General features: G+C 40.4%; 6 protein-coding genes and 1 long non-coding RNA gene across 20 annotated transcripts; 4 read left to right on the forward strand and 3 right to left on the reverse strand.

Moving 5' to 3' along the window:
- Nucleotides 1-1,848: 1,848 nt before the first annotated feature.
- LOC116053429 lies at nucleotides 1,849-6,090 on the reverse strand. Its single transcript, XM_031304546.2, has 3 exons — nucleotides 5,642-6,090; nucleotides 3,691-3,819; nucleotides 1,849-2,259 (listed from the first exon to the last, which is right to left on the reverse strand). Exons 1-3 carry the CDS (start codon nucleotides 6,036-6,038, stop codon nucleotides 1,979-1,981), a joined length of 807 nt encoding a protein of 268 aa, XP_031160406.2. The 5' UTR covers nucleotides 6,039-6,090; the 3' UTR covers nucleotides 1,849-1,978.
- Nucleotides 6,091-8,246: 2,156 nt separating this feature from the next.
- On the forward strand, nucleotides 8,247-12,711 carry si:ch211-63p21.8 (kelch-like protein 33). The gene is made up of 5 exons (XM_031304378.1): nucleotides 8,247-9,727; nucleotides 9,824-10,772; nucleotides 10,884-11,054; nucleotides 12,012-12,541; nucleotides 12,573-12,711. The coding sequence occupies exons 1-4, from the start codon at nucleotides 8,899-8,901 to the stop codon at nucleotides 12,529-12,531; spliced, it is 2,469 nt and encodes an 822-aa protein (XP_031160238.1). The 5' UTR covers nucleotides 8,247-8,898; the 3' UTR covers nucleotides 12,532-12,541; nucleotides 12,573-12,711.
- A 2,612-nt stretch (nucleotides 12,712-15,323) lies between these two features.
- On the forward strand, nucleotides 15,324-17,201 carry LOC116053345. Its single transcript, XR_004105802.2, has 2 exons — nucleotides 15,324-16,018; nucleotides 16,259-17,201. It is a non-coding gene; the product is annotated as an uncharacterized LOC116053345 (long non-coding RNA).
- On the reverse strand, nucleotides 17,145-21,744 carry LOC116053321 (kelch-like protein 33). 2 transcript variants are annotated; one of them, XM_031304376.2, is made up of 5 exons: nucleotides 21,661-21,744; nucleotides 20,657-21,615; nucleotides 19,397-20,318; nucleotides 19,154-19,321; nucleotides 17,145-17,891 (listed from the first exon to the last, which is right to left on the reverse strand). In XM_031304376.2, the coding sequence occupies exons 2-5, from the start codon at nucleotides 21,609-21,611 to the stop codon at nucleotides 17,369-17,371; spliced, it is 2,568 nt and encodes an 855-aa protein (XP_031160236.1). In that variant the 5' UTR covers nucleotides 21,612-21,615; nucleotides 21,661-21,744; the 3' UTR covers nucleotides 17,145-17,368. The 2 variants fall into 2 exon arrangements, with proteins under 2 accessions (XP_031160236.1, XP_031160237.1); XM_031304377.2 differs by lacking the exon at nucleotides 19,154-19,321.
- A 2,487-nt stretch (nucleotides 21,745-24,231) lies between these two features.
- On the reverse strand, nucleotides 24,232-30,113 carry si:ch211-63p21.1. 2 transcript variants are annotated; one of them, XM_031304430.2, is made up of 7 exons: nucleotides 29,857-30,113; nucleotides 28,986-29,087; nucleotides 28,328-28,417; nucleotides 28,059-28,133; nucleotides 26,756-26,826; nucleotides 26,488-26,659; nucleotides 24,232-25,760 (listed from the first exon to the last, which is right to left on the reverse strand). In XM_031304430.2, exons 2-7 carry the CDS (start codon nucleotides 29,052-29,054, stop codon nucleotides 25,548-25,550), a joined length of 690 nt encoding a protein of 229 aa, XP_031160290.1. In that variant the 5' UTR covers nucleotides 29,055-29,087; nucleotides 29,857-30,113; the 3' UTR covers nucleotides 24,232-25,547. The 2 variants fall into 2 exon arrangements, with proteins under 2 accessions (XP_031160290.1, XP_031160289.1); XM_031304429.2 differs by having other exon boundaries at nucleotides 28,986-29,090; nucleotides 29,857-30,084.
- Nucleotides 30,114-32,526: 2,413 nt separating this feature from the next.
- On the forward strand, nucleotides 32,527-44,738 carry si:ch211-63p21.2 (FH1/FH2 domain-containing protein 1). Its single transcript, XM_031304394.2, has 9 exons — nucleotides 32,527-33,644; nucleotides 34,468-34,608; nucleotides 39,922-40,104; nucleotides 41,044-41,163; nucleotides 41,243-41,404; nucleotides 42,867-43,117; nucleotides 43,967-44,189; nucleotides 44,293-44,401; nucleotides 44,481-44,738. The coding sequence occupies exons 1-9, from the start codon at nucleotides 33,132-33,134 to the stop codon at nucleotides 44,507-44,509; spliced, it is 1,731 nt and encodes a 576-aa protein (XP_031160254.2). The 5' UTR covers nucleotides 32,527-33,131; the 3' UTR covers nucleotides 44,510-44,738.
- Nucleotides 44,739-45,926: 1,188 nt separating this feature from the next.
- LOC116053329 (heterogeneous nuclear ribonucleoprotein C) lies at nucleotides 45,927-58,007 on the forward strand. Of its 12 annotated transcripts, none has more exons than XM_031304401.2 (11): nucleotides 45,927-46,068; nucleotides 47,773-47,806; nucleotides 48,227-48,328; nucleotides 51,473-51,525; nucleotides 52,353-52,597; nucleotides 55,086-55,158; nucleotides 55,304-55,351; nucleotides 55,833-55,993; nucleotides 56,441-56,554; nucleotides 56,756-56,892; nucleotides 56,992-58,007. In XM_031304401.2, the coding sequence occupies exons 3-11, from the start codon at nucleotides 48,302-48,304 to the stop codon at nucleotides 57,079-57,081; spliced, it is 948 nt and encodes a 315-aa protein (XP_031160261.1). In that variant the 5' UTR covers nucleotides 45,927-46,068; nucleotides 47,773-47,806; nucleotides 48,227-48,301; the 3' UTR covers nucleotides 57,082-58,007. The 12 variants fall into 12 exon arrangements, with proteins under 12 accessions (XP_031160261.1, XP_031160260.1, XP_031160266.1 ...); XM_031304400.2 differs by having other exon boundaries at nucleotides 48,273-48,328; XM_035994180.1 differs by lacking the exon at nucleotides 45,927-46,068 and adding an exon at nucleotides 46,119-46,705 and having other exon boundaries at nucleotides 48,273-48,328.
- Nucleotides 58,008-60,948: the final 2,941 nt, after the last annotated feature.

A 60,948-nucleotide genomic window follows, 5' to 3' on the forward strand; every position in this document is an offset into this window, starting at 1 on the left:
GTACCCGTATGTGACCTCAGACAGTGTGTTTCCCTTTCGCGCGAAAGAAGAGGTGTGGACAAGTTACCAACAAAACGTAGCCTACAGCTAAAGACCGTGCAAAACATTTCAGACCGTCCTGCCAACCTGTATTCATTTTAACATCAATGTACTGTAACGTTTTTTCACTCTAAAGTCGCTGAAGCGGCTGCAGTTTAGATCCTGTCGGGTCTCTGCAGCGGGCGGGGCTGCTCAGTTCTCCCCGCGACTGACGCGCGCACACACACGGTGGATGCAGGAAAAAACGGAGATGAGACGTATACAGGAGGACCTGACAGCTACGCTCGTTATTGTAAGTGCAATGATAGGTCCAATAAGTAGGCTACTTTATCAAACCGTATGTGTGTCCCAGCCCAGGCCAGGATAGGAAATTAACTAACAATGTAAACTGTTTTTATGTTTAACGTATTCTGACTTATTCAAAAGACGGAGCTTTAAGAGTTCCTCTCTTTTTCTTTTAAAGGATACATTTTTGTAAGAGCTACACTGAAGTTGGCAGTTTGATAAATGCAAGTTATTTCAATTGATATTCTGTAATATTTCAATCTTCATGTGCTAAAAAGGCACATAAGTTCCTGTAGATGGCAATACACATTCTCCTTTTTTTGCCAAATAAATGAAAAGCATGTTGAAATCATCAATGTCTTCCCTTTTGCTGTATCAAAATCTCACCTAGCTTTCCTCAGAGATGGTCCCAATAATGTGCTTAAATTCAAGTCAAAATCAGTTTGTGCATGATTACATGATATAACTATATAATTATTTAATACTGTATCCTACATTGTGGATAATTAAGCTATATAGGCCTATCATATGCTGAAGTATATTTCTGGAGTGTTAAAGATTAAAAGAAAAAATAACAAGAACCGTACAGAACCGAAAACCGTGACCCTAATACCATGATACGAACCGAACTGTGGGTTTTGTGAACCGTACCACCCCTACTACAAATCACTCCACATTTTGTATTGTTCAATTGTGTTACCATATTTAAATTACTGTGTAGAGGTTTGGGGAAACACATATCAAAATTCATTGAAATCGTTAATTATACTTCAAAAAAGAGCAATAAGAATAATTCATAACACTGGATATTTGGAACACACCAATTCACTATTTTCTAAAGCATTAAAATTACTTGACTTAGTCGAATTTCAAACAGCAGTAATTATGTTCAAGGTGAAAAACAATTTATTGCCTGGCAATATACAGAAAAGATTTTCTGAAAGAGAGGGGGGCTACGAATTAAGGAGAAAGTCAAATTTTAAGACTCCCAGTTTTCGAACTACAAGGAAAAGTTTCAGTTTATCTGTCAGTGGCACTAAATTGTGGAATAAACTACATAATGAATTAAAGCAATGTCTAAACATATTCGAATTCAAAAAGATGTTTAAAGAAATGATATTCCAGAGGTACAGAGAAACAAAAGTGCAATTAATAACCTGGGCTTATATTGAACAATTTGTGGTATGTGTATAATTATTGTTGTGTATGGGTAAATATATGAATGTGAGTAGAACTTCTGAAAATATATTTTCATTGAACAGATTTATTATCTCTATAGACTTATTATTTTGTAGCTAACTCATTTATTATGATAGAAAGGGTACAAAGGGGTAGGAGTACATAAGTTTTACTTCTTCCTACTCCTTTTTGCTTGTGTAAATAGAGGTCTTTAAGTACTGGAAATTATGGAGTTTTATTTTTTAACGTTTTTTTTTTATTACTATTGTTTTCTGATGTTTTATTTTATTTACATGTTCAAAATAAAAGATATCAATCAATCAATCAATCAATCAAAAAACATATCAGTATAACGGATAAAAACTTTACAATACAAGAATCACATTCTTATTACACAACATAGTGTTTACAGCTACGGAAAGTCACATCACTAATCTTCTAGCCATTATTGAAAGTTTGATGTGTTTGAAACTCTTCACACAGGGAAAAGCAAATATCCACTGAATGAAGAATATTTATTTACATTATCACTAATCCTCCTATCACCCCAAAGACGAACATTAACATTGTCTCCAACTTGTAGCTGCAAGATAGCGCTGTTAGATCCAGTAATGGGGTGAGATGGAGCATGACCATACCATGACACTATATGGTTTCCATTTTGGTACAAACTGCCACCACTGGTTCCATCACCTCCCCAGAAGAAGGAAGTGTAGGTGAAGTAATAGACTCCTTGCACTGGTGCTGTAAAATAACCTGCAACAACAGAACAATTGAAGTACTTAAAGGTCCAATATGTAATATATTTACTGTAATAATTCCAAAAATGACTCCAAAGCCTCATCAGATATTAAGGAAACATGTCAAGTTGAAATACTATCTTTTCTGACAACAGTCACAATGCCAGTATTTTCTCCTTTTGAAATTTCCGTTCCATGACGAAATTTCTGTTTGTGTTTTGGCCTGTGTGTTATCAACTGCCCAGTTTGACAGCCAGGCCGGGTTTCCAGATAAACCTGTAAAAATGTAAACCCAGGGCGCTACAGCTGTAACGTTAGGATAGCCATGAAAGCAGCAAACAACCAATGGGATCGACGGATATAAATTCTACCTGACCTAAAAAAATGGTTGTGTGACCAGAGACGTTACAAACCCTGGGTAAATATTGGAGCTGTATTTAAAAGATGGAGACAACTTAGAGCCCAAAAGGATGCCGAGTTGGCTAATTTCCTCCTGAACAGGTAGCTAAGCATTAGCTTCAGGCTAATTTATCACGGCTGTCATTTCAACATTAGTGTACTCACATTGAATTATATAGCTAGAGTACCCGAGTTGGTTACTCGCAAAAAACAACCCTGCTAACGTTACCGGATGTCCAGGCAAGTGGGCCATGGCTGTTTACAACGTGTAGCCTGTTCAGCGGCCATAGCCGACAACGGTGAGTTATTTCAAGCCGATAGAGAGGGGCTGTAAATTGGGAAGAGAGGACCGTGAGTTTGCAGTGTGTTCAGCGATTGTTGCCGTAATTCTAAGCCAATAAATTGTGTTCAGTCGGGTGGAGAGGACGGCAAGGTAGTGTTATTTTTAGCAGTTCCTACCGTAATTCTAAGCCTAGGAAGTGTGTCTGTCTGTCGGGTGGAGAGGACGGCGAGGTTGTTGTGTTTTTAGCGGTTCCTACCGTAATTCTAAGCCGAAAAGTGTGTCTGTCAGTTGGGTACAGAGCTCCGAGTGATCACGGGCTTCTATGACTGTCAGTATAGCCAGCATCTAACGTTAGCAACTCCGCTGTGCTGTGAAGTATTGTCTGGCTATGTGAGACAAGTGTCTAGCAACATTGTTGTGGATGCTCCTTCAGCGCGCTTTGGAGGAGGGTCTGGCAAAGCGAAACTATGGATGCTGCGGTCTCAGCCTGGTAACCTCCGTGAACTTCGAGTCTGGGGAGGAGGGGGCGGGGGAGACGTAACTATTTTAAACACTAGCTGTCAGTATTAGATATTGCACTTTTAACAGAAGAAACAGATTTAAAAGCATGTACATTTTAAATTAATTGCAACAGAATAAGAGGGAGTGAAAAAAAAAGACCAACAGTTATCTTTGGTACATCCAATCTACCACACAACACTTGGGTAATGGGACAGAGCAAGTAAAATGTTTACCTGGAATAGGAGAGGAACACTAAATACTGACCTGTGACTGGGCTGTAATGTCCTCCAATGTTGGACAGAACATTTCTGTACACCAGAGCATAAAGAATATTTACAGGACCAATGGTGCCCTCTTCGCCTAATGTAGCAGAAAATGCAACCCGATGATGTCCTGAGGGATAAAAACGTGAATACTTCATTATTCTGAATTTGGTTCCTTTTTGTAAATAAAAAAATAAATAAACAGCATGTCAGAGTTTCATGATCATACCTTCCAACATACAGTACCCACAAATAATCTTTAAGGCAGAGTTGATAAGAAGCAAGAAAAGAAAAATGACCAAGAAGCTTCTTCTGTCAGTTGGTCTGACAATGTCAAACCTTACTCATGCATGCCAAACTTTCTGTCATGTCTGCCTCTCTGTCCCTCCCTCCAGACACATTTACACTTCCCCAGCCCCCTTCATTGCCACCTCACTCCTACATCTAACCATTCCCTTCTGCCCTGCCATAACCCCTTTCAGCCATTCCGATCACCTGGTTTTCTCTGCCCACCTGCTCACCTGTTATCCATTTCCCTCATTAGCCTATCAGTACATATACCATATACGTATAACATATATACCAGCCCCTTTTCCCCAGTCAGTTGCCAGATTGTTGTGAATCGTGCCTTGTTTTTTGAACTACCTAAACTCTGCCACATGTACCTGCACCTATACCTGGACCTAACTGGAATCTTTATCCTGCCTGCCTGCATCTCTTTCCTGCCCCCATTCCTGTTTACCTATGGACTCTGTTACTTCTGTTTGGACGTTTCTACCCATGCCAGTAAGCTCATGCAGGCCTACCATCATTCTATCAACAAATCCCTGAACTGAGCCTATATTAACCATCTGTGGAACTTTCAAATCCAAGCAGACACATTCAATCTTTTTTTTGTTTTGTTTTTTTACATACAATTACAACAAACATCTATGTAATTATGTGTAGCAAAAACCCATTTAGTGTTGAGTTCCTCTCAAAAGAAAACTCAGTTTATGGCTCTCTGCACTAACCGAGTGTGAGAGAGAAAGTTGCTCATAATTTGAAGCCTTAAAGCAGCCATATTATGCTCATTTTCAGGTTCATAATTGTATTTTAAGGTTGTACCAGAATAGGTTTACATGGTTTAATTTTCAAAAAACACCATATTTTTGTTGTACTGCAGTGCTCTCTCTCACTGCTGCAGATCCTCTTTTCACCTGGTCTCTGTTTTAGCTACAGAGTGAGACCTCTTTTCTTCTTCTTCTTCTATACTATCTTTGATTGCACTGCACATGCCCAGTAGCTCAGATGTAGCTCATGTCAGCTAGCTAGCTCCATAGACAGTAAAAGAAAGGCTGTTTCTACAACTTCGGTCAGTTACAAGGCAGGATTAGCTGGGAGACTTCTAAATGAGGGCGCACATGTAAGTAGTTCTTTTGTAGATTATGGTGAACTTGTGTGTGTTGTAGCAGTGCTTTGCTACTGAGAACGAGGTAGCATGCTAGCGTTAGCATGCTAGCGTTAGCATTAGCGTTAGCATGCTAACGCTACGAGCTAATGGTTGCGGTTAGCCTGCTCGTTTCGGCTTGTGACGTCACAAGCCGTGTCGATTTTGAACAGCTCACCCAGAGACTGAAGGCAGGACACATTCAGGAACTGTATCTCACTCTAAACAGCATGGATGGATTTTTTTCAAAGTTTGTATGTGTGTGGAAGCACCAGAGACACAACATAACACCCCAAATCCCAGAAAAAGTGATTTTTTCATAATATGGGCACTTTAAGATGTTATTATTTGAATAATTTGAAACACTGTTAAGACGTAACATTATGTACATGTATTTCTGCCAAAGGAAACTATGTGCAACCACAATTGTGGTGTAGCCGAATAATTCAGCTCAGAACATGTGATTGGCATGACAAACTATGGCTTTGCACAATCATTGCTTTTGTATAATATATTGTATTACCTTGATCCACTGCACTCAGTTCAGTCACTCTCCTGTCCAGTGCAGTCAGCTTCTTCTCATTGGCCTCCAGCTTTTTGTTTGTTTCCTCCATGGCTGTCACAGTAGCTGTAAGCCTTTCTCCCAGAGCCCCCAGCTCCTTCAGCACAGTGTAGATGGGTGGTTCACAGCTTGGCTGGGTTGTTGTTGTTGTCGTTGTTGTTGTTGAGCCTGTTGTCAAAATGGCTGGTGTTTCTAGCCCTTGGTTTAAATTCTGGAGAGCATCCTTCTCTACCGAGTTATCCTCCAGGTCTTCATGTGTCAACCTAGTGATATTGGTCTGATTGTTCTCACCTCCAGTCTGGCATTCAGATAGACTAGCAAGCAAACACACAACCATAATCACTGAGAATGTCTCCATTCTTCAGCTTGGAAGGTACTTCTTACATATATTGAAATGACGGTTTACTGACGGTGAGGAGATGTACAGTATGTTTTTATAAGTAAGTCCAGGTTAATCATTGTTTATAGAAAGCAATGCATAAATCAAAGCTGCAGCAAAAATAATAACTTTACCCTACTTCCTTATGGCATCTTGACAGTAGTTGACAGGATTGTTTTATTGAATTACAACTTAACCTTGGGTCTACATCAAAGCAAGTCAAGGTCACTGTGATTTTGTTCAATTCTACCTTTATGCTTTTATGTGCCCTACAATATTTTGGAGTATGAAGTGAAAGATAATATGAATGTCCTCCTTGATAAACAAAGTGCATTGTAATAGTCTTTAGGCACTGTCCAGGTTTCAGTGGCAGTTCTAGACCATTTTAAATAGAGGGGCCAGGCTGGGGCCACATGTGATTTTAGGGGTACCAAATATATTAAGCACAAGTGTTACATATCACCAACCCTCCATGGGTTTGGTTCTACAAAAGACTACTGATACACATATAACAATAAACACAAGGATACTCATTCATTGTTAACCTACATTTTCTTTATCACTGCACATGATTAATATTCCCTCTTATACTATAACCCTTGCCCCCCCCCCCATGATTAATATCCCCTCTTATACTATAACCCTTGACCCCAATCAATGTGCTTCTATCCACTGCCATTATGTAAATATTAAAGGTGTTCACAGTTGGTGGTGGTGATTCTCCAGTGAGGTACCATCAAACTTGTTTACTTTCTGGTAGCTATTAAAAGCTAGCTGCTTATATTCCAGATGTTTAGAGGGAGGGGATTTGAGGAAGTGGAGGGTTGGAGGGCTAATTGTAGCACCATTAAAATAAAATTGTGGTTAGAAAAACAAAGAGATAAGGGACTGTTCGTTATTTATTTCAGTCAGTCCGCAAGCTTTGACTTTTCAAAATAAAAGCTTGCGTCTGACCCGTTATGTTTTCGTACAGTGTTTTGGATGTTTTTGAACTAAACAGTACAGTTGAAATTGTCTGGCAGACTAAATAGGGAGGGACCCATCTGCTAGCGATAGGGGCCAAGACTGAGAGAGCTACATGGAGCTACATGGATAAATATGCACCAAACAAGCCACTTTGAAATGTTGCTGTTCTCACAAATACAAAAGTTGGGTGACCCTCCCCCCTAGACTAGAAAAAAATTGGATGACCCTCCCCTCAATAAAGAATAAAAAGACATGACCCTCCTCTAATTTCCTCCAGTGGTCTATTCCATAAATACCGAACGGTCCCTAATTGAGCTTTACCACTGACATGGAGTATACACGGTATCCCCTGGCCATGAAGTGGAAAACATAATGAAGAAAATGAAGGTATGAAACCAGAAACTAGAATAAAATCAGCAGCATAGTTTATCATTCAAAATTGTACACTGTAAGATTTGGTGTTAAAAATGTGACCGATGACCAGTCTGGCCAAAAAGGCCAAATTAACCTCTATAATCTGACTCCACTTAGATCACTACACCTTACACCCTCAAATCTTAAGTGTTCGTTGACTGGTAGATCAGAAATAAAACTCAGGATTCGTTCAGTTAAAATTATAACAAACTTTAGTGAAGAATGATATTGCAATAATACAAGTACGTGTACATGGATCAGATATTGCAAGACAAGTCTATCTCTCCTAACAAACTGACAGTCTTCCCAAGCATCTAATGTCGCCCAGTTAGAAACCTGTCTTTTTATCCATTTTCTGTCCCATCTTCTGGTGGTGCTGTCATCAGTTTGGATACAGTCCAGATCTTCTCGGTTCCTCTCGGATCCCTCCACAAGTTAACGCAATGTATGAAATGTTACCTTGACTCTCACACTCCCAGGCCAAAAACAGACATTTGTTACTCTTGGGATATTTTACGGTTGCTTTCTATTTATCAAATATATACACTGGTTACGAAATGTTTTATGATGTTCATATTACTGAATACCTGTGTATTTTTCTTTATCTTCTGCAGACTAAGGGAGTACTGAGAGTCAAGGACATTTCACAACCTGCACCATACTTCTCACCGCTTGCGAATAACTGCTCCATTGTCATCTCCGCTTCCTGTGGTCAGAGGAGGCCTTTTCTCAACTTCCAATCATTTCCTGGGGGCCAATATCCCGTACTCCCTTTATAATATTTTACCACTTCTAAAAAAACAGATGGCCTCTCATAACCCAGGGAAGCAGAGACGACAAGGTCAGCTTCATGAACTCTAAAACCTCTCACTTTATTCTCACAAAAAATATTTATCCTACAACACCTGACATTTTACTTGAAATGTGACACTTGATAAGTGAATTTTGTCCATTTAGCAATAATCATTAACAGAATTTACAGCATAAACATTATATTAAGTAAACCTATGCCAGTTTCCTTATGGCTCCTTGACAGTTGTTTGCTGTTCAGAACTTGTTATTCCAATAATACTACTTGTCAAGATCAAAGTTAAACTCGGTCGATGGTTGGTAAATATTTTACCTGTCTCTTTATTGTCTCTCCATTAAACTCAAACCATTGAAGTTCATGAACATTACAAAGAAGTGAGTGCCAAGGTTCAGCTGAAACTGAATCTCTCTGACCCATTAGTTATTAATAGCTGCTTGTTTATGCAGTGAGGAAAGTTAAGTCAGAGAGAAAAGGGGACTTCAGGAGGACAGAAAGCTTTGTGAAGGCAGAAAAAGTAGATGAATATGAGAGAAGAGTATATTCATCAAGACAATGTTTTTTTCTGGATGTCCTCTGTATTTATAAATGCCACCGAAAGACCACGATAGGCAGTAGTTCAAAGAGACAGTTAAGCCTATAGCCACAGACATGGAGTTTTCCTGCCGTTACCTGCCAATGGAATGGGAAGAGCGATGGAGGAGAGAGAAGGAGAGGAGGAAAAGAGTGATTGAAGAAGGTGGGGAAGATGGGATAGAACAGGACAACCGCGAGCTGAGGAGGATCGTGGCTTACAATGACTCCAAGATGGGGTTGACAAGTGGGAGGGGTAAGAAAGGAGGGTCAGAGGTCAGGATGAGTGGTAGTAGTCAGGAAGGAATTGGGGAGCATATGAGCGAGGAGGCATTTCGGGATGAAGGACTTGGTCATAATGTCCACACATACCGCAGCAAAACCTATCCTCAAGAGGTATTCGTTGCCCTGAAGGAATTCTGGGATTCATCTCTTCTCACAGACCTGACTCTGGCCACTGATAATGGTAACACCTTTGACGTGCACTTCCCTATCCTTGCTGCTGTCAGCTCATTTGTTCGAGAGAGGCTGAGGGATGAAAGTGGAGAACAAGCAGACAATGATAACAACATTGAAGTCCAAAGGCGGTCGGTGTCTCTGTCTCCTGATGTTGATCATGTTGGGCTACAGGCAGTTTTGGAGTTTGCCTACACTGGAGCTGTATTGTCTTCGAACAAAGACAGCATGGCTTCGATTATGGCTGCAGCTCAAGCACTGGGCATCCCTAGAGTACTGGATCTCTACAACAAAGAGAAGACGACAAAAGAAGATGGAAGTCCTAAGAAGGAGGAGCGAAAGGTATTTGCCCTAGAAGAGATGAAGATTACTCTTCAGTCCATTAAACAGTTGTGGGCAGACCGCGTGTGGTGTGATGTGATTTTAGATGTGGACGGGGCTTTATTTCATGGTTAGTAAACATTCATGCTATTCATGCCTTCTATAGGTATCTTGTTGACAATTATTTGATTGTGATTAACCGTACTCTTCTTTTGTCTGTCTCCAGTCCACAGAGTTATTCTGGCAGCAAACAGTGACTACTTCCGTGGCATGTTCACCTGCGGGATGAGGGAATCCTATCAGACCTGTGTTGCCCTTCCCTTCCTGTTAGCTTCTGAGTTAGAGCCTCTAATTAGTTTCTCCTACAGTGGGACCCTTCCACTCAACTGGGACTGTGTCTTCGAGATCACGTGCACGGCCCTCCAGCTTCAGTTCCAGCCTGCTCTCTCGCTTTGCCTTGACTTCATGCGAAAGGAAATGGAGGCAAGCTCCTGCCTGGATGTGGCATCTTTTGCTGAAGCCTACGAGATGTCAGATTTGCTCGAGGAAGCCAATGACTTTGTTCTGAAGAACTTCTGGGAGGTGTCGGCCACGTCAAAATTTCAGGACCTACCAGCAGAGAAGCTTCTAGACATCATCCGCTGTGATGGTCTGTGCGTCCCCTCAGAGTTGGCTGTATTTCGAGCTGTAATCTCCTGGGTTGAGGCTGATCCCGAGGAAAGATTGGGCCAGGCTGGCATACTGATGACTGCAGTCCGCTTCCCTCTCATGACTTTTCGAGAGTTCAGGGAGGTAAGGGCCATTAACCTGCGCTTGGAGTGCTTCGGAAACAAGAAGGTGGAACTCTATGGTTCAGCACTCAAAGAATTTGGTTTCAGCCTTCCAAATACCCAGGATCAGTGCCGAGTCCGACGTCCCAAAGATGCTCTCATTCTGGTCGGGGGAGACCAGCTGAACCCAGATGTTGGTCAGCGCATACCAAGCAGGGAACTGTGGTTTGCAAACTCACTACGCAGTGGTACAGGGTTGGTGAAAGAGATGGAGTGGAGGAGGCTGGGTGAGATGCCAGACAAGCCAAAGTTCAGGCATGGAGTAGCAGCAATGGTGGGACGATTGTATGTGGTTGGAGGATGTTACTTTTATGCTAAGGATGACGTGATGAAATCGACCTACAGGTAAAAATAAACAGTGCACAAATATTCTTCTCTCATTTATTGTCACACAGATTCAAAACTGTGGTCTCACCGTTTCCATCTTTACCTTTACCTTCATCGCACACATGCTAGTTATGACCCTGTGCAGGACAGCTGGAAGAGGCTGGCTGACATGCAGGAGTTCAGAAGCAATTTCTCAGTGGTGGTACACGAAGAGCGTCTTTACGCCATTGGTGGAGATAAGGAGATCAACACCAACGTAGACAGCGTCGAGACGTACAACCCAGACACTGACTCCTGGAGGTAGGATTAGTCATACTACGCTTGAAGTATTCTACTTGACACAGTAACCAACCTTTCAAAGCATACTGTAAGTATTGGGGCAAAATGTATCAATGCCTAGCTTTACTGTGCCCAAAATCACACATATCAGGGATGTGTTATCTTAGTATTGAGTACACATGTTCTGTTATGAGACATAGACTATTTAAAAGTGGTCAATGTTTATAATATATTTTTAAACAAAATCTCTAAGGCGAAAGCTGTGAGTTCACTTTTATGTTGACTCACTCTCCTTCCATACAATTGCAATACCAAAGGTTGGCCAGGTGATGTCACCATTGTGACTATATAAAACACTTGAAAAGACTGAAATATTTGTAACACAGTAACACTGTGAGCTTCATCACAAGATATCAATTAAGGTTTAATTAAATGTTCTGCTTATATAGAGTTTCTTAAAAGTCTAAATAAAACCACTACTGTCTTTTAAAGTGATATTGATTCAGATTTCTCATGAATGCATCCAGGTGAAAAGAGACCACACTGACATCTGGTGAATTTTATGCTTTGTTACAGTTGGTTTGGTTTCTGCTCCTCATTTAGCTGTGAAGTTCTCACTATAGAGTGTGGTCAACACCCTAATATGGTGCTCTACATATACTGCGATTCAAAGCAGCTGTTGGATGCCATTTCTCCCACGATACAACATTTATGGTATAAATTATATTGGCATATCAAACAAAAAAAGCTGATTTCCTGACACTGTCTATAAATACTACTACATGACAGCATTCTCCTTTTACGTTTGTGATTAGGTTTAATAGTAAATTATAAAGTAAAATGACTCGTGATTATTCTGATGTTAAAATGTATAGCTTTGAAGCTGCAGATCCTGTTGTTTGGACTGAAAACTGAAAATTGATTTGTTTAACCCCTCCACTATACTAATGTCTAATGTCTCTTATTCCATTATCTCAGCTTTGTCCAGCCCCTGGACCAGGCTCTGAGTGGCCATGCTGTCACTGTCATAGATGGAGGAATCTTCATTTCTGGAGGTTTCAACTGTAAGTATGAATGTCTGGTTTCCATGTACCTGTACCACCCAGAGAGAGGAACCACCTACCTGGCAGACATGACCCACGACCGGGCCCAGCATTGCATGGAGCCCATGCGAGGCCATCTTTACGTCGCCGGTGGTGTGTGTAACCTGAGAAAGTTTTACACTGACCAACAAGCCTGTGAGGTATACAATCCTGTGGCCGATTCCTGGACTGCTTTCGCATCACTGTCTGTGCCCCATGTGGGTGCAGCCTCAGCTGTCCTGGAGGGGAAGATCTATGTACTGGGAGGATACTGCCAGGACGATTACAGTGAGTCTGGACTGGTCCACCGGTTTGATCCCAGCACACAGCGATGGGAGAACATGGGTAAGCTGCCTGGGGCTGTTACTGACATACGGGCCTGTCTGCTCCGATTGCCCCAAAAGTTTAGATTTTAGTAAGTGGCTGGTTAAGATGATCGTTTTTTAGAAACTGACAGGTATGTTTTGCTGTGATGTAGTCCTAAAATTCAGTTAATTAATGTGGTTCAGCTAAAAAATCCTGTTGTTTTGTCAGAGACAAGTATAAGTATAGAAATGTAAGTCCAGAATGACTTTGTTGTAAACGTTGTAAAATATAATATAGACCCTTTGCACGTGACGTCACGCTCCACTCATGCGAATTATGAACGCCATGACGGACGGCGGAAGCGCTATGCTGTAGACCGACAGCAAGCTAAACGCGTACGTTTTCGTTCGTGTTTGTGTTCTCACATTCACAATCTGCAGAGTAATCCTCACCAACACAAGCATGTGTATGTATTGCCTTTCTGTTTTAAATGAGTGATAAATAAAATTATCCTCAACTAGCTAGCTAGCTGCTGTGCTAACCAGCTGTTCCTGCTAACAGGTCCAACCCGATGATGACCCACATAACTAACATCGGTTATTCACTGACCTAGCTACATATCCAAAAAAGAAAGCCATTCCCTTGATCATTTAACTTAACACACATACAAAAAATATCGGTTAAATTAAAGATGACATGGCATGGAAACTAGCTTCAAAAAGGTTAAATGCGGGTCTGCGGAGCTCCGGCTAGCTGACGAGCTAGCTGCAGCTAGCTTTGGACTGCTAGCTAGTTGCTGCCCATTGCAACCGACCATGTCCTCTAAAAACATGGGCTACGTGTTATATAAATCTTTACTTAAGTAAAGAATAGATCTTAATACAAAATAAACCCTAGATTGATGTCTTATATTTGCCATTATGAGGTACCTCCCCCCACCGTTAGCATAGCATCACTTACCTGTAACCCAACCAGCTACAAATAACTGGTTAGCATCCAGACTTTAAAAAGCTTTGAGATCAGCACCAGGGGATACCCCAAATACCACATAGTGGTACAGATCGTGTGGACTGAAGTCGGGCAGACTCTGTGATTTAATGATGTCTGTGAAAATGGAGGGAGAAAGAATTAAGGGTCTGTATCCAATCCTGCTATCTCCATCTTCTCCAAATACTGCTCTTTGTGAGCACCTACCAGATGCCCTACCTCGACCGATAACGGCACGACAACTTGTTGTTCAATAGAAGAAGCCATAAAGCCATACATACAGTTTATTTAGTGTTATGTATTTCAAACTGATTGAAACTATGAAACTTTCTGCTCGTCTACTACACTGTTTAGCTTGTTATTGCCGGTGATTTGCCGTCCATCATGGCGTCGTCACGTGGTCGTGGTCACGTGTTTGCAAAGGGTCTATACCAAAATGTAGGATCAAATATAAAATCCCATACTAGTTGCTATGTATTGATGATTAAGTTATTTATCAATAAAATGTCAAGATGTGAATTTTGCATGTGAAACCAAGTCAACTATAAATTTCTGAAATTATCCGATTTTTATGGACCTTAGTCAGTGATGATACGTCCTCATTTTAGTAGTTTTACGTGAGTCATTTTAAGCCAATTTCTGATGATTTCCTAACCCTAAGTAATTTTTTGTCTAACCTTAACTGAATCCGTTTCACAACGTTAACTATGTCTTTGAAACTTGCGACCGTTATGTTACATAGAACAGTCACGTGATTAAATAAGTCACTGTGGTCACGTTACGGTCATGCATTAAAAACGTCCACTGTGCTGCAGTAAATAGAACGGGCACCTATGTCAGTTTGGCAATCAACCTATTCTGTCGTTTAGGTAGGTTGATGTGTTGGACGTCACAAAGAACATGAACATGCATTTTTCATCAGTCACTTGCTTTTTTGTTTCATCATTTGCTTCTTGAAGCTCAATGCCAAACTCAAGTCTTCAAACTAAATTATATGATCATTTGCAAGATTTATAGCACTTGGGAATATTAATTACCAATTACTTTAACAGAAGTCCTTTCTATCCATAGTTTATGTGATATCTATTACATATGTCACATTCTCTATTGATATTTTACTGGCAAACACAAAATCCTCCCAGTAGGCCTGTTGTGACACAACTAGATTTGGGTGCCCTGAGGGCCTCAACACTGCTTACTCACTTACATCTGAGGACCCCTCTTATGAAGAGAGCAGGTATATAACCACGGAGCAAAAAACACCTTCTGCAAACTGCAAGGAAAATATCCAAGAGACTTGCAGATTTAAAGATCGAGGAAATGGAGTTCAGTGCTTTGCTTCTGCTGACCCTCCTGGGACGCTTGTTTGTGGAGCCAGGGTTTGGACAGAGAGATTACATGGATATTACTGAGTGGATGACAGATAAAGGTAAATTAATAAAGAACTTGGAGGACAAACTGAAACATGAGAAAAGACGGCAGAATGATGTTGAAGCTCTGGAGGCCAAGCTCGACACGACTGTAGACGAGCTGACGAGACAGAAAGCTGAAGTGGACTGACTGAAGAAAGAAAATGAAGGTACAAGTTCATGATGATGAATTATTATCACATATATTCCCACCCGATTGTGAGTAATGCATTTGTTCTTTGTCATTACTTATTTTTTTTACAGGCCTGAAAACAAGACTGGATTCCACAGAGGAGGAGATGGAAAAGCTGAAATAGAGTAGCGGTATGATGAAACTTACAGTGTTTAATTTTCTGTTACCTCTGTATTTTATACCATAAGATACTGACATAAAGACAAATTACTCTGAATGTTTTGATGGATTTGCTTTTTCATATTAACAGTTCCATGTAACTGTCCACAGGTGCTCCTACCTACATACCTCATACCTACAGATGTGATCAAATACCAAAATACCGGTACTGTATACAGTACTGTGCACAACGTATGTGTGCATGTGCTTGTAGATAGTTAAATAAAATAATAAACATATATTTTAAACATATTTCTAAAGGGTTTACAACAGAAAACTGCTTGGTCAGTACCACAGATGTTTTGAAGCAGATTGTTAAAATTCAATTGCTCTTTTTCTGTGGCTGAAAGCCTGCTTGTAGACTACTGTAAATGTCCTAAGGCTGTAAAACTCAAACATCTGCTTCTGGTATTTCAAACAAGAACAAACACAGAGAAGAAATTGCTGATACAGTTTGACTCAGGTCTAGTGTTTTTTAGTGATACTTTTAACAATAGATTAAATGAGTGGTTCACTCTTAGTGACAGACCTAATTTCATTGGTTGAGTCAAACCTGTTGGGGCCATTTGCTCCCTGTTCAATTTAGAATAGATTTTTAGATTTTTCTGAACACTTTTAGAGCACGTCTAGGTCTGGCCTTAAGCTATATATAATGTTGACCCCATTTGAGCTAGTTTGCAGCCTCAGCTCCTCATGTGGGGGCTTTTTGGTCAGTCCTAAATCAAGGCTAAAATCTAAAGGTGACTTTGTTTTTGCCATCAGGGTCCATCGGTTTTGGCACACCCTGCCTGAGATAAGGCTTGCAGAATCAGTGACTTCAGTTAAAATCTCTTCTCAACTTGGTTGTATGTAATTTTGTCTTTTTATTGTTGTCTTTGTATTGTTCTTATTCTTTTATTTGTATTTATTTATAATTTTTCGCTTGCTTTTGTTTGGCTTTTTGTTTGCTTTTGCTTTGTCTGTCTAAACCCTTCTTTTTTTAGAAGTAGAAGTAGCTCTGCCTCTAAGAAGATTTAGAGAAATAAAACTCAAATCCATTTGTACTTTGAGTAACTAATCTTGCATGTGCTTGTCTTTGCTCTGTTGCAGGAATCTTCACGGCACCAGTGAACCGTCTCTACTTCTTTAGCTTCAGTACCTATGGCTACAATACTCACATCATGGAGGCCATTTTAATGAAAACGGCGTTCGTCAAATTTCAACCTATGATAGACCTTTAGCTGACAGCTCAGACAGTAGCAGTAACACTGTTGTCCTGCAATTGGCTGCTGGTGATAAAGTGTACATGGAACTGTGGGATAATGGCAGAGTGTTTGTCAACTTGAATGGACACACAACCTTCAGTGGTTTTCTTGTCTTCCGTCTGTAAATCATTAGAGACAAAGCATTGCATTGTGCTTTTACACTGAGGAGAGATGCTTATGCAACAATATTTGTAAAATCTGGGAAATTGCTTTATTTACATTGTGGCACTGTCCCAAAGCAGGGTGCTGACATGAGAATTACAAAGTATGATTATCTTATCCAAAATGAAAACAAACCTTTATTGAAAAATCTCAAAAACCCATGCATGTTTTTTTTTTAATTTTAAAGTAAATTTTAATGAAAATATGAATGTGCGAAGCTTCTTTAGAACAATAAATGCAAAACATACTTCTTACATTGTCTCTTTTCCTGTCTGTGGTGACTAAAGACAGCTTTCAGCTTGTTCTGCAATGACAAAATGTGTTCACCTGCCTTACACTAAAAGTATGCCAACCATGAACACGAGTGAATAGCTTCATCTTGTGTTCATAGTTGGTTATTGCAGTAGTTAGTGTAACTATATTTGTATTCTTTGTTTTGTTATAGAAATAACTATCATCCCATCCCTAACTAAAACATGAAAATCTTCATTACAGTACCTTCTGAACACTGTGCAGTTAATTTGAATATATAGCACAAAAATGCTCTATCTTACATAGATATCCTATCGTTTGCATGCCTCTAGGTTTCATTGAGGTACTGTGTAAGATAAATTTACCTTGATCAAAATATCAAACTGTGGTGAGATACATTTTAAACATCCTTACATCGTAGAAGAATGTTTTCTAAATTACAAAAATATCACTGTTATTAACATGCAATAGGTAACCTAACATTTAGTATCAAACTATAAAACAACAATACACTAATGACATACATGTATGTCACCATGTCTTACAATCGGAATTGTGGTGGCAAATACAGCACAGTTGCTCGTATGTCATTGTTCGGCCCAGGCATCTTGCCCATGTTCTGCCAGCTCTGTGTGGTGGGATCATAACAATGGACCATCTTAGTGTCACGGTAGTTCTCCTGGCTGTATCCACCCAGCACATAAAACTTCCCCTCCAAAACAGCACCTCCTGCTCCTATATGTGGCACTGGCAGAGGTGTGAAGGCAGTCCAGGAGTCAGCCACTGGATTGTACACTTCACAGGCTAGCTGGTCAACAAAACTCATGTCATCAGCTGCAGTGAATCCACCCGCTACATAAAGACATTCACCCAGGGTCACCATGCAGTGACATGCTCGAGGTTTGGCCATGTTTGCCAAATAAGTGCTTCCTGTCTCTGGGTGGTAAAGAAACATGGATGAAAGAAATTGGTGGTGGCTGCTCAACCCTCCTGAGACAAAGATCCGCCCTTGTGAAACATTTGCTACATGGCCCCCCAGAGGCAGATCCAAGGGCCACATGAAGCTGAAAGAGAAGACATTAATATCTCAAAGTGTGTACAGTACTTCAGTCTGACACACAGTATGTCACATCATTTACCATTTATATCAAATATCAAATGAGACGTAGCCAGTAGGCTAATTGTGAATCTGCTATTACAAGTTTTGCCTAAACTAACACTATGCTCAATAAACCTGTATGCATTTTTCATAAATGCTTTACATGCATTTTGAAGAAAAATATCTAGTATCCAATCAGTCTAATCTGTTGTTTTTTTGTGTCAACTAAGGTGTTTCTTTCAGGCTAGAACCTCTGAATCGGATTGCCTTAGTTCCAGCTACATGGCATTCCCCTTATCACTCCTCAGCTAATTCTAACTGTCCACACTATTTAGGGTAGTTTCAAGCCACCCCTTAGACAGTTAGTCAAACATGTTCTTGCTGTTCACACTTTGAGTTCTCTCATTTTTCTGCCCCTGCCAAAACCTTCTTGTCTTCTAACTGCTGTCCGCTGATCCCAGCTAATCTACACTGGACAAACTTCAGCCTCTCCAACACTCAAGTTAAGTTTCATTAAAGCATATTTATTTTAATGTTTGTGTTAGGCTAGGAATCTGTAATTTATACAGTTAGCATAAGTAGTATACAAGTATCATCTGAAGGACAAATTTCCGATCCCCTGTCTTTATCAACATTTTATCAAAAAATGAATGCATCTGATTTTATGTTGAGGTAATGTGAAGCCTTTAACAAGCAAATCATAATGTCTGGTCAGCCAATCATCACTGCTTATATAGTCTATATCCATGACGTTCCACTTCCGGGATTGCTAGAGTGCGGTCAGAAATTCCACTGGTTGTCACTCTTTTCTGCCGGATGTCCGTTACCTTTCGCTTTCTTTGTGTTGGAATTTTAAACTCTGGTTGATTTATGAGGACTACCTTCCAGAGGCTATTTTGCAGCTGCACCGTGGCTCCGTCCCCTGCTTAGCGCCGCCCACAACGATTGTGATTGGTTTAAAGAAATGCCAATAAACCAGAGCACGTTTTCCTCACGTTTCAATGAATGCTGTGTGGACTAGCTAGACCCTCCTCCACAGCACTGTGGAGGAAGGTCTGGCCAAGCGGGACTACTGCTTATACAACAAACAGATGTTAGCTAGCCACATCTACTCAATATGGTACAAGTTACCTAGTTGGTAAATGGTTGTCAGGGAAATATTAGCAAGAATGCTTGATACATATAGCACACTTTGTTTTGGTGAAAAGAATATCCCTTTCAACATACTTCCAAGAGTTTCCAGTGGGGCAGAAGCGTTCCACACTCTCTATATATTCATCGGCACAATGTCCGCCAATGGCATATATCTTTCCGTCCAGCACAACCACAGAGAAAGAGCATCTCTTTTGTTGCATTTCAGCCAGGCTCTCCCAGTTGTTTTGAAAGGGGTCATACCTACAGATGTGATCAAATGGGACAAATATAAATATAGAGGCATTGAAAGATGTCTTTAATTATCAGTTCTCTTACCTGTAAACAGAATTCACGCTGTCGCTAATGCCATAATACTTCTTGCCTCCAAACACGTATAGTTGTCCTTTGAGGACAGCTACCTCATGACAGAACCTCTCTGGCTCTGGCATCTCTCCTAACTTTCTCCACTCCATGTCCCTTTCCTCCATCTTATAGTTCCTTAAGGAATTCCCAAACCAGAGTTCTCTGCTGATGCTGCGGCTGTCTTCAGAGTTCTGGTCACCTCCAATCAAGACCAGACTCTCTTTCGGCAAATAGGTCCGGCACTGACTTTCATTGGAGCAGAAATCCTCAAAAACTGCTTTATAGAGCTTTGCCAGGCTGTGATCAGACCACATTTTCAGAGATTGGACCTCTTTGAATTCCTTGGACGTCATCAGGGAGAAGTGGATGGTTTTCATTAGTTCTTCAGCAAACTTCAGCCTTAATTTTGGTTTTGCTTGGATCCATGCCACCACTGCTTTGAATAACACAAACTCGGATGGAACACAGAGTGAGCGACTGTTCAGGTACTTCAGGAGCTGTTTGACTGGCAGGTCCTTGAACTTTGAGGTGCATGCCACCTTTTGGAATTGACGCAGGAAATAATCGTCTGCGACTTCAAGAAGCTGCACCATCTCGTAGGCCTCAGCAAAAGATGCCAAATCCAGACAGGAGTGAGGATTTATTTCTTGATGCAGGAAGTTAAGGCACAAGGAGAGGGCGGGTTGATACTGGAGCTGGAGAGCAGTGCTGGTGATCTCAAAGACATACTTCCAGCTGAGGGGGAGAGCCCCAGTGTAGGAGCTGTCAATTAGAACCTCCAGCTCTGAAGCCAAAAGGAAGGGAAGGGTCACACAGGGCTGATGGGACTCCCTCATCCCCAAGGTGAACATCCCACGGAAGTAGTCACTGCACACAGCCAGGATGACTCTGTGGACTGAAGGGACAATGGTAATAAGTACAGTTTAGACCCACTTTAATCCCAACTACCAGGTTCAGGATTGTCTTAATTAAACTGACAGATGGAGCAAACAAAGTAGGGAGGGTTGTAGTGGGAGCACAATGCAGTGTGGCGATGGCAAATGGTTTACATGGCTCACAGGTCAGGTAGAAGAGCCCCTTAGCAGAATTTTGCTTAGGTCCCCTCCCAGGGAGGTCAGGACCAGCTCCGCACCTGACAAGGCTATTTCAGTTGAGCAACCAGGCATCATAAGATTGTGGCCTCTAAAGTGGCTACTATTATACTATAATTATACTCATTGGTGGTCTACTCACCATGAAGTGATCCTCCGAGAGCTTCTAGAATGACATCACAGCCCACTCTGTCCATCCACAGCTGTTTGATGGACTGAAGACTGACCATCATTTGTTCTGCAGCTGAGAGCCTTTTCTTTTTCTTCTTCTCTCCAGTTTTTGTGGACTTTTCCCCCTCCTCATTGCAGAGATCCAGCACCCTGGGGGCGCCCAATGTTTGAGCCGCAGCCTTAATCTGGTGCACAGTGTTGTTGTTCAAACATGATATGAGTCCAGTGTAGGCAAACTCCACAACTGCCTTTAATCCAACATTATCCACCTCTGGACCCAGAGACACTGACCACCTGTGGACTCCAACACTTGTATCTTTTCTTTCATCAACTGTATCGTTACCTACGTTACATCTACTAAGACCTTCTCGGATATGGGAGCTGACAGCAGCCAGAACAGGGGAGTGTACGTGGAAACTCCCCCTATCCTCTGTGCTCAAAGTAAGATCAGTGAGAAGGAAAGAGTCCCTGAACTCTGCCAAGTTGCGGAATATGTCCGTGTGATAATCGCCTTTGCAGTAAATCTTCACCACATCTTCATCATTACTATCTGCTTCTTCATCCATTGCATGTTCTGCTTCCTCATCATCATCTGTAGGCTTTTTCTTTTGAAACTTTTTGTGATGATCTTGAAACTCTTCTTCTTGAGTTGTCCGAGATGCGGCTGCTTCTTTCTCATTTGTCAACTTCTTACTTTCATCTTCCTCTTCTTTTCGTTCCTTAGAAGTTGACGGTCCTAGGATGCTATTTTCATTCCCCCTCAACTTTTCATCAGGATCAACAGCTCGTGCCTCATCCTTTATCTCACCCAACTCCCCATTCTCTATAACCTCCCTCTCAAAGAGACTCACCCTCTCCCTCCTCTCCAGCACTTCTCTCCTCCACTCATCCCAGCCCAGGAGGCATTGATTAACTTCTACTGCCATACTGTCCAATATCACTCTAATGTGTGCTACCCCCTTTAACTTCTCAAGGCATTTACACCTCTGGAAGCCGAAAGATTGCAGATCACTTACTTTTTGCACAGTTTATGAGGAAGAAGAACAGAGAAAATCCTGTATGTCCAGTGGGAATCCACTCTTTGTATGCTGCTGTTATTGTTGCAAGTCACTTCACCTCTTTACCCTCCTGCAGTCACCAGCTGTGTTGTCTGTTTGCTTTTCTACTGTCTGTCTCTCCCTCCTCCTGCATGTGTTGCATGTTTGAGAGTGGCATGTGAACCCATGATTCCTCATATGACCAAAGAAGTTGCTATATTCAGAATCTAGACTTTTGGGAATGTCAACCTGAAACTTAACAAAGGTTTGTGGTGGGTTGATATACTAAATGTATTAAATGTAATGACATTTTTCAGATTTTCTTTTTTCAGATTTACTACATTGTTTTGTTCCCCTTTGTTTCCTCAATTTGAAAGTTATTTTTAATAATTTATTATACACAGTATATTTACAGGCCATGCAATGTATGCCATTGTTAATATTGTTCCTGTACCTATTCCTCTAGTGATCAGTTCTTTAATTTATATTGTAAAGATTTGACCTTAAGCGAGTAATGAAACAGGGAATGATCTAAACCTAGAGGCAGCTGGATTTCTGCCCATCCGAACCAAAATGTCTTGGCATCCTAATTCTGGACCATAAGACTCTGAGATCACTATTGAATGCCTTGACGGTCACCAGCGGGATCACATTGCTTCTCCACGTCCAAAGACAGTGGTATCCGGGTCAATGAGGGGAAGGAGGCCAAAACAACACATTTACACCTGTTGCCTTGTGCTGACAGAGAAAGCCAACAGCTGGGTCACATTGACTTGAAATATAGTTTGTCTGTCGAGTCCTTCCTAAATTCTTAGTAAAAACCTAGTTTCAAACTAGTGATTTACTAAATTGGATTGCACCAATAAAAAATGGTCTTAGTAACAATGTTAGTGGTGTGTAAATCTGCTTTTACCAATCAGTAGCGAGAGAGGTAGCCAGCGTGATATCAATTTCAGTTGACACTTAAGCAGCGGTAGTGGTTGTTAGTGGCCTTAATTGACAATTTAACATTTTTCTGTTGGTGTTTTTTATTTATGAATGTTATTTTTTTCACTTGTTATGTTTGTTTGATTGCTTTTTCAACTGATGGTTAGGTGGGCAGCTGCTTACTCAAGTACAAATCCACGTACACTGATGAAAGATCTTGTCTTTAACCGTGGGCTCCTAAATGCTCTAAAATAACAGCTTTTTAATTTTTTCAACACAGGGTGAGTTTCTGTAGAGATGCTTTAAAGTTGAAGCACTGTGAGTGGGCGAAGTGGATATCAAACTGGTGGGCATCACCTCGCTTTAAATCACACTCCTACATGAGGACACAGTGACTCTGCTCTTTTCACAGCCATTCACATGTGAGGCATCACACACACACGTGCATGTTTAGTGTACATACACGCAGGGAGGTTTAAACACGCAGGCAAGTTATTATTCAACCCAACGCAAAAATAGAATTTGAATGCATTTAAATAAACTGAGAACTTGAACTAAATATTTTACATTTTGAGACACTCAGAAATAAAGCATTAAAGTGCCACATAGCAAGGTGCATTTCATTCAATCTGAAGTATTCTGGGATTTTCATTAACAAAGTATAAATATGTTTGTTTACCACTATGTTTCTGATTTGGTAACACAGCAGATGTGCAGATGTTGCAGTATTTACAGCAGTGAGTGTTTCGCTCTGGGCAGCAGCTCACAATCTACTTATGAAAAGTCTGTTTACTGTGCAGTCCTGATTGTTACCATGACGACGCACGCAGTTAGAGGAGGAGTGAAGAGCGCTAACCTTGTTATGGGACCCTCCCCCTCAGGCCCTTTCCTCGAGAGCAGCAAACACTGCTGGGACAAGAGGCTGAGCTCCTCTTTCTGCTCGATGGTGTTTTAAGCCCCCAATGTCTCCTTCCAGGCAGCGCTGCAATCGTTGACTTCAAGGCACCTAACCCTAACCTTAACCCTAACCCTAACCATTGCCTAATCGACTTCAAGGTAGCGCTGTGACTGTTGACATCAAGGCACCTAACCCTAACCCTAACCATTGCCTAATCCTAGTGCCTTCCAGGCAGTGCTGCCTGGAAGGAGACGTTGAGGGCTTAGAACACAGATAAACCCTCTTTCTACTCTTCTTCTTAATAGCAGCAGAAGTAGATGCCGCACTGTTTTCACTTTTTACAACCTTCACTCCTATTTTATTTAAAGCTGTTTGAACACTTTTATTCTAAAATGAAAGCCAATGTGAAAATTAAAAAAAAAAAAAAAAAAAGTAATCCACAGGTGAAATATTATGTATGTATATGTATATGTTGCCATATTTTAACTTGTGCAAGTAACGTGACGCAAAGCAAATTTTGCCGTTGGTGTGTTACCACTTATGTCTCGGTTGTTTTTTTAATCCGTACAAAAACTGAACAAGTAGTGTCCAGGTTGATGCACCATGATGTTGCCAGGCAACCAGCACAGACTCCAAAAAGTCACTGTGCCCGACTAAGAAATAGTCCCACACATAGCCAATCACTTTTTTGTCAAAATACAATCTAGTTTTATTGAACTTCTATGGCCCAATAAAACACAGAGGTGAACACACATGGAGCTAAAATGTAAGACAGGCAATACACAGGCTGGAAGATAAAAGCATGAACCAAATGATCTCATACAGTACAAGCTGATCTTAATTGGGAACAAATATTTCTCTAAAAGGATACAACTCCAGTGTGATGTGAAAAAAAATAATAATCACAACTTAAAAAATCATACAAAAACAACGTAACATTGAACATACAGTACAGAAAAGCCACGGCTTTTTCCAATTATTTCAACTTGGAATAAGTAGCGTGACTGATTGTCAAGCTTACTTTTCTACTTGCATGATTCATATATATAACATAAATATTATTAAACATAATAGTAATCAACTGTAACTGTGTTTTAAGTGTTTAAATTGCTTTAACATAATTAAGTTCCATTTCATTTTATTGTGAGGTCAGCTTATTCTACTAAAAACATACACAAGAAGGTGGATCCACCTGTTTTTAAATAATGCTGCAACAAGTAAAATAAATGTAATCCACTCATTAAACCAGCAGATGTACTGCAGATAATGAGCTATATCAGAACTCTCCTGCTATTGCTTTGTAAATTGGGTCATGCTCAAGTATAGAACCATAACTCCCTGTATTCCAAAGAGAAAAGGAAAGGGACCAAGAAGGTGATGACAGTGCCAAAGAAATAGTAGACTTCTTTTGACAGCGGCTAAGATGCCGCGGTAGGAACAGAAGAATTGCATAGTTCAGCAGCATCATCTTTTTCATATTTTCCTACTGAGCCCGTTATATTTCTTTTTCGAATGTATCTGTGCAGCTCTGAAACCTTTCTGCCACGTATTACTGCGGTGGCTCATTAGAATAAGGAGCGAGACGAGAGGTCTATTTTTACAAACGAGGGGGTGAGAATGTGACGGAGGGTGAGATTTCATGAGGCAAAAGCAAGCACTGAGTTTATTTATTTTTTTATCGTGAACAGAATCTGGATGTAAATGTACAGAGTGGCTTTAACAGGCGCAGAATCAAAGTATATGAACCTGTGCACTTTCTGGTTTTAATGAAGCCAAAAGGCCAACTGTCCCCAAGACTCAAGATGTTTAAAATCTGTATTTTCTGGAAGGAAAAAGAACATCGCTCCGAAATATGGAGGGTCATATCTATTCAACAACTTTAAGTTACTATCCTGTGTAAAGCACCATATTATTGCTTCAATTTTGTGCTATCCATTTCATTGTCAGAGTTGGTGGAACTTTTTGTAATGAAACTATTCTCTTGAAACAGAAATGTTGGGTCAAGCGCTGGCCAAGGGTAGAAGGAAGGACACAATAACAATGACGAGGGAGAGGGAGAGAGGCAGCAAGAGGAGGAGGATGAGAGGGAGGGAGAGGGAAGATGGCCACAGACACATCAAGCGTTTAGAGCCTCTGGGCAGTTCGACCGGACTCTTTTGCCTCTCGACGTTTGGCCGGCAGATGACCAGTGGCCTGACCTGTGATATGCTCTCCTGGAAGACAAAGAAGAAAGATGCTGTTATTGTATGGACAAAATGATCTATGATATGATGTACATTTGCACATTTTAAAGTGTGCATTGATAAAAATTTATTTTTGGTTATTTGTTAATACATTCGGTTCACCGGCAGTTAAAGGTGCAGTAGGTAAGCCTTATAAAACTAACTTTGTGTCATATTTGCTGAAACTGACCCTATGTTCGAATAGAACTACATGAAGCAGGTAATTTAAAAAATAATCTGGCTCCTCTGGCACCACCTACAGCCTGTAGTGCGATTTGCAAAAATCCACCATTCCATGTTCAGATGCACCAATCAGGGCCAGGGGGGGTGTCTAACTGCGTGTCAATCACTGCTCATGCACACGCATTCATTCTCCCTTGTGGGGGGAAGGGCTTAGGAGACCGATTTGGGCTTTAGTGGAAAGGGGGGGAGGGACTGAGAAGTTGTTGATGTTCACATTTTTTGGCTAAGTCCTGGATCTTCGCAATCCTACCTACGGCACCTTTAAGCTGTGGTCCATCTGAACCTGTGTTTGTTTTGACGGAACAGTCAGGTTCAACTTAGCCACAGCTAAAGTTCGGTTTAGCGTAATCTTTTCTAAACCACAGGTAAGTTAGTCAGATACTAAGTAACAGAACTTTTAGTTTTGACTCTTGAGTCCTTCAAGTGCCACAATCAAAGCTCAAATATATTGAAGTTGCCTTTTTGTGTTTTCTACCTCCAGTATGGTCCTGCTGTGTGGTCTGTCAGGACTGAGCCTGAGGTTCCAGCGATGTGATCTGTGGCTCTGCCCACCGTCGTCCTCGCTCTCTGTGGTGTCTTGCCGCGCTACCCGCGGCCGCTTACGTCTCCGCGAGCTGATTCGCTGGAGAGAACCTGGCTCCTGGAGTCTGAACCAATCAGGTTGAAGGCACAAGGTCAGAGATCCTGTGAGTGTGTGTGAGAGTGTGTGTGTGTGTGTGTGTGTGTGTTTGTGCACATCACACCTGCAATCTGTATCCTCTATATCAGCATCTGCATCACTCTCCCCCTGAGGGTCAGACATTACACACTCCTCCTGCAGACGAATGAAACATATGAAACAAATAAAATATACAGTATATGTATTGTATCTTGTATTTTTGGATAAAACACAGATGAGCCCCAGTGAATCATCACCGTCCGTGACTATTAGTAAACCAAAAGCAACAACACTTGATGATGGCATTTGTCTGGGTGCTTGTTCTCATGCGTCACTTTTTATGAACACCTTTATTATTATGCATAATTCAGCTGACACCTACATGACTAATACAGAAAGACCTAATCTGGTGGTTTGCTTCCTACTGATTTTACTTTGAGAGCTCACAGGCAAATACAAAGACTTATATGATCTGAAAAATGTGCTTTGTGTGATTAACTTGATTACATTTTTTAATAGATTGCCAGCCCTAATGTATATACATATATATATATATATAGTTTATCAATGATGCCCAGCTATACGGACGGGTGTATTGCTGAATTACAGTAATTGCATATCTGCCAAAGCATTGCATACTATAAATGCAATTTTTTTTGTTCATGGAAATACTTACAGGAACTATATTAAGCATACATTACTTCCTCATAATTTAGACGATTAAAGGAGTAGTTAGACATTTTGGCAAATATGCTTTTTCCCTTTTTTTCTTTTTTTAGCTGCTGCCAGAAAACAGTTAGCTAAGCTTAGCACAAATACTGGAAACAAGGGGAAACAGCTAGCCTGGCTCTATCAGAAGGTTATAAAAAATCTGCCTACCAACACCTCTCACTAATTAACATTTTATAGCTCCTCTGTTTAATCTGCATTAAAACCAAAGTAAACAACACATTGTGGTTTTATAGGGGATTGTGTGGCTAGCAGTCTCCTGGCTGTAGCTTTATATTTCACAGTCAGAGTTAGGGTTGAGAGTGAACTATTATTTTAAATAAAACAGTGGAAACACATCTAAAGTCTCCTACCAGTTATATTTCAAGTAGTAATATGGCTTCTATGTATAATGTTGTGTCCTGACCTCGAACATAAATTATGTCATTACTCTGTTGTCAAAATATCTTTCTTGGTTTTGACCTTTGTGTAATGGACCTTGGTATTAGTCACGTATGCATTACATGCTGCAACCTTGAAACAGGCGTGCAAAACCACAGCTGCCTGCTATAATACATTTATATCTAAAGACACTTGCAGGTCAGACTCTAGTCAAGCGTCTGAAGTATGTAGTTGCACTCACACACACCTGTCATGAAGAAACACAAGTCACACATTACCTCTGTGCCGTATCCCTCAGAGTACCTGGTTATCATTACCCTGTTTTTTCCACAGTGCTCACACAGCAGTGTTTCCTGAGAACAGAAAGTTGAATAATCTGACAACATCATGAACAGTTCCTTTAAAACATACTGTAATGAATACACAGACACAGCAGCAGAGAGATAGGTCAGCAGGACGTTAAAGGTATGTAATTAGAGCACGATTACAGATGAAGAAACACTGAGCCACAGCCACAGACACTTCAATGGGAAGCCTGAGCACTCACCGGCGTAGGCGTGTGTGCTTCTGAGTAAAGTGTACAGGGACTGGCCTCGCACAGACACACTACATTTACCTCTCCACAACTCGCCCCCATCTGAGACAGAGAGACAAAGACAGAGAGCATAAACTGTTGACTTATGTGAAGCTTCTCGTCCCTTTTTATCGTTAGCCAGCAGCATATTAACAAAGTAAGTTAAAAGAAAGGAGTGCCATCTTGGTGGACACAAACGTATATAATGTACAGTACAACGGCATCAATTTCATGTAAGAACATGAAGATATTATCGCATATCAGCAAAAGTGTTTATTTCATGCATCCCTCTCATTTGCTCAGTGATGCGATTCCTGGCTTTTAACCTTTTCCGCCTACTCACATTTTAAACTGCTCAAAAGTGGAGGAGTTGACTGGCACTGCCAACAATTTGAGATATGAAGGCTGATGAATCCATGTGATTCAGCCAGAGACCATCAGAGCAATTATCAAATACATGGTAATAAATTACCCGTTTATTGTATCATCATTAGATTACTTGCATTTAATGTTAAAATGTAGCTTTGTGTCAATTACAGGCCACCAAATGTGCTTCTAAGCCTGCTTTTATATCATAATACAGGTTCTCAAAGTATGCAGGAGGTAACATAGTATGAATAAATGACCTCACCTCACAGTCATTCTCAGACGTCTCTCCGGAGGAAAAGAGGCCGTGGGAGTCAGATTCCCTCTGCAGCATGACCTCCGACCTGGCTCACACACTCACATAGACCTGCTGCGGCACATAAACAGCAGAGAAAGTAGCTCAGTAACATTAATCAATCATTTTTGTGGAAGTTTTACCTCCTGGAAATTGAAGATTTGAGGTTTGGGAGGCTTGTTGTTTGTTTTACAAACATTATGAACGTTTTAGTAAAAAATGTGAGAGAAATGATACAATATTCAATATCACGAGTGAAATCACGTCATGATTAAATCGTTTTACAAAATTGTGTCATCCCAATTAATAATATGAAGCAAATTCTAATTTATTCTAATTGGTACCGGGTTCTAATAAGGCACTCTGTATAAAGAGTTCGTTGAACAATGGCTTTATTTTTGATTGATAAATCTTTATATAGGCTACAGTACAGTTTCACTGGTAATATAGGACTGATAATCCTGCAATTCCCATATGGCTGAGCCAATCATAATGGTGCACATTTTCAATTTCCTTTTCTCTAAAGTGAAGAAATTAGAATTGTTTTTAGTTTTTTAACTTAGTGCTAGTATAGCCTACAGATGATGCTGTCTTTACGCAATCAACCTCACAGTAACATCTGCACTCCCATTACGTAATAACCTACGACATTCAATGTTAGAGGCTGACAACTTTTCAGATAAAGATGCTGAGGGGAAAAGACGCTGTCAACATTAAGATATCGTGTCTTTTAATGATATTCAAAGACACATGCTACATTTATTATTATACACACACATGTATGGAAAAAACCCTCTTAATTCTAAGCGACAATAAAATAGAACAGAGTAACCCATTTTACCTCAATCGCATCCTGTCCAAGAACATGAAATAAACCCATACAAAAAGTGAATGGAGTTCTGTATCTGTATTTAGAGGATGAGGAGGAGAACGCGGCGATGCTTCTCATCGTGACGCGGGGAAGCCATGAGCTCGCGCTGCTTGTAAATGTTTGACATTGTAGCAAATCCTCTGTGTGATGTCAGCCCAAACGATGACAGGCAGCTACAGTCCGGCAAGCGCGCGCTCACCGGGATGTTCCCAAAGCAACGCGGGAGCGCGGAAAACGGCAGGAGGGACTTCCGTTCAGGACTTTCGAAATAAAAGTCAGTATTTAAGTCAAACAGGTAGGGCTTTCAATATACTGTTTGTTTCTTTGTTTGTTTGTATATAATATGCATGCAATCAGGCCTATTATATATATATATATATATATATATATATATATATATATATATATTAATCACTATTTTCATCATACATGTATTGTGTTATTATGTAGCCTATGCATGTATTTTATGTTTATGGCATAATATTTGATTTTAACACAAAAATGCTAATTATTTACAGTGCTTTATTCTCAAAAATACATTTTCACAGCATATATATATATATATATATATATATATATATATATATATATATTTATATATATATATATATATAATAATATAATATAATATAAATCCATAGGCAAACATAAATGCAAGTGAACTACAGTTGACCCTATAGGCAAACAGCAACAAATATAAATCATAGGTTACCATCGCCATCATACCAGTGAATTGATCTGTTATGGGTTCCCATGACAAAACTGAGCTGCTTTCAGGACCTTTAGGAGCATATCATATTTTTTGATTCTGTGTTTTAGTGGTGCATATTCACAACATTTCTCCTACAATTGGTTATCCAGCCTTGCATAGCCTACTTTCAGAAAAGCTAAACTTGTTTGTGGTCTTCTTCTACCTCTGGCTGGGTTCTCACCCCTAGATCATAATCTGAAAGTGGTTTTGTGAACCCACCAATCATCTGGTCCAAAGGAGGGAGCCAACGTACATACCTTCACCGCTCACAACCTCCACTGTATTGTTGCAACTATGCAGCATAGCAGTACTGTGTGGCACACCGGTATGGTATTGTCTTTCAGGAAAATGAGACGTTTAGTTGCTTAGAGAAAAATGGTGCACATTCAAAGGTGTGTATTGTGTGGTTTAAATTGAATTCAAGATCTCTCTCAAAGCACAACTCTGCTACATTTTTGCAATAAATTCAAGAACTTGTTGGCTCATAGACATCATAATAATGTTAAGTCATCATCTATATTAGCATACAAAAAAGCCAGTGTAAAATCCATTTTATTTAATAGGATTCATGAATATACATGTCCCAGTTCAAAATTACCTTTACGTGACAGAATCCAAGCTCTGGTTCCTGGCCCTCACAACTTAAAAACACTTAATATTCTCAAAGCAAACTGTGAGTGATTCCATTGTCATTTTTGCCCTGATCTTTATCTTGTGCTGTGAAGGCCCTGAGAGAGTGCAGCGACATTCAGTGGTTATTATGATGGGACAGACAGAGAAACAGATGAAAAGAGATGCACACATTTATAGACAGCCACTGCCACACAGACACACAGAGAAAGTCCCAGGCCAGTTTGATCAAAGAAAATCACCCGGAAATGTCTGTCCCCATGGGAAATCTGTCTGTTTCAGTAACTGCGCCACATCATCACTAAAATACTGTCCAACTACAGTAGAACAGTTGATATGGTGGTATCTAGTAAGTGGATTTTGGTCAAATCCAGTGGAACACATATTCATTATCATTATTCAGTAGATTAGTTAGTTACAAAACCCTAAATAACACAAACAAGATGCTGAAAAAGAGCATTACTTTCTAAATCCTCTTTTGCAGCAGGATTAAAAACACTTTAATATATAAATAAATGTTAAAAAGAGCTTAAGCTTTCCAAATAGAGCTCATTTTGGCCTAAATGTCCCATGAGGCCTACTGCCGCCTCTAGACAGCGGGGCAACTGAACGAGATAAAGTATAATTAGGGGCAACCTAATGGCCGAGGGAGGGATCCTCATTATGGCTGCATGTCGACCATGCAAATGCCCCCTGTGAACATAACTGTATACTGTATGGTATTCAGCAGACGCTTTCTCACAATGTTTTTGATTATAATTAGTTTCACCCAGTTACGCTGTGATGCTATTGCAATTGCTGAAATGCAGGCTAATGTTTGTTGAGGAATATTTCTTCCTTTTTTGGCACTTCTGTCCATAATCACTCTGCTGCATAATGACCTATTTACCATGTGTGTCAACAGATACACTAAAAACGTTATACCTTGTCTTATCAATGCAGCTTTGATGATTGCGTTAATGTTTGCTGATGTGTCATCCCCAAAGTTGCACGTAACTAAAAAAAGGATGCATGGCAACATGTGGTCAATCGTGCTTTTTTATGCATTCACGGGGGAGAAGGGGAGGCAGAAGGGGAGGGAAGTAACAGATCTTCAGAGGCAGATAGAGAAGTTTGTGTATACACAAGTAGCAATACAAACAGGAGATGCAGGCTCGATAAGGAAATTAAGGGAAAGGGTGCAACTCAAATAAAGCAAGAGGGATGCACTAACGGACCAATGCACCTCTCTCTCTTTCTGTTTTCTCTCCAAAACTCTCACTCGCTGCCACTTACAGAAAGAGAATCAGAGAGAGAGATGAAAGTCAAGGGATAGCTGCAGAAGCACATCATTTGGATATTCTGGAAGCGCTTCAGAAAGGCGTTCCTTGGATTTTCTCATCAGAATTGGATGCAGGACTAAACACAGCCTGTCAGAACTCACTTGAATTCTTATGTCTTTGACTGAGGTCACAGTGGACATTCGGATCAAAGCATCAGACTCAGCTAGTCATTTTTAGATTTGATGGACAAACACCGCACCCGAGGCAATTGCAGGTTACGGTGCTGTGAGAACACCCACAGGTGGTTCGAAGATTGGGATTTGGTTGTGTGAGTTATGCGCTTCTGTGGTCGACATGTGAGGTTGAGCATCACAGACATTCAGATGCACTTCATATACAGTGTCTGAGGGGTTTGCAACACTGCACAGTGAGAAGAAGAGACAAGGAAGGGATCAGGTTTAGCTGCTGTGTGGAACATAAGGACGAAAGCAAATATGCACTAAATCTGGTCTGAACCAAAAAGCATTTTTATCTAATATGAGGAAGGAGCATGCTTCTTTCTCAAACACAAAGCAGAAATTATAACCTGGTTTGTTAAGGTAATGCTACTAAATATCAACAGAACCTTTTTTTCAGTCAGCTCTGAAAGACCAATGAAGGAATCGGACCAAACCAAGGATAACCCCCTGACTTGGGATTTTGACCAATCCTGGAATTCATTCCTAAAACCAGCTGCGCGTCTTTGCCTCAACACCTTGGATTTCTCAGACCTGTGGGACGAGGAAGACAGTACAGAGGACGAGGGAACTCATTCAACCAATGAATCGTCGCCATGTCTCCGAGGCCCTCCAGCCCCCCCTCCTCTTCCTCCCCCTCCTCCGCTTGCATCACCTTTGCCCTCTGCCTCCCATAAAGGTGCAGCCATCAAATGCCGCACCTTGAAGCTCCACTGGAGGGAACTGCAGAGTTTAGCTCCCCTTCCCAGGATGACCCGCTTCGGGACTCAGACTATTTGGGCCGGACTTGAGCCAGTCCATTTGGACACAAACCGACTGGAGTACCTGTTTGAATCTAAGAGCAGTAGCACAAGTTTTAATGTGGCTTCTGGGAGGCAGGTAAGACTAATGAGGCAGGATGATGCCTCAGCAATATAGTGTGTTGTGTTAACTGTGTTAACAAATATCTTTTCTACATTTTGCAGTATCTATTTTTTTTTAATGGAAAATACAGATGTATTAAGCAACTGTAATTTTTACCCCATTAGGTCAAGTCTATAAATTGACGTTGATTCATTTAGGGGATTGCTCCGGTGCCGCCGGAAGATCCGCCGGATGTCCCTCATTTTCGGCCGGATTACCCTCACCTTCCGCTTTCTTTGTGTTGGCATTCTAAACTCCGGTCGATTTCTGAGGACTATGGTTAACTATTCCTCAGATCTCTGCAGGGTAAATCCAGACAGCTAGCTAGACTCTCTGTCCAATCTGATTTCTGTTGCAAGACTAAAACAAGTTTTGAACGAACACGTTCCATCAAAACGAGTTCCTTCCCAAGGCTTTTTTCCAGAGGCAATGTCATTGTGTCCGGTGCTTAGCGCCGGCCATGACGATTGTGATGGGTTTAAAGAAATGCCAATAAACCAGAGCACGTTTTTCTCCTATCCCAGCGCTGTAGAGGAAGGTCTAGCAATGCGAGACTAGATCAATCCATGTCAGTTTTTCTTAACATGTAAACTTTTGGGGAAATAGTGACAAAAACGTTTTTAAAATGTTCATTAAATAAAATATGATGATTATGATTTCTCATAATGAGAAATGTTATTTACATTTTTGACAAATTTTCAAATTATTGTTATGATAAATTCAACCCTAAAATGCACTTAGAGAAATACTTATAGTAACTTTATTAAACTGTCATATACTTCTTTGTATCCCTGCACAGAAGCAGCCGTCAGTCTCAGTGTTGGGAATGAAGCGGAGTAACATCATAACCATCGCCCTGAGCAGCCTGCCCCCTCCCCGCCTCCTCCCCCCTGCTATCTACAGCATGGACAGCAGTGTGCTGGACAGAGAGGACGTTCAGGTACAGCAGAGGTCAAGTCCTCAGCATTTGCTTAACATTGAATGTTTGCCTTTGTTGGATAGGGTGGATAGTACGGTGGCCCTGAAGTGCAAATCACAACAGCAAGAAAAACGCGACGGCAAATATGAAAACACGACAGCGAATATGAAAACACGACAGCAAATAGGAAAACACGACGGCAAATATGAAAACACGACAGCGAATATGAAAACACGACAGCGAATATGAAAACACGACAGCAAATAGGAAAACAAAACGGCAAATATGAAAACACGACAGCAAATAGAAAAACACGACAGCAAATAGGAAAACACGACAGCAAATAGAAAAACACGACAGCAAATAGGAAAACACGACAGCAAATAGGAAAACACGACAGCAAATAGAAAAACACGACAGCAAATAGGAAAACACGACGGCAAATATGAAAACACGACGGCAAATATGAAAACACGACAGCAAATAGGAAAACAAAACGGCAAATATGAAAACACGACGGCAAATATGAAAACACGACAGCGAATATGAAAACACGACAGCGAATATGAAAACACGACAGCAAATATGAAAACACGACAGCGAATATGAAAACACAACAGCAAATATGAAAACACGACAGTAAATAGGAAAACACGACAGCGAATATGAAAACACGACAGCGAATATGAAAACACGACAGCAAATAGGAAAACAAAACGGCAAATATGAAAACACGACAGCAAATAGGAAAACACGACGGCAAATATGAAAACACGACAGCAAATAGGAAAACACGACAGCAAATAGGAAAACAAAACGGCAAATATGAAAACACGACAGCAAATATGAAAACACGACAGCAAATATGAAAACATGACAGCAAATAGGAAAACACTTCAATAAATCACAAAACACAACGGCATTAACTTCTACCGGAAAAGGTAGGGCCTATCTAGCAGTGGACGGACCCTCCTGATTGGACAGACGCACTGTCTGTCTTTTGCGCTCCCAAATCACCCACAATCCTATGCGCGTGGCTTTGCCGGCTCGTTAACAAAACAACAACAATGGCGGACCTAAGTGGGAGTTGGAGCGGCATCGCTGATGGCACAATTAACATTTAAATGTAAGTATATTTAGTGTTTGCCGTACATTTGTTATCACCGTTAATGTGTTACATCAATGTCAAGTGTTACGCATTAATGCTGGTACAAATTGCTATTATAATTAGGTAGATACACCCCGAGCTAACGTTAAGCTAACTGAACCTATCATTTAACATTAGGCTGTTAGCTAGCTAGCTGTGTTGCTGTCTTTTATGCCATTTGTGTTCGTAAAGTTTAATGTCCGGTGGCATTTTCATCTCTTTTTGTAAGCCGTTACTGTATATGCGTAATGTTAGCAGAGATTTAGAAATTGGTTTGTTTATCAGTTGTAGCTGCAGGATTGGAGGTAAAGCTGCACCTTGTTAACTTCACTAGCAACGTTAGATGAAAGCTAAAATGTATGAGTAGTTTCCCATGTAACAAGTATAACATTCCGTTATAGCATTTATAATGGTAAAGATCTTTTTTCTGTTTTTTGAACCTCTTACTGTATTGAATGAGTGTTAGTCATTAAGGTAAATTATTAATTATGTCTAAAACACACTTTTAGATTTGTGAAAGCTTTATTGTCTTTATGAGAACACAATAAAGGGAGATTTCACCGTTTTTCTAAACTTGTCAAATCAGGACTAAATTATCCCAGAGAGTCTAAGGAGTCTTAAAAACACAGTTTGAGATTTGTGAAAGCTTTATTCTATTTGTGAAAATGCAATAAAGGGAGATTTTACTGTATTTTTCACATATAGACTACATTGGACCAGGTCCAGATCCAAAACCACAATACTTAAGACTTGTCAAATCAGGACTAAATTATCCCAGAGAGGCTAAATAAACAGTTTTATTTTATTGCCACAGCATGGCCTTTGCTAATTGACATTCAACATACAAGTCCACGTCTCTCCATGTCATTTCTTATATCCATGAGCAGGTCTTCCTTCTCACTTCAAAAGAAAAGTAGAAAAAGTTATTTTTACCTTTTGGAAATCAATCCAAATATCGTCATAGATTTGCCAGTGGTTTAATTTACTCTTCAAATCCTTCTCCTTCAACATAAGTGTTGTTTTCTCACCTTTCCTCAGAAAAAGAGGCAGGACTGAGTATTTATTAAGATTTCTTTTAATTCATACTTCATAGGCCATTGTCTCAGGTGAGGAGCAACCCCACTTCTGGGGAACGCTGGGTCCCGATCTTCTTTGATGATGAAACCCAGCCGGACAGGATTGTGAAATACCTGTCAAACTTCCTCGACAGCTGTGACACACTCTCTGATAAAGTGTGCACCATGGTGTCTTCTGACAGGATCAAATACATCCTAAATGTGTTGCTGTCAGAGATAGGTCCACAGCAGTTCCACATTATATTCATGAAGACATTTTTTTCTATGACTTAAAGTGGCTATATGTAACTTTCAGTTTGTGTTAATTCTAGCGGCCACTTTGGATAAAAGTGGTAGTATTTTCACCACACCTGCTGTCGTAAAGGTCTTTTCTTTACGGTGCTGTATTGCCCACTGTAGATTACCAAGTTTGCGTTACCGTGTTTACACAAGTACAGGGGAAGACCTGCTCATGGATATAATAAATGACATGGAGAGAGTGAGTTAATTCTTGTCCAGTTTTGACAAGTTTAGGTATTGTGGTTTTGGATGTGGACTTGGTCCAATGTGGTCTACATATGCAAAAAACAGTAAAATCTCCCTTTATGGCATTTTCACAAATAGAATAAAGCTTTCACAAATCCCAAACTGTGTTTTTAAGACTCCTTATCCTCTCTGGGATAATGTAGTCCAGATTTGACAAGTCTAGGTGGATCTAGACCTAGTCTAATGTGGTTTATATGTGAAAAAAAACTTATTGTGTTCTCATAAAGACAATAAAGCTTTCACAAATCTAAAAGTGTGTTTTAGACATAATTATAAATTTACCTTAATGACTAACACTCATTCAATACAGTAAGAGGTTAAAAAAACAGTTTTAAGTTCCCCTTAACTGCCAAATCAGAAGCTGCGAATCGGATGCCAACTTCAGCGTCGTGGCTGCACTAGCGTCACCAGAAGGGAGAGATGAGAAGGAGAGGGAAAGCAAAAGACAAGCAGGGAGACAGAGGCCAAAAAGAGATGTTGAATAGATTATTTGCTATATTAGAGATTGCCATTCAAAAAATAAATGCATTAAATTAACTAGTTTGTCTGTGTCTTTTAAGTTTTTGTTTAATGTTTATTGTTTATTTATATGTTTATTTAGTGCAATGTTTATTTTTCCATCAAATTATGACCTGGACACAGGAAACTTCTAACTGAGTAATTATATTCAGATGCTACCTGTTTTAATAACTAGTTAGGTATACAAGCTCTAAAAAGACATTAATGAAACATGTATCTTTATTATAACATTTATTCAAACATTACTATATACTGTACACAAGTATATTCAACATGAAGCGGCGATCAGACTCAGCTCCCGATGATGGTGTTGCTTCCGGACTGCAGACAGAAGGAGAAAGATTAGGTTAGTCCAGTAGTTATCCAACCTGTCCTGGTAAGATTAGGTTAGTCCAGTAGTTATCCAACCTGTCCTGGTAAGATTAGGTTAGTCCAGTAGTTATCCAACCTGTCCTGGTAAGATTAGAATTGTATCACAAGTATATTTAAGCATACTGAAACATGAAGGTACTTCATGTAACTGTGTAGTGGTGTAGTTTCTTCATCATGGTCTTAACTGACGACTGTTGAGCATTTAACACACTTACACCTACCTTTACTGTATTAGTGGGTGTTTATCAATGGAGGTATTATGACTTTTCATATGTTGGTTGTAGCCTTGTAGCTTGTGTGTTTACAGTACTATTTACCCTTTCTCACTTGCAGTTTAATGCATATCATACTGCCTGTGGTAGCTCATTAGCTGGTAGCATTTACCTTGTAGTTGCTGATCAAATTTTGCACTGCATTTGTCTGAAAGCTAGAAGCTACTGGACAATGAGCTAATGTTGCATACATGCAGTAAACTACAAGCTAATGTAAACGGTTAGCTACTGCAATTCTCCTTACCGGTAAGTGTTATGACTACTACAAACATGAACTCCCACGAGTTTTTAATTTATTGACATGGGATAAATAAGACAAAACGACTATTGCTTACATTAAAGCCTATCGGTGTCGGTAACGTTACCTACCTTTGCACGTTGCGAGCAAAGTTCCTGACAGAATATTCTCCTCCTGCAAGCAGACTGACGCCGATTCACCAACAGCACAGTTCATAGTTCCACATCCATTTCGTCCAGTGTTTTGAAATGAGAAACGGCTAGTCCGTCTGTTAAAAGCATAGACAGTGAGGCACTTTTATTTTTTCACCTCTCCTTCCTGTCAAAAGACAGACAGTGCGTCTGTCCAATCAGGAGGGTCCGTCCTCTACTAGATAGGCCCTACCTTTTCCGGTAGAAGTTAATGCCGTTGTGTTTTGTGATTTGTTGAAGTGTATTCATATTTGCTGTCGTGTTTTCATATTTGCTGTCGTGTTTTCATATTTGCTGTCGTGTTTTCATATTTGCCATTGTGTTTTCCTATTTGCTGTCGTGTTTTCATATTTGCTGTCGTGTTTTCATATTTGCTGTCATGTTTTCATATTTGCCATTGTGTTTTCCTATTTGCTGTCGTGTTTTCATATTTGCTGTCGTGTTTTCCTATTTGCTGTCATGTTTTCATATTTGCCATTGTGTTTTCCTATTTGCTGTCGTGTTTTCATATTTGCTGTCGTGTTTTCATATTTGCTGTCGTGTTTTCCTATTTGCTGTCGTGTTTTCCTATTTGCTGTCGTGTTTTCATATTTGCTGTCGTGTTTTCCTATTTGCTGTCGTGTTTTCCTATTTGCTGTCGTGTTTTCCTATTTGCTGTCGTGTTTTCATATTTGCTGTCGTGTTTTCCTATTTGCTGTCGTGTTTTCATATTTGCCGTCGTGTTTTCATATTTGCTGTTGTGTTTTCATATTTGCCATTGTGTTTTCCTATTTTCTGTCGTGTTTTCCTATTTGCTGTCGTGTTTTCTTATTTGCCGTTTTGTTTTCATATTTGCTGTTGTGTTTTCATTTTTTCTGTTGTGTTTTCCTATTTGCCGTTGTGTTTTATGATTTGTTGTTGCGTTTCTCTAATTGCTGTGGTGATTTGCACTTCAGGGCCACCGTAGAATAGTGCAGTATGAGTTCATCTTTTTCCACATTCTCTTTTAAAACAGCGGCTTAAAGCACTGATCCCAACAGAAGAGGAACTGGGTCTGATCAAGGAGGCCAAGGCCCAGAACCCCCACTCCCCTCTGGCCCCAGCCGAGCTCTGCCTGCTCACGCTTGGGGAAATCCCACATCTGAACTCCACGCTTCAGCTGTGGGCCTTTGCTCTGGACTACGACTCCTTAGAAAGAGTAAGTTGAAGTGAAATTAACTTGCCACTGAAAATGTATTTGGTAAAGAGATGGATGCTTGTTTTGCTACCGTCTAAATGATGCAAAACTGATTCAATCTACATGCTTCACGTACAAACTGCTTCATTTGTATTTAAAAATGTAGTTAGCATGAGTGTAGTCTGGATCAACGGAACATCCGGCTATCTAACTCCATTCTCTTCGGGAAACAACAACAAACTTCGAGCTAGCAAGCTACACGCTGAAAAAGGCACCTTTTGGAAGAAAATTTGGATCGTACAACAAGGCAGGCCTGCTTGGTTCTTTCGGGGAATGCTTGTAAAGATTTACAAAGAATATGTTTACGGCATTTTCTATTTAACTGGGATGTTTTGGTACCGATTGGCGGGGATTTGCTAGAGACAAAATACACACCGCGATACACTGCAAATTACATTTAACCATGTATCTAGCTAATTTAAATAGCTCTCTTTACTGTATTGTGTGAACAGTTAACTTCATATAATATTTTATGTGGCGCTTTCTTTGTTCAGGGTGCAAATATTCCACCAAAACAAGTTCCTTACCGAGACCATTTAGCAAAGCCACCGTCGCTGTGTCCAGAACTTAGCATTGCCTAAAGATGATTGTGATTGGTTTAAAGAAATGCAAACAACCTAGAGCATTTTTTTTCTCCCTCCCTGTAATGTGTGTGGAGGTAGATCTCGCATTGCGGGACAAACATGAGCAGCATCATGGTAGCACCTACACAAGCTACATCATCAACAAATCTACCGTTTGATTGATAAGTAAACCCTATAGGCAGTACAAATACATTACCATAATGATTTCCACTCACCAAATATTTCACCAGACTAAAAATAAAACATGGATTTGCTGGCTCATCTACTCTGAATGAATCACTACATTGTCCCCTAAATGCGTCCCTCCTCGTGACAGGAAATTGCCGAACCTCTCTTCCATCTGAAGTTGGCCATGGAACAGCTCGCAACCAGCCAGACCTTTAGATGTATTCTCGCAACGGTGTTAGCGATCGGTAACTTTCTCAATGGATGTAAGGTGAGTGATCGCAATCTTTATGTGTAATGCACTTTTTTCTTTCCCACAAAATTCTCACAATACATTGTAATATGTCAAGGCCCGTGGCTTTGAGCTGAGCTACCTGGGGAAGCTGTCCCAGGTGAGGGATACACACACTCGCCAGCCCCTGCTGCACCATGTCTGTGTGCTCCTGCTGCAGCTCTACCCACAATCCTCTGACCTCTACTCTGACATCACTGCTGTTACTAAAGCTGGCAAGGTGCGTAGTTGGGCCTGTGTGTGTGTTTGTTAGTCTCCTAAGTGCGTCTGTTATGCTGCATCTGAGTAGGAGGGGAGGCTATAACAAATTGATTTTAAAAAAAGATCACGATTGATTCAAACTCATTTTAAAGATCAGGTATAAAAGGAATGCAAACCAAGTCAAACCTGGGACTAAGGCTGAATCCCATTTCTCTGTCTTACCCCTACCCCTTACCCCTAAGTTTACCCCTAGCCCTTGGCCCTCGAAAACGAGTGGTAAGGGGTAGGGGTGAAAACATAGCCCTAGGAAATGAGGCGCCACTTGGTTACATCATCATACATACTTAGGTCTGTTTGCAATAAATATTTGTATACACACTGCATGGTGTGTTGTATATCTGTTTCAGTTATCACTGTTTTGAATGTCATTGATGTTCAGAAACACTTTCTTTGTTCACAAAAAGCTGTCTTTACTGCCCAATAAAGTAAACATTATTAAAACTATTAGAACCATAACTTACATGTCACACACATATAGAAAAAGGCACTCAAATGTCTGAAATTCCAGACCCCAGTTTGATGCCTGTCGGCCAGTAACCTTTCCCTCCATACCCCATTTCTTTCATTAGTATCATGTATCATAACCAACAACAATGTACAGGTGCATGAACAGGAATGAATTACACATGTATACAATAATACAGTACCAATACAATAATGAATGGCTACAACATGAACGCAGAAACTTCTGCTCGTTTTCAGCCCAGAAAGTGAATCAGCTGCTGGATTTCCTCCGGCGTCCCTGTGTGATACAGGACGGTATAAGCACGTATCGATGTCTCTAAAGCAAGTAGTGTTATACACTGATATCAAACGAAATTTGCTGCTAATGGAGTTTAGTTAACACTGTAGACATGCATGGAGTCCATTCAAGGCAGAGAAATGCAGGACTGTTGTGCAAATAAGCAATGTAGCTAACGTTAACAAGCTAGCGATTTTTTCAAAACGTTTCAATTACAAATATGGTTGCAAATATATATGTACAGGACTGTTTAGAGCACAAAACAAGACCGTCGTAATTTTTAAATCAATTTTTTAAGCCGAAAATACTTATATTTATGGGTCTCTCTGGTCGACCTGGCAGCCATTTTCCTCGTTGCGCAATATATCTGGATACCCCTTGCTTTTCAAGTAAGCTTGCGTCCTTGCTTGGCGTTAAGGGGTATATACCCCTTCCCCTTAGCCCTACCCCTCGACCAAAATGAGTATTGGGACAGCACTTTTACTCTCACGTGAGCACGCAAAACTAAGGGGTAGGAGTAAGGTGAAGGGTTAAGACAGAGAAATGAGACGCAGCCTAAAACTAATGTAATCCTATTTCAAACAGACAATAAACTATGTTAATTCATTCAAAATGAATCTAAGTAACAATCTGTTGTGAATCGACTCCAAAATGCATAAACTCTTTCTCTTCTTTACAGTTCGACTACTCCCTAGTCCAGTCCAACCTTACCCAGCTAGAGGCCCTGTGCAAAGCATCATGGGAGCAGCTAAAGCTTTTAGACAAGGCAGAGGAGAAGAGGAAAGGGGGAAAGGTGGAGAAGAGGAGAGGAGGAGGAAATGAGGCTTTGGCCCCGGAGGGCCCGCTTCGTCACCGGCTGCCACAGATTTTAAAAGAATGCGAGGAACGGCTGAAGGTCCTGAGAGCCGTCCATCGTCGCGTTATAAATAGGTGTGAGGACATGGTTTATTTCATTTTGTTCAAACATCAAACATCATGTTCAGTCGCTACCATTGGCGATTTTAGACCCGTTTAAGGAGGCTCAAGGCCCCTTAAGTTTCATCTCAGCCCCCCTAAAAATTAAAATAATATCATATAATTTTTTTAATCAATTTTAGGGGTTCAAGTTAGAGTTTGCGAACTTGTCTGTTAGTGACAAAGAAACAATTACAGGTTCAAAGGGCTTGAAACAGGTTTAATATCCTGTGTTGCTGTCGCCATAACCCAGTCAAGGAAAGGGTTAACAAAAACGTAGTTTTGGCCAATCGGAGGTGGATGTGCCAGACTCCAGCCTTTGGCTGAGTCTCTATCTAATCTGTCAGAGGGAGAGCAGGAGTGCGGTTGTGAAGTTATACATTGGTAGTCCCCAAAGAAGAAGTAGGTAATTTAATGGCACAGATTAGAACCCAAATTGAAACGTAAGCAACTAAAATTGCTGAATGTTAAAACGTTGTGTCAAATTGGTCATTATTACTGTGACTTATAAAGTGTCAGGTTTAGTTCCATCATAGTGTTAATAGTGTCAAAAAACGTTAGCTGATGTTGTTGTTCAGTAGCTAGCTCAGAGATTATCGGCTAATGAAAAACTGATTTGGCTGGGGGGGTTAACACTTTTGCATGCACTATATCCGTGTCACATTCTCATTAGGGGCTGAGCCTACAATCGCCCCTGGTTGCTACCGTGTTGTCTTTTCCTGTACATTTTTTAAGAGTGAGGCCAAAAGTTGTCCTTCTTATTGTTGTTAAGTTTTAGTTATGGAGTAAATGTTTCGGTTTTCCTTTTCATTTTTGGTCCTTCAGGTTCCACTCTTTCCTCTTGTTCCTGGGCTACTCCCGAGCTATGGTGAGAGACACCAAAGTGGAAGACTTTTGTAAAACCATCAGCAATTTTTCTTTGGAGTACAGGACCACACGGCAGGTCATCGTCCTGCAGAGAGAGAGGGAACGACAGAAAAGTGGAGCAGAAAGTCCAGGCCCTAACACGCCCATAGGCAGGATGAAACGTCAACAAACTTCAACACAGGTTTTTTTTTGTTTTTTTTTTCTCAGATGCTTTTAAAGTGAAGCACCATTCAGGACAAAATGATTGACTGATTTTGTTAACCCGTTATGTGTTGATCCACCAGGATAATGAGGAGCAGTGTAGGCTGGAGGAAGTGCTGAGAACCCCTGAGTCCATCTCAAGACTGGATGTCACTCTGCCACGAAACCGCAGGAGGATGGCTGACATCCAAGGTACTTTATACACTCCATTTTTGTTCTCTCTTTATTGATCGAACGTGTCATACTGAACACACATCTGTTTATATCTCAGGTCCAATCTCAAGGAAAATGAAGTGGTGACCCTGCTGATATACTTTGAAAGCCATTCACCCACTGGTGTGATTGGACAAAATTGTTTGTAATTGTTATTTATGACATTGTTGTTAAAAGTGACATTTTTGCAGCACAATGTTGTTTCGCAGTAAGAAAATGGACAGATGCATGAGATTTCACATGCCATTAAATTTTTATTAATCATGTTTGAGTTGTAAAGATGCATTAAAGTCTGTTTTTATCAAAAAAAATCAAACGTGTATGCATGTGTGTGAGTGTAAATTAAAGTCATTTAAAAAGAAAACATTAACAGTGTGCATTAACACAAGCATTTTGCCAAAATAAAGCCTCAAAATATGATGAAAAGAAAAATCTGTTTTAGACTGATAGCTGTCCTCCGCTTCATAATTGTAGCCTACATTATGCTACATTACATTGTTTTCACCCAAGAGGGTAAGCGTCTCCTCACAACCCGAACCTCCTATGGCGCCATTTTGATGCTAATAAGCACTCACCCCCCGTTAGCATCCCATTGACTGCCATTTATTTTGACGTCACTTTGACAGCGAATAACTTTACATCTAAAGTGTTTAAAGACTCTATTTGTCCATTGTTTATTTCTAAAGAAACACGACAATGTATAAAAGGCTCCATTACCTTGTACCTCACGTTATGGCTCCGTAGCAGACGTTTTTGTAAAAATAGGCTAACGATTGTGTCATTACCACGCAACTTACTGTATAGTAGAGGAATTACCGTATAGTACAGGAGAAGCGCGCAGGCAGTTTCGACTTACATTAGCTGTTTCCGTTTAATTATTAATATTAACTAGCATTTTAGTTAGCAATAATTAGCTGTGTGTCTATGTTATCTCCTTACATATACCTACGCTCTCCGTCTCTGCAAGATTGGGAATGATTGAGATTTCTCTTGGCACAGCTACCAGAAGACTTACAACTTTCAGACACGTTGCTCACGGCACATCTACGTCGTCTCTCTCAGTTGGAGGCTGTGCAGTAACGCTCGGCGCTCACCGGAAAAGTGCTTCTAATGGCCTTCACTGGTCTGCGTCCAGAGAAACGGGATCTGTTGATCCATTCTTATATATGTCTATGTTTTCACCTCACTACATTCTATTGCTATTTCACTTTCAAAGCACTAGTTCGGACGCAGCGCGTGGACATCTCGCTCTTTGTCATGGTTTACTTGCATATCTATATGTTCTCTTAATACATCCATGATCTATATATGTCTAGAGAAATAATAATGTAGCACTCGTTGTGTGGGCAGCAGTCTAACGTATTGGGAGCGTTATTCAAATCGTGTCGTCATTCGCGAGCCGGACTGGCAAACTTATCTGCCAATCCCTGAAGGGTATAAATCACACAGGGCGGTTGAAATATCCAATCAGAAACGAAGACGCAGCAGTGGGCGTTTCCCTGCTTCTGTTGTGTGTATGCGTCGACGCCATTTCGTGTCCACTGGTTTCAAGGTGATACAATCATCCTGCAGAGCCGTTAACGGATCTTTACCTACTCAAGTATAAACAGCGTTGAATTTTACTCGTTTTTAGTATTAAGCTCCTGGTGAGTATTTTTAACCGAGAGATTTTTTTCCCCTATATTTTTTTTTGTTTTTTGACTTTGAACCTCTTTGGGACTTTTTGTTTTTATTTTTTATGCATTTTTCCTGGCTGGTATTCTTGAGACTGTGTTGGCTTTAGTAGCGTACATTTTGTGTTGGCATATTGAGCTGCGCAGAAACTAGTTTTAAGTAGCTTCCTCAACAAGATTTTTGCTTTTGTTTTTCGAATGAGACATTTCAAAACCTCATTTTTTCAGGGCTGCTGTGTTACCTCATTGTTTATTTGATTGTGGTCGTATTTTCGAGGAAAGAAAGATGGAAGATTGTTCCAGTCTTTTCTGGACAGTGTTCAAAACGGGTCGCCCTTTTTCTGGAAATATGTTTTTAAAAGGTTTTTTAATCTCGTCCGGTGTTTTGCCTTCACCTGTAACTCGATTCGCAGTCGTTGACATTGACTCATAAGAAATGTTTTTGTCCTGTTTTCTTTGTGATTTTGGCAGTGCTGAGACAGTATATTTTCTGCAGCAAATCTTTCAGGAGTGATGTAATTTTTCCTCAGTGACAAGCTGGGGCGGCTTTTTAAGGAACATTAACACCTGGGATTGCTGTAGCATTGGTATGAGAGAATGTGTGCCTTCGGTAATTCTGATTAAAAAATCATTTAAGTTTATTTGCAGATGTAGAAACCCATTCTTTCAGTTGCAGTTTATTCTGAGCTGTGGAGCTGCTTAGACCCACGAGGGAGGCCTAAAGAGGGGCCTGCAATGAGCTGGAATCAGGCCTACACCTCTAAATTGTTTTGTACCTTTCTTGAATTGATCATTTTGTAGCTTTATGGCTGATCAGTTGTAGGCCTACACATGTCTGTGAACAACTTATAATCAGATTTGCATCAAAGGTTTACAGTGGAAAGGTAGGGTAGACATGCAGTTGACGATGGCCCCCAAAACTGCAAGATCCCCGTTTTACTCCCTACTGTACCCCGCCTCCCCCTTGGCCCCAAGTGTGTCCTCTGGAAGTGTCCTTGAGTACAAGTCCCTCCAGGCTCCAGGGGCGCTATTCTGTGGCTGACCCTTTATTCTGGCCCCTACGAGGAGGGCAGTAGGCAGTAGGCAGGGGGAAAGAGTGCAGAGCCACCACTTCCCTCAGACTGGTGATGCTCTGAGGTGCACTTTGAAGTTGACACCAGTGTCTGTCTGATATTGTCCTGCTCGTAATGTTTGATGTCAGTTTGCATGTCTACACAAATATGCAGGTTAAGATTTACACAGGCAAACTATAATTTAGTAGTTTATAAAGAGTTTAAACATCACTGTCTGGAGCAGTTGTAGCTTTAGAGGGGGAACAAGCCAGTATCAATATCAGTATCATGAAGTGTAATAAACATCCATTTATTATTCTTTAATTTATTATGAGTTCCGTCTTGTAGTAGCCTGCCTGCAAAGTCTGGCTGATAGCTTTGTCAAACATCGTTCGATGTACACATGCATTATGTTGGTTTTAGATTAATGTTTAATTTTAGCTTCAGCAGAGATTTCTTAGTTGGAACAAATTCAAATGTGATTGTGGGCATTATCATTTGGCAAATCCTTTTTTGTAACTCATTTTCCATACATTTCCCTCCCTGTTTGTGGAAATAATAGTTCCTATTTCATTCTTAGAATGGCCTCTTTTCTAATATTACATTTTTGTTTCCCCCTGTTTAGTTTTTGAAGCCACTTTTTTGAACAGCTGCAAATCGTAAGTTGGTCTCAAACATTTTTTTTTTTGTTTATTTTTCACCTCAACTTTTGCATCACTTTTTTTTATATTCCACTTTAGTTTTTACCCCTTTGTGATTCAGCCCATTTCTTCCCCTTTTGAATTTCCTAGAGCAAATAGCATGTAGTTTTTATGTGCTGTGAAAATAGAAAATCAACTGCATAATTTTTCAGACTGTTGACACTAGTGGCCTCTTACAAGAGCTTTTCCCACATGTTCCCAGTTTATGTTAATCTATTGCATAATGCTCAGTGTTTATTATGAGAAGCCCAATTTATAGCTAATTGCTGACTCAACACTCCCTCAACTCCCTCCTGCATCCAGCCCTTGGATTAACTACTTGCACTGGCAAAGGCGAAATAAGTGCTGCCTTTGCTTTGTAATGTGTTTTTTCCTTAGTTTGCATGCCATTGATGGAGTCAAATCTGGTCTATTGCCCACACAGACAAAAGATACCTGCTCTTGATAATAACAATGATGTCAACATTATCACCCCCTATAGTAAGTTTGTATCCATTAAAATAAGCATGCCTACTGAATACCATTAATTACTAACATATTCAGTAATCACTGTCATGATTGTATTTGATTAAAATGCCTTTTTCTTACAGTTTTTATGAAATCCAGATATTTTCATTGGAAACAGTTTTGAGGATTTCTCTCAAGCAATTCTCAGTTAAAGAGCCTTTAAAACCTTGTTAAATATCAAAGGTTAAGCTCCATGCACATCTATACAAACTGCTCTGTCGATTTGTCTCGTCTGTCTTCAAGCATGAGTCCTGACGGCTGCAGTTGCAGTGTCTTTCACAGTCAAAGCACAAACATTAAACCAAAGCTCACTCACTTAACTGATCAAATTTAATGAACCCACTTGCCAGCCAAAATTAAACTAAAGATTTCCAGTGAACACCATTATATGTCTGGAAGTCTCAGCTACAGGCCATCACACAATAAAGCCCAGATGAGGCAGAGGATAGGAACAGTTATTTCAGTTATAACTAAACATGTAATATTCCATGAACGGACTCTTAATATGAGGGGCCACAATAAGCATTTAGCCCCTAATTAAGATGTCTAATTTGGAATGAAAATACCAGGGAGACCTTACAGTATAGTGCAATCCACTATAATAGCCCAGCAATAAGCACCACCTCTATGAAGCTTACATTGTTCAGTTTATTGAGAATATCAAGTTTTCATTCAAACTGATGCACTATCTGGCCTTGTTTCTCTCCCAGGAAGTTACCAAAGAAACTCAATAATAAGCATGGTGAATGTCAAACTCTTATTAAAGCTGATGCATACTGCCAACATACTGTAACATAGTTATGTTTTACAGACCGCTCCCAAACGCTGCCAAATCATATAATGTTGAATGGAGAAAAAAAGTCTCCAAAAAGTGGGCTGCATGTGCCAAACGTATGAAAGTTGGTCGAGTCGATCATCATAACTGGCAGAAAAATAAAACACAAAACAGGATATTTATTTAATGGTGACTGTAGATGTTAAATCAACACCTCTTAACAACCCAAACAAAAACCATATATGGGCATTTTTCATCCACAGGGGTTTTACATGTTAATTGTTCCTGTTATTGTGTCCACCTAATATGAATAAATACCAAATTCTCCAATAAATGTTTTTTTTTCCCCATAGTCTTACTGGCTATGTTCAGCATCAGTCTCTGTCATGAAACTCACTGGCTTGTATATAAACCCTGGATATTCCCCCTTGAACCCCAATATCCCACAAAGAATTAGAAACACTCGCTAAGCTGCCTGTGATAGTCCCTATTAAACACACCCAATGTTGTGGACATCCCGTCAGCTTGCAAAGCAACAGAAACATCCCGGCCAAATCATGTAGAGGAGAGCAGAGCACTATAAGCTTTGGCCAGGCAGCCTGCTGCAAACCATGTAATCCCCTGCTAGTAGCTACCGGCCAGAGAGAGAGAGGGACTTCTGCTGGGTCACAGTTTTAGCCCAGCTGGCAGCAGCGCTGTGCTTTGGCAGGTGAGATATGGCTTGGTATACTGGCTGAAGTGGTTCATTGAATAAGATTACTTGCAGGGTTGAGAGGAAATTAAGAAAATACAAGATAGACACCCAAAAGGTCTATGAGTACTAAAGTCAGTGTTGGTGTGGGGGTTATGTGTCCTGATGCTGAAAAGAAAATCCCACAACTAAAAAAAGCGAATAATGTAATCGACAAACCCTCCGGGGGTGGACAAAATAACAAACACTTTGCAGTAGGATAAGTGAATATTTTATTTCCGAAGCTGCATGATGATCATTGTCTATGTCAGTAGTTTTAGTAAACAAATACCAAATAAGTGCCTCAGTGCCTGCCCCCTGCAATGTTGCATAACTTTGCAGGGCAGCGACAATCAGGCTTCTTTCTTGTGTTAAATCTGACATAGGCTACTTTTACACTGCTAATTGTGCAACACGCTAATGTGACTTGCTTGTGCAGGAGCTGCCGTTTTATGTGGAGCAGCAGCAGAGATGTCTCAAAAATCATCAGGAGGCAGGAACAAGACCCTGAACAACATTTGTATTGCTTGATAAAAACTACAGGGAAGATACCTAGCTGGGTACCCCCTCTCTTTTTCCTGCTACCAGTAGACCCTCACAGACTAAAAAACGCAAGGGGATCATAAAAACCATAGGTTCATGTGCTGTTATAGGATATTGATACAAGCTTTCTGGTATGCTTTTTTTTTTTTAAAGATCATGACGTGCAGCACAAAGGGCCCCATTCTGGTTTACATTGACATAAGTAAACTGGTTATGATCCGTTTTTTTAAGTAGCCTATCCCGTTTTTATGTTTGAGCATGTACAAATCATATCCTGTTAATGAGACCCCCCCTCCCCCCCAATACGCTAGTTGAAGTAGTCCCCGAACCGTAATGCACGAGCATTCTTACGGGTTAATGCCGTGGGGTTAATCCAGGTTACTTGCCCCGCCGACCATCTGCGCAGGCGCGGCTTCAGCCAACTGACGTAACAGAATAAACAAAAACAATGGCGGCAGCGATAGCGTCGCACTTCCACAGCGATGAAGAAACGGAGTTTTTTCTCTCGGTAATGAAAGAGGCTGAATATCAACTTCGGCCCTGTGCTTCCCGACCGCGGTCTGGAAGCTTAAGCAGGAATGATTAAGGCGCCTGCGCATATAACATGCAGTAACAGGGGTACTAGTATTTATCATGTACAGGCCTACGGGGATATGAATAACAAGATTTTCGGTGTAAGGTTAGGAGATACTCGTGTCCTTGTAAACACACTGCCTGTGTGACATTATTTACCGGATTCAGTGAAGTGGTCTTTATTGCAGGGAGATTTCAGAGTGTTTATTATTTTCTTCACCCTCTGTAGAGTCATAGAACAGGGAAGTTAGCAGTTTCACAAATGTTTTGTCATAACAAACAACCATTTATCCCACAGGTTTTTATAGCCACCTCCATTTTTTTAAAAACATGTTATAATCTACCACCTCCTGACCAACCGCTTGTCATTTTTAAGCACTTCTTGGGTTTGCCAAAAATCCAAGAAAGAAAAAAGAGCAAACTTTTTGGAGGTGTAGTTGTCTACCCACTGACTAAATCTCTCATAGTTCCTCGACAACCCTCTTCTCTCCAACAGAGTCAGACAGGCAGGCAGACCTCCACCAACCCGAGTACAGACACAGACATGGAGTGAGTGCTGGCTGCTTCATGACCTGGTCAAACTGTCTATTCTGCTGTCTCATATCCACTTTTAGAGGCTCCTGTCTCCCATTTGAAAGTTCAAACACACATTTAGTGTGTGTGTGTGTGTGTGTGTGTGTGTGTGTGTGTGTGTGTGTGTGTGTGTGTGTGTGTGTGTGTGTGTGTGCGTGCGTGCGTGCGTGCGTAAAATATACAAAAGTACCCCTCTTCTCTGAATCCACCTGTATCGTAGGAGGCAGAAAGTAACACCTTGAATATTTGTAATGTGTATATCAGTGATTACAATGGCTTTTTGTTAATATAAAGATTGGTACAAGTGGTTGTAACATTATTATCAGGTAAGGGATTTAATTGTTCAATTTATTAACTTGATCGACAGAAAATGAATTGCCAAAAATTTTGATAATGATTAATCGGTTAAGTGATTCACAAGCAGATATTCCAGCTTATTAAATGTGAGGAATTGCGCTCATCTCTATATTACATGACTTTAAATTTTATGTATTTTTGCTTTAGACTGTTGGTTGTAAAAAAAAAAACAAGCAATTTGAAGATGGCCATTTTCTGACATTTTATAGACTCAATAACAGCTGCATCCCTCTGCAGACTTTCACCCACTTTAAGCCCACTTTTCTTGTTTAAATTAAACATGCTCAAAGTGTTGTGGTAAAAGAGCTTCAAAACTTACAAGGTCAAAACTCACATAGTGCTGGATGCAGAGATATATAAATTTTAGGGCAAAACAAAAGTAATATTTGTTTTTCTTCTTCATCCCTTATCCATCTTCCATGTTCACCTCCCTCGTCATCCTCCAGCCCGATGGCCAGCAACGTGACCAACAAGACGGACCCTCGCTCCCTCAACTCCCGCGTCTTTATCGGCAACCTCAACACCCTGCTAGTCACCAAGGCCGATGTGGAGGCCATCTTTTCCAAGTACGGCAAAGTCTTGGGCTGCTCCATCCACAAGGGCTACGCCTTCGTCCAGTACGCCAATGAGAGGAACGCCCGGGCCGCTGTGGTCAGTGAGGACGGCCGCATGATCGTGGGACAGGTGCTAGGTGAGGTGGAGGGGGGTGGTTGATAAATAAGAGCTGCAAGGATGGAGATACAAAGTCAGGGAGTCCAATAGTGAGGCTGAGTTCCAAATCACATACTTTTTTACATTTTGACTTTTTAGAATGTACTGCAGTTGCCCCTACAAAGTACATACTGTTGCATGCAGTATGCATACAATAGGGACATACTATATCTTCATAACATTGCACCTCGAACTTTGACCCTCTTGCTCATATATGCTGCGCAAGGGATTGTGGGAATAGAATAGTCAGAATAGCCAGAAAATCATGCCGGCTTGCATACAAAGGCTAACCAAGTAAGTGTAGAAAAAAAAAAAAATGTTTCTCTAAGTATAAAGTCTGAAGTCACGTGTAATACAGACATGTTGAGTTGTTTGAGCTGTAAGAATTATTCTGAAAAATTGTAATCAAAATATGTTAATACATGGGGATTATATTGAGAAAAGAAGTGCAACTTTCTTATCAAACCCAACATATTTTTCTTATTATATTGTACTTTTCTGTTTTTGTGTAAGGAAAAAAGGCTAACCAGAAGTGTCTAAGAAAATGTTTTTCTCTAAATATATAGTCTAAAGTCACATGTGTTATACCGACATGTTCTTAACTCAATATTCTCTGAGGCAGCAACCTGGTAATAAAACGGTTATTCTAAAGTGTGCCCAGGGGCTAACAGAGCCCCCTTCTCTATGCTGATTTTGAATTAGGGCTGCAACTAACGATTATCTTCATAGTCGATTAATCTGTCGATTATTTTCTTGATTAATCGATTAGTTGTTTGATCTATAAAAATGTCAAAACATGGTGAAAAATGTGGATCAGTGTTTCCCAAAGCCTAAGATGACGTCCTCAAATGTCTTGTTTTGTCCAAAACTCAAAGATATTCAGTTTACTGTCACAAAGGAGAGAAGAAACTAGAAGATGTTCACATTTAACGTGCTGGAATCAGAGAATTATTATTTTTTTTTTTTAATAATAAATGACTCAAACGATTAATCGATTATCAAAATAGTTGCCGATTAATTTAATAGTTGACAACTAATCGATTAATTGATTCATTGTTGCACCTCTATTTTGAATGACAAGATAAGTGCTTAGATACATTGTGTTTAAATACAAATATGTCACAGACGGCTCTGTGTGCAGGATGTTGTTTGCAAGATAAATTAAATATGAGCTCACTGAGTCAAGAACTGACTGTTTTTCTTGTCCACACAAGTTAGAGAAAAACATTCCACAGAAGAAGAAAGTCAACCAAGGCTTCACGATTCTTAGATTACATAGTTTCTATAGTTTAGTTTGTTTCATGATGACTAAATCACCAAGTGGGTGAGATTTGTCAAGCTTATTTTTATATGAAATTCTACATATCTGGTAGTACAGATACTGGTTGCCTGGTAACCTCATGGTGACAACAAGTCTCCAGGAAGTTACTGTGCCAGCGCTGTGTCAATGTTTTACTACCCCCGTAACAGCAAAGTTAAACATGCTGCTCAATCGTTCTCTAGTTCCTATACCTGCTGGTTTCAGTTCACGGTCCCAGCAGTGCAGAAGCCTATCCCAGCATGCATGGAGCCAAAGACAAGGACATGGACAGGCCATCAATCTGTTGCTGGGCCTAAACACAAACAGAATAACATATATTCACTCTCACAGACACATCTGTCGCAGTTTTAAAGTTTTCAGTTTCTGTTTAGCAATACAGACAGCCGAGCCGAGCTGCCCTCTAGTGCTCCAAACAAGGAATTTAAAAACAACACTGAAAGGAAAAGTTTAAAGGATTGTTTTGTACAGGGGATATTTAAAAACATCAACATCTCACATAAAGTAAAGACAAAGAAACAGCTGTTTTCTGGTCCATATTAGTGAGTAATTATTAGGGGTGGGGGAAAAAAACGTATGCATTGTGATATTTTTAGAGCCGATTTTAAAAATCGATTATTATTTTTAAAAAATATTTTCTGTTTATACAGTACCGCTGACGGCGACTACATCATATCTGTTTCCAGCAAAACAGACCAAAAGCAGAAAATGCAGAAAATACATTTTATGTACTTCTACAAATTAAATAAATGTCAGACTCACTGACGTGGGATGTGCATTCTTTTCAGAAAACAATTAGTTTTTAGAAATGTCTCATGATATATTGTTTGTGTTAAAGAAGGAAACGAAAATTGCAATACTATCAAATCGCAATAAATTAAAATTGCAATACAAATCAAATCAGCACCCATGTATCGAATCGGGACAAAAGCATATGGTCCCAGCCCTAGTAATTATTTGCAAATACCACCTGGTAGGGGCTCAAACCTGCGTTTGTCCTCCAAAATGAAATACCATCGGTTGATGGGAAGGCGTGATAAAATGTGTTGATTGAAATTCCACACTTTCAGGTTCATAACATGCTTCTGGCTCTTACTCCTACTCCTTGCAACTCTAGCTCCTCCTTGACTCTGTGTTTTTCCTCCCCCAGACATCAACCTGGCAGGCGAGCCGAAACCTCACAGATCGAAGACAGGGAAGCGTTCTGCAGGAGACATGTACAGGTGTGTACACACTCGATTATTCTCACAACTACAATTCCAGTAATCCCGCTTTCCAACAGGTCTCGAAGCGCAAAGTCAGAAAGTATAACTTCATGTCAAAGATGAGTGCCCTTTGCTGTAGTTAACCTTTCTACCCTCTCCACAGTTCATCTGTTGATTTGGACTATGACTTTCAAAGAGATTACTATGATAGGTAAGCTGTATATTCTTTATATTTTTAAGAATAATTGCTCATGTGTGTTATCTATATACCTGTTATCTGTTGTTGTTGAAGTCCTTATTGTCCAGAGTGCATAATACCCTTGCTTTTATGGTTTATTTATGAATAACCCTAATTTCTACACCTTCAGTTTATAGTTTGGGTCAGCTAAGGGTTTGTTCAGTAATGCAGTTTGAATTAAGCTTTAATGTGTCAATGTGCAAATTCAAAGGGCTACTTTTAGTACTTTACTAACCAAATATTCATGAAAAATCAACATTAGATGCTGACAGCGAAACACGCACGCACGCACACACACACACACACACACACACACACACACACACACACACAGATGTAGTATTCACACAGATGGATACACATTTTCTGTTATTCAGTCTCTCTGTCCGTTGTCACACACATTCACACACACATTTCTGTGGCACCTTCATATTTTTGCACCTCTGTATCTCAGGATGTACTCCTACCAGCCCCGGGTGCCTCCTCCCCCTCCACCTCTGTCCCGTGCTGTCATTCCCACAAAGCGTCCCAGGGTCAGTCTAAGTGGTGGAGGGAGCCGACGAACCAAAACCAGCTTCTCTTCCTCCAAGACCAGCCAGAGGACCTCCCGAGCGAGTAGGTAGCACAATTATGAAGTCAGCTGTCCCGTGCCGCTCCCATCACAACCGCATCCATGTTGTAATAGTCTGGCTAGTCCGCACAACATTGCGGGATGGGAGAAAAACATGCTCTGGTTCATTGGGTCGCTGAGCATTGGACAGAGCCACCGTGCCGCTGCAAAATAGCCACAGGAAGGAACTTGTTTTGGTGAAACGTGTACGCTCCAAAGTTGTTTTAGTCGTGCAACAGAAAACTCAGATTGGACAGATAGTCTAGCTGTCTGGATTTACTCTGCAGAGATCTGAGGAGCAGTTAACCATAGTCCTCATAAATTAACTGGAGTTTAAAATTCCAACACAAAAAAAGTGGAATTTCCGGCGGGACCGGAGCAATCCTGGAAGTGGAACATCCTGGATATAGGCTAATGTTGTAATGACTTTTCTACTGCTTTTCCTCCCACAGTGAAGGTAGATGATCTGCAGACCATCAAGAGAGAGCTCACACTGATCAAACACAAGGTGGACTACCTGCTGGAGAGCCTAGAGTGCATGGAAAAGGACCACAGCAAGAAATCAGGTGGGCCCCAATGGCTTGATTGTAGCGTAGAGTTCATACGCGCATGAAAGACAGAAAATGTAAAAGATGTGGAGGTTTCGTCTAATGCAGAGATTAGTTCAAACAGAAAAAAACCCTTTGTAAACCAGCTTTGTGGTTACTGTAAGAGTTGCCTTGCTTTATTCATCACATTCTTCCCACGGTCTCCCTCCATTTACTCAGAGATGAAGAGCTGCCAACCAGAACCAGGTGAGGTGTCCCCCCTCAACTCCTCCACCTCCAGCAAGAAAGATGAGAGCCTGAAACGGGGCCTGAACGACTCAGACGAGGAGGGAGATCTGCTGGATGATGAAGACGAGGTGAGGAGTGGGGGTATGAGATGAGGGAACCAGGGCGAGAGCTAAGAACTCGTGTGTGATGAATAAAGTGTTGTTTGTCCACTTTTCTCTGCTGTGCAGATGAAATGCAGAGGGAGAGAGGAGGAGGAGGAAGGCGAGCAGGAGGAAGGAGAGGACGACGGAGATAGCACCAACGGAGACGAGTCCTAAACATTACACAGGCACACGAACGCATACATACATACATAACACAGATTGTGTTTGAGTGTATCTCCACACCAGACTTGTACACAGTGGTCATGTCATAGCTGCTGAATTGACTGGACATTTATAAACAGTGTATTGTAGCTATTGCTTTCTCTCTTACACACACACACACATACACACATTCATAAATATGTCAAGTACTTGTTTCTGGATTTTCCAATTTTCTTTGAAGTTGGTAATTTGATTTTTCCTACTTTTTCTGACATTCTTTTATTCAACTTTTTTATGGATATTTTCTGCCACGTGTAGAGAAAATGCAAGTTCAGTTGAGGATAAATGCAACATTGTATAGCATTGTATGTTTTAATTCAGGGCTGTAAGCCACTCCAGTGTAACATTGACTGAGAAATTGTTTTTTTAGATGACCGTTTAGTTGATGTAAAAAGAAAAAGAAAAGAATAATTGAACAAATTACCACGTGGCAGTAGTTGATATGACAAGATTTTCTCAAGTGCAACGGTTTGAATTTAAGTCAGGCTTGAGACAAAATACCAGACATGGTACTACAGTCTAGGCTTGAAAATGTATAAGATTTAAAATATATTCCTGATCTAGCTGCTGTACAGCTGCCTCCTAACCAGCAGGTGGCAGTGTATCACAATAACGGGCCACACAGGAGGACTTATTTCTGTTACCCTTCTGCTTGTCAGATAACAAGAGCATGTAGAAAACCTCGCATCAGGCTGCGCAAATGCTGAGACAAAATCCCCATTGCTCTGAAAAATAGTTTTGTTTGTCGCCGAGGTGTTGCAACCTGGATTGATCTTGACTATGTAATGCAGTGCTGTCCATGTTTGTCGGTTTCTGTTGATGTTTTGTTTGTCATTCGACTGCACTAGTCAAAGTGAATAAACATGTTTTCCAAGTTGGAACCTGTACGAGCTCTTTCTAAAAACCTACATGGACGCATTCAGGTGCAGTGTAACATTTCTTTTTACAATTACCACTTGAAATGATAAATCACTTGCAGATTACAATGTAGTACAAAATGTGAACCCTACCATGGTACTGCATGCTGTGGGTCGTTTGCGTGCAATTAAGGTGGAGCTTTATAAATGGCGAATGGAAAAAATAAATGATGGGTATTGCAATAGAATGAGAGTGTTATTAAAATATATGTTGGGTGGGTGTAGCTTTTACGTTCAGAGCACACAGGTTGAGGCTGGTTTGAACTTGAAGTTATTACCTCGCAAAAATTCTTGCTGCACAGTCTCATGTACCTTTAGATCGAGTCATGCAGGCTTAGTTTTGCTTTTATTTGCCCAGGTTTTAAGATATGTGTTTAAAATGTTTGTACAACAACTCTTTGTCAGCAGGGTAAGGCAAAAGTCTAAAAGATGGATATCTCAAAACAGGTTTTTCAAAGTCTGACACTGGGCCCCCTCAGACAAATTTGTTCTTCGATTTGGGGGATAATCATGCTCAAAATTTTGAAGCACAGGTCCCACAATGCTTTGGGAGATGTAAACAGGAAGTATAGTGTGTAAGCTGATGTGGGCTACAACTTGAGCACTGTTTTTGTTGCTTATGTTTGTTTACATTTTGGCAAATAAGCCACCATTAAAAGTATGCCCAATTAGCTGTTACCAATTCCTGCTTGGAATACACCTATATACATGTATGTACATCTGTACTATCACTTGATTACTTTAATAGCCTGCTGAAGAAAACTTGAAATAATGATTCTCAGGCAAGCTCTGGAGTTTTAGGAGCGTTTTTTTCTACGATTTCTAAATGAATTTATGGACGTTTCTTGCGATGGGCATCGGATATAATGATACCACCTTGAAGTGTAAGTCACACTGAACGTCAACATACGTGTATCATGTATGTGTGTTCATAGTTGACTGAGTTATGTCAAAAAGGAGTGATATTTGATGCAAATTCTGGCAATCGGCGCTAAAAAACACAATCATAGCTTTGTAGTCTCAAAGTACACCTGTAAAAAAACTTGCTAATTGCATTCATAAGTACCTTGCTTTTTAAACCGCATGCAGGATCTTTGCCTCAAGTCTCTTCCTCTGAGCCTCACAGTTCAAAATCATCTGTTTTATTTAGTGAACAGGTGCAACAAAAACTATATGCATGGGGCGGCCTCTAGCTCACCCAGTAAGAGCGTGCAGCCTACGTTGGCTGAGTCCTTTGCAGCGGCCCGGGTTCGAGTCCGACCTTTGCTGCGTGTCATCCCCCATCTCTCTCCCACCTTTCCTGTCTATCCACTGTCACTGCAAATAAAGGGAGTAGCCCCCAAAAAATAATCTTTAAAAAACTATGTGCATGGCTAAATAGGCTACCATTTGAAGTAAATTATATGTTTTAGTTTGTAATTTAGGTGATCTGACCCCTTAAGTTACTTGAACCTAATCAAAAACATGTTTCTTACCTAAACTCTGGAAGAGTAAACAGCTACTTGAACAAGCGAAAAAGTCGTTCGTCCAAAATTTCATTACCAATGACCAAATAGCAATCAATACACAGCTTCCTTATTAATACACATCCTGCCGGGAGTCTGCTGAGGCCTTGTAGCTCCGTAATAAAGGCAAGAACAGAGAGCCGGCAGGGATCAACAGGAAGGAAAGATGGATAATCAATAAGCAGGCGTCTTCAGGGTGAACTGTGATTAACTTGGGAACAACAGACAGAGGGGGATGGATAATGAGAGGATATAGAGTGAACAAACCACAACAGTGGAAATGGTGTGTAACAGTTGAGTGATTGCAGAGCAGTACCCTTTGGTTAAGTGTTGTCTAAGCACTTGTGGTTGTTCTTGTGCAATGTTTTATTGGATAGAAAATGTTGTATTGCTTGTCACTGAAAATATGTGTGCATTTTCAAAGAAACAATATGGCTAGGCCTACGTTTAGATGATCATATGAACAGATTGTGTAGTTGATTCCCATTCCACAACAGGCCTGAAACATTGCCGCTCTTTAATTCTTTGCAATGAATGACAGCACTTTAAAAAGAAGCCGTCAAACAAATCTAAATCAGATGATGCATTTGACCTTGAAACATTCACTCACATCAAATAGGCTGTATAAGATGTAAATGCATGCACGACTTTAGCTAAATGAAAATTAATGAAATTAAAGTAAGCACAGTGCAGTGGGAGGTTCACGCATCGGCAGTTACAGTATATGGGAAAACATTGCCCAGCCCAGACACTTAGAATATTAATCTGAGCCTGTCAGTGGCAAAATGAGCACTTTTGTGAAGGTAAATACAAACTGGACAATTGTCCTATTAACTTACATTGTAGCTTGTGTCGCCACTGCTGAATGCAGTGATCTTGCCTAATACTGGGCCAATGTCAAAGATTGTTGTTCCCATCAGTCACTTAGACACAAAAACATAGGAAAATAGGGTCCAGGTTGAAAAGAGTTCCCCTTTAAGAAACAGTGTGTACAGGTCAAAATCACTCAGCAACAAAACAACAGGTGCAAACCTGAACTCATGGTGGTCACTTTGTCATGTCATGGCAGGAAATAGCTTTAATGACTTTAATAATGGCTGCATTCCATTTAGGTTTGCCAGCTGAGCCCTGTGCGAGAGATGTTATTAGTTACACCTGTGTGACAAATAACAATACTAATGGCAGCCTCATTGTGTGACAAGTCTAAATGTCCACCATGAGAGCAGTTTGTAATTGTTAAAGAGACAGTTCGCCCCAAAATCAAAAATACATATTATTCCATTTACTAGTAGTGCTATTTATCAATCTAGATTGTTTTGGTGTGAGTTGCCCAGTGTTGGAGATATCAGTCGTAGAGATGTATGCCTTCTCTCTCCAATTAATGCAACTAGATGGCA

The sequence above is a fragment of the Sander lucioperca genome, chromosome 17 (assembly GCF_008315115.2).
Source record: "Sander lucioperca isolate FBNREF2018 chromosome 17, SLUC_FBN_1.2, whole genome shotgun sequence".
NCBI classification, from domain to species: domain Eukaryota; kingdom Metazoa; phylum Chordata; class Actinopteri; order Perciformes; family Percidae; genus Sander; species Sander lucioperca.

Coding starts and splice junctions, on each gene's coding strand:
- LOC116053429 (XM_031304546.2), bottom strand. CDS start 6,038: ATGGAGACATTCTCAGTGATTATGGTTGTGTGTTTGCTTGCTAGTCTA. Junction 3,820..5,641: donor ACTGAGTGCAGTGGATCAAG/GTAATACAATAT, acceptor TTTATCCCTCAG/GACATCATCGGGTTGCATTT. Junction 2,260..3,690: donor ACATTACAGCCCAGTCACAG/GTCAGTATTTAG, acceptor CTGTTGTTGCAG/GTTATTTTACAGCACCAGTG.
- si:ch211-63p21.8 (XM_031304378.1), top strand. CDS start 8,899: ATGGAGTTTTCCTGCCGTTACCTGCCAATGGAATGGGAAGAGCGATGG. Junction 9,728..9,823: donor GGACGGGGCTTTATTTCATG/GTTAGTAAACAT, acceptor GTCTGTCTCCAG/TCCACAGAGTTATTCTGGCA. Junction 11,055..12,011: donor CCAGACACTGACTCCTGGAG/GTAGGATTAGTC, acceptor CCATTATCTCAG/CTTTGTCCAGCCCCTGGACC.
- LOC116053321 (XM_031304376.2), bottom strand. CDS start 21,611: ATGGCAGTAGAAGTTAATCAATGCCTCCTGGGCTGGGATGAGTGGAGG. Junction 19,322..19,396: donor AGCGTGAATTCTGTTTACAG/GTAAGAGAACTG, acceptor TCACATCTGTAG/GTATGACCCCTTTCAAAACA. Junction 17,892..19,153: donor CCCACTGGAAACTCTTGGAA/GTATGTTGAAAG, acceptor CTTCTCTTTCAG/CTTCATGTGGCCCTTGGATC.
- si:ch211-63p21.1 (XM_031304430.2), bottom strand. CDS start 29,054: ATGCTGCAGAGGGAATCTGACTCCCACGGCCTCTTTTCCTCCGGAGAG. Junction 28,418..28,985: donor CGTCTGAGAATGACTGTGAG/GTGAGGTCATTT, acceptor TCTCTGTCTCAG/ATGGGGGCGAGTTGTGGAGA. Junction 26,827..28,058: donor CTGAGGGATACGGCACAGAG/GTAATGTGTGAC, acceptor ATTCGTCTGCAG/GAGGAGTGTGTAATGTCTGA.
- LOC116053329 (XM_031304395.2), top strand. CDS start 51,239: ATGTTTTGTCATAACAAACAACCATTTATCCCACAGGTTTTTATAGCC. Junction 52,598..55,085: donor GATCGTGGGACAGGTGCTAG/GTGAGGTGGAGG, acceptor TTCCTCCCCCAG/ACATCAACCTGGCAGGCGAG. Junction 56,555..56,755: donor GGACCACAGCAAGAAATCAG/GTGGGCCCCAAT, acceptor CCATTTACTCAG/AGATGAAGAGCTGCCAACCA.
- si:ch211-63p21.2 (XM_031304394.2), top strand. CDS start 33,132: ATGCTACTAAATATCAACAGAACCTTTTTTTCAGTCAGCTCTGAAAGA. Junction 40,105..41,043: donor ACTACGACTCCTTAGAAAGA/GTAAGTTGAAGT, acceptor TCCTCGTGACAG/GAAATTGCCGAACCTCTCTT. Junction 44,190..44,292: donor GTCAACAAACTTCAACACAG/GTTTTTTTTTGT, acceptor TTGATCCACCAG/GATAATGAGGAGCAGTGTAG.